This window comes from Aegilops tauschii, chromosome 3, assembly GCF_002575655.3.
Source record: "Aegilops tauschii subsp. strangulata cultivar AL8/78 chromosome 3, Aet v6.0, whole genome shotgun sequence".
NCBI lineage: Eukaryota > Viridiplantae > Streptophyta > Magnoliopsida > Poales > Poaceae > Aegilops > Aegilops tauschii.
Genome location: NC_053037.3, coordinates 77,170,141 through 77,242,229, shown reverse-complemented (window position 1 = coordinate 77,242,229; position 72,089 = coordinate 77,170,141). Strand labels below are relative to the sequence as shown.

Sequence of the window (72,089 nt, the reverse complement as noted above, 5' to 3'; positions counted from 1 at the left end):
TTGTGATTACCCCCCGGAAAAGTTTGTGAGGGTTTGGAGACCACCCCAAGGTCTACCACTAGTGGTTGAGAAACGCCTCCGTGGTGTTGTCTCAAAGGGAGAATAGGGTGAGCCTTCGTGGCGTTGGTGTGCCTTCGTGGTAACATCCACCTCTCTAACGGTGACGTAGCTTCCCATCAAGGAAGTGAACATCGGCATACATCCTCGTCTCCCGGAGTTGCGGTTATTCCTAACCCTAACTCTCTACCTGTGGTTACTTGTCTCTTAGCACTTACTTATATCATATTGTGCTTGCTTACTTTCATACTTGTGTTACTTGCATAGCACTTAGTACTACACTTGCAATTGTTAGGCCCACTTTCATATTCCGCATTATTGCCTAAAATCACTAAGTCATAATTAAAATTTCTAATTGTACCTATTCACCCCCCCCCTCTAGGTCCATCTCGATCCTTTCAGCTGCACAGAAGAATTACGTCCTGGAAGCACCGCTACGTGCCAAACCCGTTGTAGGAGCAACGCCAGATGTTATGAACATCTGGCAGAGCAAAGCTGATGACTACTCGATAGTTCAGTTTGCCATGCTTTACGGCTTAGAACCGGGACTTCAACGACGTTTTGAACGTCATGGAGCATATGAGATGTTCCAGGAGCTGAAGTTAATATTTCAAGCAAATGCCCGGATTGAGAGATATGAAGTCTCCAATAAGTTCTACAGCTGCAAGATGAAGGAGAATAGTTCTGTCAGTGAGCATATACTCAAAATGTCTGGGTATAACAACCACTTGATTCAACTGGGAGTTAATCTTTCGGATGATAGTGTCATTGACAGAATTCTTCAAACACTGTCACCAAGCTATAAGAGCTTCGTGAGGAACTATAATATGCAAGGGATGGATAAGACAATTCCCGAGCTCTTCGCAGTGCTAAAGGCTGCGGAGGTAGAAATCAAGAAGGAGCATCAAGTGTTGATGGTCAACAAGACCACCAGTTTCAAGAAAAAGGGTAAAAGGAAGAAGGGGAACTTCAAGAAGAACGGCAAGCAAGTTGTTGCTCAAGTGAAGAAGCCCAAGTCTGGACCTAAGCCTGAGACTGAGTGCTTCTACTGCAAAGGGACTGGTCACTGGAAGCGGAACTGCCCCAAGTATTTGGCGGAAAAGAAGGATGGCAAGGTGAACAAAGGTATATGTGATATACATGTTATTGATGTGTACCTTACTAATGCTCGCAGTAGTGCCTGGGTATTTGATACTGGTTCTGTTGCTAATATTTGCAACTCGAAATAGGAACTACGGATTAAGCGAAGATTGGTTAAGGACGAGGTGACGATGCGCGTAGGAAATGGTTCCAAAGTCGATGTGACCACGGTCGGCACGCTACCTCTACATCTACCTTCGGGATTAGTTTTAGACCTGAATAATTGTTATTTGGTGCCAGCGTTGATCATGAACATTATGTCTGGATCTTGTTTGATGCGAGACAGTTATTCATTTAAATCTGAGAATAATGGTTGTTCTATTTATATGAGTAATATCTTTTATGGTCATGCACCCTTGAAGAGTGGTCTATTCTTTTTGAATCTCGATAGTAGTGATACACATATTCATAATATTGAAGCCAAAAGATGCAGAGTTGATAATGATAGTGCAACTTATTTGTGGCATTGTCGTTTGGGTCATATTGGTGTAAAGCGCATGAAGAAACTCCATACTGATGGACTTTTGGAATCAATTGATTATGAATCACTTGGTACTTGCGAACCATGCCTCATGGGCAAGATGACTAAAACTCCGTTCTCCGGAACAATGGAGCGAGCAACAGATTTATTGGAAATAATACATACTAATGTATGCGGTCCGATGAATATTGAGGCTCGCGGCGGGTATCATTATTTTCTGACCTTCACCGATGATTTAAGCAGATATGGGTATATCTACTTGATGAAACATAAGTCTGAAACATTTGAAAAGTTCAAAGAATTTCAGAGTGAAGTGGAAAATCATCATAACAAGAAAATAAAGTTTCTGCGATCTGATCGTGGAGGAGAATATTTGAGTTACGAGTTTGGCCTTCATTTTAAACAATGCGGAATAGTTTCGCAACTCACGCCACCCGGAACACCACAGCGTAATGGTGTGTCCGAACGTCGTAATCGTACTTTACTAGATATGGTACGATCTATGATGTCTCTTACTGATTTACCGCTATCGTTTTGGGGTTATGCTTTAGAGACGGCTGCATTCATGTTAAATAGGGCACCATCTAAATCTGTTGAGACGACGCCTTATGAACTATGGTTTGGCAAGAAACCAAAGTTGTCGTTTCTTAAAGTTTGGGGTTGCGATGCTTATGTGAAAAAGCTTCAACCTGATAAGCTCGAACCCAAATCGGAGAAATGTGTCTTCATAGGATACCCAAAGGAGACTGTTGGGTACACCTTCTATCACAGATCCGAAAGCAAGACATTTGTTGCTAAGAATGGATCCTTTCTAGAGAAGGAGTTTCTCTCGAAAGAAGTGAGTGGGAGGAAAGTAGAACTTGATGAGGTAACTATACCTGCTCCTTTATTGGAAAGTAGTTCATCACAGAAAACTGTTCCTGTGACTCCTACACCAATTAGTGAGGAAGCTAATGATGATGATCATGTAACTTCAGATCTAGTTACTACCGAGCCTCGTAGGTCAACCAGAGTAAGATCCGCACCAGAGTGGTACGGTAATCCTTTTCTAGAGGTCATGTTACTTGACCATGACGAACCTACGAACTATGAGGAAGCGATGATGAGCCCAGATTCCGCAAAATGGCTTGAGGCCATGAAATCTGAGATGGGATCCATGTATGAGAACAAAGTGTGGGCTTTGGTTGACTTGCCCGATGATCAGCAAGCCATCGAGAATAAATGGATCTTCAAGAAGAAGACTGACACTGAGGGTAATGTTACTGTCTACAAAGCTCGACTTGTTGCAAAAGGTTTTTGACAAGTTCAAGGAGTTGACTACGATGAGACCTTCTCACCCGTAGTGATGCTTAAGTCCGTCCGAATCATGTTAGCAATTGCCGCATTTTATGATTATGAAATTTGGCAAATGGATGTAAAGACTGCATTCCTGAATGGATTCCTGGAAGAAGAGTTGTATATGATGCAACCTGAAGGTTTTATCGATCGAAAGGATGCTAACAAAGTGCGCAAGCTCCAGAGATCCATCTACGGACTGGTGCAAGCATCTCGGAGTTGGAATAAACGTTTTATTAGTGTGATCAAAGCATATGGTTTTATACAGACTTTTGGAGAAGCCTGTATTTACAAGAAAGTGAGTGGGAGCTCTGTAACATTTCTAATATTATATGTGGATGACATATTGTTGATTGGAAATGATATAGAATTTCTGGATAGCATAAAAGGATACTTGAACAAGAGTTTTTCAATGAAAGACCTCGGTGAAGCTGCTTATATATTGGGCATCAAGATCTATAGAGATACAAGACGCTTAATTGGACTTTCACAAAGCACATACCTTGATAAAGTTTTGAAGAAGTTCAAAATGGATCAAGCAAAGAAAGGGTTCTTGCCTGTGTTACAAGGTGTGAAGTTGAGTCAGACTCAATGCCCGACCACTGCAGAAGATAGAGAGAAAATGGAAGATGTTCCCTATGAAGGAAATATGCCCTAGAGGCAATAATAAAGTATTATTCATTTCCTTATATCATGATAAATGTTTATTATTCATGCTAGAATTGTATTAACCGGAAACATAATACATGTGTGAATACATAGACAAACAGTGTGTCACTAGTATGCCTCTACTTGACTAGCTCGTTAATCAAAGATGGTTATGTTTCCTAGCCATAGACATGAGTTGTCATTTGATTAACGAGATCACCTCATTAGGAGAATGACGTGATTGACCTGACCCATTCCGTTAGCTTAGCACCCGATCGTTTAGTATGTTGCTATTGCTTTCTTCATGACTTATACATGTTCCTATGACTATGAGATTATGCAACTCCCGTTTACCGGAGGAACACTTTGTGTGCTACCAAACGTCACAACGTAAATGGGTGATTATAAAGGTGCTCTACAGGTGTCTCCAAAGGTACTTGTTGGGTTGGCGTATTTCGAGATTAGGATTTGTCACTCCGATTGTCGGAGAGGTATCTCTGGGCCCACTCGGTAATGCACATCACTATAAGCCTTGCAAGCATTGTGACTAATGAGTTAGCTGCGGGATGATGTATTACGGAACGAGTAAAGAGACTTGCCGGTAACGAGATTGAACTAGGTATCGAGATACCGACGATCGAATCTCGGGCAACTAACATACCGATGACAAAGGGAACAACGTATGTTGTTATGCGGTTTGACCGATAAAGATCTTCGTAGAATATGTGGGAACCAATATGAGCATCCAGGTTCCGCTATTGGTTATTGACCGGAGAGGTGTCTCGGTCATGTCTACATAGTTCTCGAACCCGTAGGGTCCGCACGCTTAACGTTACGATGACAGTTATATTATGAGTTTGTATGTTTTGATGTACCGAAGGTTGTTCGGAGTCCCGGATGTGATCACGGACATGACGAGGAGTCTCGAAATGGTCGAGACATAAAGATTGATATATTGGACGACTATATTCGGACACCGGAAGTGTTCCGGAGAAGTTTCGGATTAAACCGGAGTGCCGGAGGGTTACCGGAACCCCCCGGGGAAGTATTGGGCCTTAGTGGGCCTTGAGGGGAGAGAGAGGGCAGCAGCCAGGAGGTGGCGCGCCCCCTCCCATGAGGAATCCTAGTTGGACTAGGAGAGGGGGCGCAGCCCCTCTTTCCCTCTCCCTCTCCCTCTCTTTCCTTCCCCCCCCCTCTTTTCCTAGTTGGACTAGGAAAGGGGAGTCCTACTCCTACTAGGAGGAGGACTCCCCCCTCTCCTTGGCGCGCCTAGGGCAGCCGGCCTCCCCCTTGCTCCTTTATATACGGGGGCAGGGGGGCACCTCTATACACACTTGATATACGATATTTTAGCCGTGTGCGGTGCCCCCCTCCACCATATTACACCTCGATAATACCGTCGCGGAGCTTAGGCGAAGCCCTGCGTCGGTGGAACATCATCATCGTCACCACGCCGTCGTGCTGACGAAACTCTCCCTCAACACTCGGCTGGATCGGAGTTCGATGGACGTCATCGAGCTGAACGTGTGCTGAACTCGGAGGTGCCGTGCGTTCGATACTTGATCGGTCGGATCGTGAAGACGTACGACTACATCAACCGCGTTGTGATAACGCTTCCGCTATCGGTCTACGAGGGTACGTGGACAACACTCTCCCCTCTCGTTGCTATGCATCACCATGTTCTTGCGTGTGCGTAGGAAATTTTTTGAAATTACTACGTTCCCCAACACCCTATGCTTCAGCCATAGGCTCTATCATGTGTGCAATGTTGTGTACCAGACCTGATGTGTGCCTTGCTATTAGCTTAGCAGGGAGGTACCAAAGTAATCCAGGAGTGGATCACTGGACAGTCAAGAACATCCTGGAATACCTGAAAAGGACTAAGGATATATTTCTCGTTTATGGAGGTGACAAAGAGCTCGTCGTAAATGGTTACGTCGATGCAAGCTTTGACACAGATCCGGATGACTCTAAGTCACAAACCGGATACGTATTTATATTGAACGGTGGAGCTGTCAGTTGGTGCAGTTCTAAGCAAAGCGTCATGGCGGGATCTACTTGTGTAGCGGAGTACATAGCTGCTTCGGAAGCAGCAAATGAAGGAGTCTGGATGAAGGAGTTCATATCCGATCTAGGTGTCATACCTAGTGCATCGGGTTCAATGAAAATCTTTTGTGACAATACTGGTGCAATTGCCTTGGCAAAGGAATCCAGATTTCACAAGAGAACCAAGCACATCAAGAGACGCTTCAATTCCATCCGCGATCAAGTCAAGGAGGGAGACATAGAGATTTGCAAGATACATACGGATCTGAATGTTGCAGACCCGTTGACTAAGCCTCTCTCACGAGCAAAACATGATCAGCACCAAGACTCCATGGGTGTTAGAATCATTACTATGTAATCTAGATTATTGACTCTAGTGCAAGTGGGAGACTGAAGGAAATATGCCCTAGAGGCAGTAATAAAGTTGTTATTAATATTTCCTTATATCATGATAAATGTTTATTATTAATGCTAGAATTGTATTAACCGAAAACTTAGTACATGTGTGAATACATAGACAAACAGAATGTCACTAGTATGCCTCTACTTGACTAGCTCGTTGAATCAAAGATGGCTAAGTTTCCTAGCATGAGTTGTCATTTGATTAACGGGATCACATCATTAGAGAATGATGTGATTGACTTGACCCATTCCGTTAGCTTAGCATTTGATCATTTAGTGTATTGCTATTGCTTTCTTCATGACTTATACATGTTCCTATGACTATGAGATTATGCAACTCCCGAATACCGGAGGAACACTTAGTGTGCTACCAAACATCACAACGTAACTGGGTGATTATAAAGGTGCTCTAGAGGTGTCTCCAATGGTACTTGTTGAGTTGGGATAGATCGAGATTAGTACTTGTCACTCCGATTGTCGGAGAGGTATCTCTCGGCCCTCTCGGTAATGCACATCACTATAAGCCTTGCAAGAAATGCAACTAATGAGTTAGTTGCGGGATGATGTATTACGGAACGAGAAAAGAGACTTGCCGGTAACGAGATTGAACTAGGTATTGAGATACCGACGATCGAATCTCGGGCAAGTAACATACCGATGATAAAGGGAACAACGTATGTTGTTATGCGGTTTGACCGATAAAGATCTTCGTAGAATATGTAGGAGCCAATATGAGCATCCAGGTTCCGCTATTGGTTATTGACCGGAAACGAGTCTCGGTCATGTCTACATAGTTCTCGAACCCGTAGTGTCCGCACGCTTAACGTTTGGTGACGATCGGTAATATGAGTTTATGTGTTTTGATGTACCGAAGGTAGTTCGGAGTCCCGGATATGATCACGGACATGACGAGGAGTCTCGAAATGGTCGAGACATAAAGATCGATATATTGGATGACTATGTTTGAACTTAGGAAGGGTTCCGGGCAAGTTCGGACGAATACCGGAGTACCGGGGGGTTACCGGAACCCCCCGGGGAGTGTAATGGGCCTATTGGGCCTTAGTGGAGAAGAGGAGGGGTGGCTAGGGCAGGCCGCGCGCCCCTTCCCCCTCTAGTCCGAATTGGACAAGGAGGGGGGGCGGCGCCCCCCTTTCCTTCCCCCTCTCTCCTCCTTCCCTCTCTCCTACTCCTACTCTTGGAAGGGTTGGAGTCCTACTCCCGGTGGGAGTAGGACTCCCCTTGGGGCGCGCCTAGGAGGGCCGGCCCCTCCCCCTCCTCCACTCCTTTATATACGGAGGAGGGGGGCACCCCATAGACACACAAGTTGATCAGTTGTTCTTTTAGCCGTGTTCGGTGCCCCCTCCACCATAATCCACCTCGGTCATATCATAGCGGTGCTTAGGCGAAGCCCTGCATCGATAGCATCATCATCACCGTCATCACGCCATCGTGCTGACGGAACTCTCCCTCGAAGCTCTGCTGGATCGTGAGTTCGTGGGACATCACCGAGCTGAACGTGTGCTGAACTCGGAGGTGTCGTGCGTTCGGTACTTGGATCGGTCGGATCGTGAAGACGTACGACTACATCAACCGCGTTGTCATAACGCTTCCGCTTTCGGTCTACGAGGGTACGTGGACAACACTCTCCCCTCTCGTTGCTATGCATCGCCATGATCTTGCGTGTGCGTAGGAATTTTTTTGAAATTACAACGTTCCCCAACAAAAAGGACTAAGGATATGTTTCTCGTTTATGGAGGTGACAAAGAGCTCGTCATAAATGGTTACATCGATGCAAGCTTTGACACAGATCCGGATGACTCTAAGTCACAAACCGGATACGTATTTATATTGAACGGTTGAGCTGTCAGTTGGTGCAGTTCTAAACAAAGAGTCGTGGCAGGATCTACGTGTGAAGCGGAGTACATAGCTGCTTCGGAAGCAGCAAATGAAGGAGTCTGGATGAAGGAGTTCATATCCGATCTAGGTGTCATACTTAGTGCATCGTGTCCAATGAAAATCTTTTGTGACAATACTGGTGCAATTGCCTTGGCAAAGGAATCCAGATTTCACAAGAGAACCAAGCACATCAAAAGACGCTTCAATTCCATCCGCGATCAAGTCAAGGAGGGAGACATAGAGATTTGCAAGATACATACGGATCTGAATGTGGCAGACCCGTTGACTAAGCCTCTCTCACGAGCAAAACATGATCAGCACCAAGACTCCATGGGTGTTAGAATCATTACTGTGTAATCTAGATTATTGACTCTAGTGCAGGTGGGAGACTCAAGGAAATATGCCCTAGAGGCAATAATGAAGTTGTTATTTATACTCCCTCTGTCCGAAAAAGCTTGTCCCTCAAATGGATCTATCTAGCACCAATTTGTGCTAGATACATCCATTTGAGGGACAAGCTTTTTCGGACGGAGGGAGTATTTCCTTATATCATGATAAATGTTTATTATTCATGCTAGAATTGTATTAACCGGAAACTTAGTACATGTGTGAATACATAGACAAACAGAGTGTCACTAGTATGCCTCTACTTGACTAGCTCGTTAATCAAAGATGGTTAAGTTTCCTAGCCATAGACATGAGTTGTCATTTGATTAACGGGATCACATCATTAGAGAATGATGTGATTGACTTGACCCATTCCGTTAGCTTAGCATTTGATCGTTTAGTATATTGATATTGCTTTCTTCATGACTTATACATGTTCCTATGACTATGAGATTATGCAACTCCCGAATACCGGAGGAACACTTAGTGTGCTATCAAACGTCACAACGTAACTGGGTGATTATAAAGATGCTCTACAGGTGTCTCCGATGGTGTTTTTTGAGTTGGCATAGATCGAGATTAGGATTTGTCACTCCGATTGTCAGAGAGGTATCTCTGGGCCCTCTCGGTAATGCACATCACTATAAGCCTTGCAAGCAATGTGACTAATGAGTTAGTTGCGGGATGATGCATTACGGAACGAGTAAAGAGACTTGCCGGTAACGAGATTGAACTAGGTATTGAGATACCGACGATCGAATCTCGGACAAGTAACATACCGATGACAAATGGAACAACGTATGTTGTTATGCGGTTTGACCGATAAAGATCTTCGTAGAATATGTGGTAGCCAATATGAGCATCCAGATTCTGCTATTGGTTATTGACCGGAGATGAGTCTCGGTCATGTCTACATAGTTCTCGAACCCATAGGGTCCGCACGCTTAACGTTCGATGACGATCGGTATTATGAGTTTATGTGTTTTGATGTACCGAAGGTTGTTCGGAGTCCCGGATGTGATCACGAACATGACGAGGAGTCTCGAAATGGTTGAGACATGAAGATTGATATATTGGAAGGTTATGTTTGGACACCGGAAAGGTTTCAAGTGAGTTCGGGCATTTTCTGGAGTACCCGGGGGTTACCGGAACCCCCCGGGGAGTTAATGGGCCTTAATGGGCCATGGTGGAAGAGAGGAGGAGGAGGCCAAGTGGGAGGCGCGCGCCCCCCAAGCCCAATCCGAATTGGGGGGGGGCTTTCCTTCTCTCCCTCTTCCTCTTCCTTCTTCTCCTACTCCAACTAGGGAAGGGGGGAAACCTACTCCTACTTGGAGTAGGAATCCCCCCTTGGGCGCGCCCCATGAGGCCGGCCCTCCCCCTCCACTACTTTATATACGGGGGAGGGGGACACCCCATAGACACACAAGTTGATTGTTTAGCCGTGTGCGGTGCCCCCCTCCACATATTTCCACCTCGGTCATATCGTTGTAGTGCTTAGGCGAAGCCCTGCATCGGTAACTTCATCATCACCGTCATCACGCCGTCGTGCTGACGAAACTCTCCCTCGGCCTCAGGTGGATCAAGAGTTCGAGGGACGTCATCGAGCTGAACGTGTGCAGATCGCGGAGGTGTCGTGCATTCAGTACTTGATCGGTTGGATCGCGAAGACGTTCGACTACATCAACCGCGTTACTTAACGCTTCCGCTTTCAGTCTACGAGGATACGTGGACACACTCTCCCGCTCGTTGCTATGCATCACATAGATAAATCTTGCGTGATCGTAGGTAAATTTTTTGAAATATTGCGTTCCCCAACACTCTCCTCCGCCGCCGCCGCCGTTGTACCTCTCTGGCCAGCACACAAGCATTATCGGACCTCTGCAACTAGCACCGACGCACCCGCTCACCTTTACGATGGCGTCGTCCACCCAGGACATGTCCGTAGGCAGGTGCACTCCCTCCCCCCTGGTCGACGTCGACCATGGCGAACACCACACCCGGTAGGTGTCCCGTCAAATGCCACTGGGCTTATTTTCGAACTCCATGTCACTTTTTTAGAGTACAAAGGATGGCGGGGTACTCGGCCGTGGAGGACGAGTTGTTGTGTGATGTGTGATTGGTCGTATCTGCAGATTTTCATAGGCAGGAGTAGAGGGGGGCCGTTCTGGCAGTGCGTGCATGATTCATTTCATGCGTGAAAGCACATTACGCCCAACAACATGCATATCATCCATGATCGCAATGTGAAGTCATTATCGTATCGATGGTATGACATCCAAACCACCGTCACCAAGTTTTGTGATGCGGTTAATATGTTGGAGGCAAGGTGGTCATTGCGCAGCAGCAGCCGGGGAGATCAGAAGTTTTGCTTCTTCTTGCTCAACTTGTTGATTGATTCATTCATTCATTCAATATTTCTCTACACATTGTGTAGCCCGTACACGTGACGTGATGTACCACAGGCTAGAGAGACGGAAATTTACGCACATACACTGTTGAATGAAGCTGAAGGGGCAGTATATGTGGGACGACATGATCCGTTTGCGAAAAACTTGTTGAACATCTAGTTAATCTCGTTGAATTTGAATTATTGTTGTAGTAGACTTATTTGCATGCTATGTATGAACAATTTATGTTATTTTTATCCTAACTTTGATGAAATCCGTCGTGTTTGCATGAATTTTGTCCCGTTAGTTGAAACCCGACTTGAAATGTATGCGGGACTCGGATGTAGGATGGCCGCCTCCTACATCCGAGTCCACGGTCTGGTCCACCCTGTCTACGGATATGGATGTCAGAGCAAATTTGTGGGCCATCGTTGGAGATGCACTAACCTGGTTAAAATAACAATTTCTCATACGGTATAGAAATATCATACATTTAGAACTTGGTTGAGAAATTGTTAATAGAAATTTTTATTGAATATTGTGAATTGGCTCCCTTTTAATAATAACCAATCAAATAAGTAGCTTCACAAAATTAAATCATATAAGTAGTTTAAATTACAAGAAAGGAGTTGGACAATGCATAACACATTGTACTAAAGTGTACCGACAAACACGGCACCAACAACTCAGTTTAAACACCCTTGCTTGTTTTTCCTGCCATTATTGCTTCCATCGTGGTGTTTTCTGCCACGTTTTCTCTCGCCGCCACCAACTTTAGCACCAACATTGTGGCCCATTCTACCATCTCCACTAGTGCCACTGCCAGCTCCAAGACCGCCTCTAGTGCCAAGGCCCTTGCCGGTTCCAGCACCTCCGCCGACTTCAATCCCTCCTCCAGCACCAACACCCTTGCCCAATCCACTACCTACACCAATACCGCTGCCACTGCCAGCTCCGATGCCGCCTCCAGCACCAACGCCCTTGCCCAATCCACTACCTCCACCAATACCGCTACCACTGCCAGCACCGATGCCACCTCCGACACCAGCTCCCATGCCTTCACCCGCACCACCACCACTTCCAAAGCCGCCTCCTGCACCTCCGCCGGCTCCAAAGCCACCTCCACCTCCAAAACCGCCACCTATACCACTGCCAGCTCCGAGGCCGCCTCCAAAACCACTGCCTGCACCACCACCGCCTCCGAAGCCGCCACCCATTCCAGCACCAGAACCTGCTCCAACACCAAATCCACCACCGCTGCCACCTCCAAAACCACCGCCTTTTCCTCCACCGCCTCCAAAGCCGCCTCCCATTCCAGCACCAGATCCGGCTCCAGCACCAAATCCACCACCGCTTCCACCGCCACCTCCAAAACCACCGCCCTTCCCTCCACCTACACCGTTGCCGCCTCCAAGGCCTCCACCGTTGTCATCGCCTATGCCTCCCCCGGAACCACCACCCATACCGCCGCCGCCACCAAAGCCTCCACCACTCCCGCCACCTACGCCTCCACCGGAACCACCACCCATACCGCCGCCGGCTCCAAAACCTCCACCGCTCCCGCCACCTATGGCTCCCCCGGAACCACCACCCATACCGCCGCCACCACCTATGCCTCCACCGGAACCACCACCCATACCGCCGCCGGCTCCAAAACCTCCACCGCTCCCTCCACCAATGCCGGCACCAGAACCACCGCCGATGCCGCCTCCAGCTCCACCACCGGCGCCGCCTCCCATGCCTGCGCCACTACCAGCACCTCCTCCTGCGCCACCACCAGCACCGAATCCGCCGCCGCTGCCAAATCCTCCACCACCACCTGCGCCAGCTCCTCCTCCAAGTCCCCCGCCACCACCAATTCCTCCACCACCTCCAGCTCCGGCTCCTCCTCCGAGTTCACCACCAACGCCCATTCCTCCGCCAGCTCCTCCTCCAAACCCACCTCCACCACCGCTACCCATCCCTCCACCAGCTCCGCCTCCGAATCCACCTCCACCACCAGCGCCAACACCACCACCCGCTCCCGCCCCACCTCCGAGCCCACCGCCCGCTCCTACACCTCCTCCGCTTCCAAACCCTGCACCGGCACCGCTGCCCATGCCGCCGCCTGCACCACCTCCTCCCCCAAACCCACCACCACCTCCCATACCTCCGCCTCCGCCCGCTCCACCTCCAGCACCAACGCCGCCTCCCATCCCACCGCCTACGCCAACGCCAGCGCCCTTACCATGCTTCTTCTTATCGCAGCCCTCCGCCTCCGGCCCAACCGTGCCCGTGGTCCACACCACAGGCTTGTCCCACGCCGCAGCACTCGCCGCCCACCCAAGCGCCAGCAGCAGCAGGCACGCCATTGCCCGGCTCCCCATCCGAACCCCGCCTTTCAGCCGCGAGGCTGCCACTATCAACGTCGTACGGTAGAGTGGGAGAGTTCTGTGGTGCTACTCGCTCGCTGTGTGCATGCGCTGGGGAAGCGGGAGGCGCCGGGCGGGGTATTTATAAACGGGAGGAGCACGCGCTAGCTCTGGATTAAATGGAGGCGTAGGCAACAGGCCTGCCCGCTTTCGGTTTGGTGGCGGGTGGACGAGGGCGAGGGAGCGTTGACATGGCTCAACGTATGTCTTTTTAATGCAGTGCCCTGTGGCGGGAGGCTTTGGTTTGCGCAGCCCAGCGCCGCATTTCTCACTTTCGAGAGCTACTCATGCATGTCTAGCTGTTCTGCGCAAGCGGTAGCTTGATCGGTTGCCTACTTGCCTTCTTTACTTCTTTTAGCCTGTGATTTGTACAGTTGCGTCTCTGTGCGTTTGTGTGTGCATGCACGATGCAGCGGATGGTGCAGCTGTTCATTAATGGCGAGGAGCTCGCAAAGAAGCGATGCGGATGGTAGGAAGAGAGGACGGACAGCTCGGCGCGCACGGGGATGCTTGTGTCCGAGAAATGGCGGTAAGCCCTTTTCTCTGCAAGTGGGCTTTGTAGCTGTCCATACAGGCAAATGGAGTTTGATGAACTTGCGGTGTTGGTGCTTGATCTTGCCAGCCTTGTCAAAACTCTCGACTAATCACTAGGAATGTGCATGTGATTACAAACTACGAGATGAAGTTTTTGACAGTTCAGATGAACTCAGGCCCAGGTGCGCTTGCGTGATTACAAACGCGAGGTAAATATATACAAAGCCGTCGACTGGGACGGATTAAAACACTGATGATTAATGGTGAGCGGCGACTTTCTCGGTGCTCATCTTCCTCCTTCAGACTACCTACATCTAATGGTGCCACGCATAATTACCGGTGGCGACTTCTCAGCGCTCAGCTTCCTCCTTTCCTGAAATGAGACTTGAGCTCCTGGGCGACGCAGAACATCGTGTCCATGGTGTCCTCGTCCAGGTGCGCGTCCTTGACGCCGCCGATCGCCAGGATCGTCTGCAGCCAGTCCTCGTGGAGGGTGGAGAACTCCGCTCGCCCTTCGCTCGACCTGAAGTTCCCTGCGATCCTCGACTTCATCATCTCGCCCGCGACCGCCGCCTTCTCCACTATGGACTTTGGGATCCCCGCCATCGTGGCGACCTGCAGGCCGTAGCTCTCCGGAGAGGCGCCTGACACAAGACGGTAGAGGAAGGTGAGCTCCATCTCGCCGTTGCCGCCGCTCCTTGGCCTCAGCATGCAGGCCATGTGCTGGAGGCTCACGTGGGGGTGGGAGGCGAACTCCTTGGTGAGAGGGTGGTAGTGGGTGGCAAAGAGCAGACGGCATCGCACCTGTTCCACCAGGTGGCGGAATACCTGAGGCAAAATACAGTCATCAGAAGCACGAAATTGTTTGTCAGAAAATGGATACGATGTGAAAACAATGAGAAAGCACACGGCAATGGCTGATATGCCATGTTGAACGTACGAAATTGATCGGTTTTCTGACTGTCCTATCAATGGCTGATATGCAAAACTACTCCTTCCGTCCCATAATATAAGATCGTTCTTGAAGCTATGTAGCTTACTGATACGGACAATGACCTTAAAAGACACGGCGACAGCATCTACCATGAAAAAGGCATACTGAAGGGTATGGCAAGCATGGTTATGTAATGGATTGAAGGAAGACTTACTGCATATGCAATCGCGTATCCATCAAATGTGCTAGTTCCTCTGCCAAGTTCATCAAGCAAGACAAGAGAATCCTCAGTTGCATTCTGAAGAACAGATGCAGTCTCACTACATTCGACAAGAAAAGTACCTGCAAGACCGCAAATAATGTTGTAACAATCCAAGTTAGGGTCATTGTCATCTCATACCCTGTTCATGATTCATGGTACGGCCAAAAGAAAATTGACAAGTGCTTTAGAAGTTAATATTGACAACCCATGGATTTACTCAACAGATATACCATGTAAAAATAGCTATATAATTTATGTGCAAATGCATATTTGACTATACAAGTATCATTTTATTGGGAACCAGTGTCAGAATATATTATTTATGCAGAACAATAAAAAATAAACCCATGTCTGACCAGATCCAGTTGTAGGACAACCCATATAAAGACCTTATCCGTTTTTAACTCCTGTTTTGCGCCAAAAGCAATAGGATTTGCAACACTGATTACTTACTTTCTCCAGACATAATCCGATCCGTTGCGCCTAGCCGTGTAAAGATGGAGTCTGCAAGGGTCAATTCACATGATATGCAGGGGACATAACAGCCAAGCTGCAGACAAGAAATTCCATTTATACATCCAAATAGGGAGCCCAGGAGTTAACAAGAAAAAGGGTATAACCAGATTTACTTATACATACCTGGGCAAGCACGATAGCCAAGCAGGTGGCGCGCATTATTGTAGATTTTCCTCCCATATTTGGACCAGTCAACAACAATGCAAAGCGATTATGACCCAATAAATCCTGGCCAAGAGACAAATCGTTTGGCACAAGCCCAGTTCCACTTTCTGCAAAAGCATATGGATGCCATAGACCCTTCATCCGAAGTATAGGCGATTTGTCTTTCAACAGAATACGTGGTCTGCACATGGTGCCAAATGATGACAATGCCATTGCTGCAAAGGACCTAAGGACATCAACAGTGCTGATGGCATTGATTACCAAAGACCATTCGGTAGCTTTTCCAACAAAATGTTCCACTAAATTAGCCAAGGTGGTAGCATCATGGTCTTTGATATCATGATCCTGTCAAAAACTCAAAACACACAATCAGTACTGTGGAAGTCCAAAACACAGACAGCAAATACTAAAAATAACCGCTTCTTAGATAGATAGCGTCCGAAGAAATTCCCAGCATATTCATACCTGGTACTGTTCAAAGTCAATGCGTATAGCCTCTTCAAACTGATGGACTGATTCATCAAGAGAACTCAGGGTTGGAATATCAACTGATTTTGACAGCGCTGGAATGCCATGGTCCTCTCTACGCAAGGCACTTAATAAGTCAATTGCAACCCGGAGGCCCTTGATAAGCATGCAAAACGTTTTAATCTGGAAAATGCAGAAAATTTGCATGTCATTAGCAGTAGTGTAGATACAAGAAAGGCAAACTTCATAATTTGCAAAAATGGGCATCTCATTGATTGAATCTAATCCATACAAAAGAGAACTTTAAGCTACGATAAGCTTAGGACTGGGAATGAAAAAGAAAGAACAACCACTAACCCGCCTCTTTAATATCTTTTCACCAACAAAAGGCAACAGGACAGCAGATGTTAGCCCAACAGTAGATCTGACTCGCCCAAGTAACCTCTCAAGGTCAGGAATTTTCCGGAGATGCTCAAGTGTAACAGAGCCTACCCCACAATGTTGAATGAAACCCTCAACAATATCAAGCCTTCTATTTATAGCATCGACATCTTTTAGTGGATGGCATATCCATCTTCTTAAAAGCCGCTTACCAGATGCGGTTATGCAGTGATTGAGGTGCTTGTACAGAGTACCTAAAACAAAGTAAATATAATACAAAGTTTATCAGTGTTTTTATGTTTGGATATATTAGGAAATTGTCACAGCAGGCTGCTAAAATAAAATAGGTAGAAGGCAAACTCCTACCTGATGAGCCACCATCAAAGTTATTGCCGAAAATCTCCAGGTTCACAAGAGTCTGACCATCCATCCTTAAACAAGTTTGGTACACATTGTAAGGTAAGACTTCCCCATTTTTTAGAGCATCGTCTAGCTGTTTCCAGATTGTAGCTTATCAGAACGTGAACAGGCAGTCTTATGAAAACAATCGTTTCCCAAGCAAATAAAAAAAGAAAGGCAAGCACATCATTTATGCTATGATTTGTGCAAACAATTTTTTGACATTATACTAGTTTAAAACTAGAACACCTTTGCACATATAATTTGTGAAGTTGATATGGTCATTATAGAAAATGAGAAAAATTTATATATTAAAGAAACTACATACTAATTAGTTGTATCTAGGAAACTGGAAAGTGATGTCTAATGACAGTGTTCTGAAGCAATTTGCAAGTGTTGCTGAGAAGGAAAATGTTGCAACAGAGGCACTCGGAGAGAGAGAGAGAGAGAGTTGGATAAACATAAGTATACCATAAGTCTAGTCAAATGACCAATAAGTCCACCAAGTGCACAGATAACTGCATCTCGATTCACTGAATAATCCAATGCAGATAGCCAAGAATCTGTTGATGCTTTAAAGTATCCTTTAGAATGTACTAGCATTTGAATTTGTGAGGCATCAGAGAAATCTGTCCCAGGTAGTGGGGTCAGTTGCATTTTCACAGAGCCTGCAGTTAGAAGAAAGATGTTTAACAAAGAAACCAGATGAGAATAGAAACTAAAAGAGCAAAAGATTACAACATTTTACCTGCTGAGGCATATTTTATCATTGATTTACGACTTTCTCTTGAGAGGCCTGACAAAAGAAAACAAATATTAGTTCTTAATACATCGAGATTACAAGATAAAAGATGTACTGACCTGAGGATTCATAGATTATCTCCCTCGGGGAAACCTGAAAAAGCATACTGATGAATGATCATTTCTGATCTGTTGAACCAAAGCAAATAAATTGCTACAGCAAAGAGCCTACCTGCACCAGCAAAGCCCCCAAAGCTGCAGAAGAATCATCATCTTGAAGTGAACCAACCCAGATTTTAAGTGCAGCATAATCTAGAAAAGCAAATCCGTAGACCCGAGAACCATTAGAAGCTAGAGTAACCTGAAAATTCCAACAACAAAAAAGAGGACAGGCTACATTAGGTCAACATCACCTATGAAAAATGTTGATAAAACTAATTCAAGATGAATTACAGAATTTGTGAACAAATTGCAGGACAAAACTGACTCGTAAAAACTAGGATACATAACACTGCATGTTTCACAGGGACACTGAAAATATCATTTTACTAAAACAATAGCTGAATTAAGTATCAAGATTGTCTTCTGCAAGTTACATATATTTCTACATTATTGCCACAATATTTTACATGTTTATACACAGTGATCAACCAGATTTAGATTTATCACTATGTTTCTATGTAAATTTATTTGGTCATTGTGTCCAAAGACCACGAGTTTGTAGTTCTTTCCTGTCTTTTGAGGAAAGTGTTCTTTCTATTATCAGATGGTTAGCTTTTCTGGTAGTATTGTGTCCTCTCATGTGCGTCAGATGAACATACAAAACATTATACCAAATCATATTGCCAAATGCAATGTATTGCTTTGTTAAAAAAGGCAAACCTCTTTCAATGCAAGAAGATGAACAGCATCAGGCCCTATGTTGCTGTCAGCTGCAGTTGACGGTGTGGATACATGAGCTAACTTTCTTTCAATAACCTTGCAGAAGTACGAAAAAAATGTCACACTTATATACAGTCAATCTCTTGTAACTTGAAAGGACAAGCTTTATGCATCCGTCAATGGAGATGCCAGGGTACATATTAATATATGCAATGCATTCAAGTGCTGCTGCACAGACCACAGGTTATGTACCTACTACCTTGATCAATTCTACTACATGTTTTAGACCAAGAGAGTGTCTAATGTGTGTGCTTCACCATTAGTTTTGCAGTCACATGTCAATGTAAGTTCTTAAAACTGTACTGACCTCTAAGTTTTTTTATGACAATCTAGTAGTAACATTTGCACGAGATTATCAAAATACTATTTAGTATATACTCCCTCCGTTTCTAAAATCTAAATACAAGACTTTTTAGAGATTTCAATATAGACTACATGCGGATGTATATAGACATATTTTAGTGTGTGGATTCACTCATTTTGCTCCGTATGTAGTCCATATTGGAATCTCTAAAGGGCTTATATTTAGGAACGGAGGGAATAAATATATTAGTGGTCAAAGTTTCAAAGTGTTGACTACACACATTCTGAAAGGGCATCCAAAAAAGAATGGAAGTGGAAAACTTACTGAATTTGGTCCTCTAGCTTTCGCCTGTGCTGCAGATTCCATTTGTTCTATCCTTCCAACTTTATATCTGGAGGGAAATGCTAGATAGATGAGCAGTCAAACCACCAAAAGAAATAAAAGTAGAGCAAGAAGTAATTTATATCCAGCATTATAATGGATGTGTCACATCACAAATCATATCATATACATTTCAGTATACAAGGCCACTTCATTTTTTTTATGTCTAATTTTGACCATTAGTTTTACCAACAAAAAGTCAGTTATATGCCACAAAAAGTATGTCAATGTATACACATTGGAAAGAACTTTCCGATACATTTTTTATGACATATAACCCGTATTTTGTTGACCAAAATTATAAGTCAAAGTTTGACACGAAAAACCAAAGTGGCCTTGCGTACAAAAATGGAGGAGTAATCAAATATAGCATTCAGAAGGAAACTAATTGCATTTTGCAGCTGAACAGATATAGTTTTTTTTCACAACAACACTGGCACAGAAACCAATAAGGAATCAATTTTAAGTGCATTTCTCATATTATAATCAACAACAATACCGATAGAAACAAACATATGGCCTATCAATACCAACCAGAAGAACTGTGCATGAACTTGCTGGTGTTCAAGATAATTTTAAGATCAAAATGCTGAAAATGAGCAAACCATAAGGAGACTAAGAAGTTTACCCCCGAGCTAAAAGCTTTTCAACAGCATTGTCAATCCCACTCTCTGAAATACCAACCTTCACATAAGATGAACAAGTCAGCCTCATGTACCACAGCAAGAGTGTTTACTAAAAGGCTGTATAAAACTCCCTTTTCTTCAAGAGCAAAGCATTAGTTGAAACAAAACATGAAATGCTACAATAGTGGCCAACAAAATATGAAAAACACAAGCTGCTGCGGATAGACCCTAGAGGAAGTGGTGTATTGCCAAAAGCTTGAAGCAATTTACCCAATCATCTCCAAAATGCCAATAGAACTACATTACCGAGAGTATTGTCTAAATAATACGAAATAATATAGCGTACACATGATATTATAGGACAAATGATCTAGCAAATGATACTTATTACTCAACCAACAAGCAACCATGAGGGAGTATAAATTAGCAGGGTCAGCACAGCAGACATTCAGACGTCAGAACCAAGCATTCCAGTGGAAAAATAAGAATGGTCACGGTTTATGACTTAGGTTACCTGTCGGCATTTTCCCACCCCACTAATAGTCATTTTCCAATCAAGTTCCTTTTGGCCGATCTCAGCATCTACTTCATAGAGCTCATAAAACTTCCCCTACAAATACAGGAAAAACACTTCTGTAGGTTATAAATCTCAAGTAGCAGAAAAGAACTGGTCAACTTAGATAATTTTGGAGGTCAGGGGAGTCTGGGAGAGGGATCAAAGCAGCATTCAAAACTGTGAGGTGTAAGCAGACTGAGAGGATAAGAACAAATGAAGGAACCCAAAATAAAAGCAAATAACATTTTGGATTATTAACCAGAACAAACATCATTCATAAATGTCTAACTTTTGATGCATAGAGTAATTGAGTTAGAACTGTTTAAGTATGAGAAGTAAACAAAGAATTGTGCAGTAGTCCCATGAGAAAAATGCATCTAGTTCATAATTATAGGGTTAGGCCATAGCTCAGTATGACACCAAGGTATGAGAGATACTGGTTAGCATTGCAGTAATCTTTAACGTGATAATCTTACAGATAGTATACTGCATATATGCAGTGTATGAGTCAATGATGATGGAATTTACCACTTTGAAGAAGAGGAGAACATCCATATATTTACACTTAATAGTCCAGTATTGCTTTTGAGATGTTGACATCTTTCTCAGTGCATCAGGTGGAATAAAAAGAGTTCTCTTGTCATAAAGTGGGTCATCTGGCCGCCTTTTATTTGCATCCCTGATATTCAAAGGATTCAGCCATTCAAATTTACTACGTGCACTTTCAGCCATTTCATCATGAACCATTTTCCCAGCTGGAGAACAATGAGCTGATTTCACCTTCTTATTTGAACCCCACAAAGGAGACTGACAGTTATTGGCAGTCATGCATTGATCCTGTTGAACTCTCTTCCCACGAGGAGCCACTGCTTGTGTCACTGGAGTTTCTGGTTTCAGAAGAACAGAATCAAGTTCCGGAAACAGTGTAGCAGGTGCTCCAATATTCTTACTGTTCATAGATACTGAGAACTTATTGGAGTGGTTCTGCAGCGGAGTTCCATTTGAATCAAATTCCGGAAACAAATTAGTTGCTTTAATGTATGAATGGTCTGAAGACCCAGAGAATAGCTTCTTTGAGTGTTTCGCTGTAGGAGTATCATTCGAATCAAGTCCAAGCGGTGTCACTGCTCTAAGGTATTCACCACTAGAAGAGCCCGATGACAACTTTTTCGATGGATGCTGCAAAGGAATTGGATATGAACGATACTCTGATAAAGGTGTATCTGCTCCATGAAAAGGCCCAGAAAAGATTCTCTTTAACGGATCCTGGGATGGAGTTTGTACATCAAATGCTTCAAACACTGAATTAGCTTGAACGTACTGGTTGCTGGGGCACTCTGAGGATAACTTCTTCGGACACTCCTGAAGCAGAGTTTGATCTGAACCAATTTCAGGGAACAGCGTGCTTGCTCTAACAAATTCATCTGTGGAAGACCTTGCAGAGAACTTCAATGGCTCCTGTGGCGGAGTGGTATCTGTGCTATGTTCTGCAAATAACACAGTTCCTCTGCTATATTTGCCGTTGTACCGTACAGGGAATGATGCACTTGGCTGCTCATTTGAGGTATCTTCATTTTTACCAGGTAAGGCTCTCTCAGCATTTCTAATCTGAGTGGCATCTTTGTTTCTGCAACAAACACAGAGAGCATCACCATGATGGCACAGCAAAAAAAAACAAGAAAGTGTTTTCCAAAGTAAGCGGAAAATCTGCCGATGCAAACCAACAAACAAGACACTTTAGGGACCGAGAAGGCAATAACATACACCTGTCATACACCCAATAACACAGAAACAAATGCATCCAACCCAAATAATCCATAGTCCATTACAGCAATCCAAGCTTGCACTAAAGTGAAGGACAATTAGCACAGTTAAACACTGGACCCAAAATCCAATGAACTTAATGCTAGTTGCAATGTAGATGGAATGAACCACATGCATATTACGAATCTGCAATCACTGACAATATGTATTAGCCCAGATTCTGCCTTTCGATTGTATGGAACAGCTTCCAACCTGAAGTTTACTTTGGTTCGTAAAATTATGGTGGATCATCTATTCATGCTCAAAAACTACAAACATGTGAATCGAAACACAGATAGATCACATAAAACACCATCCAACAGCCAAGAGACACGGGCAGTAAGCAAATTGGAGTTAAGAGAAACGGATTTAACAGCAAGCATGGCGACTGATGAGGACAACGCAATAGCAAAAACAAACTGACTAACTGAACATGACAATGCGGCCCGTAAACTATCAGGCACAACACATGCAGTGGCCAAACACCAAGCGCGTTCAGGAGCTAAGCCCGTCAAAAGACAGCGTAACTGCAAACTCGCATTGACCTCATCCCTGCTGCTACTGGCCACACAATAGCGCTACCCGCAGCAAACGAAGCCACGCCAGAATATGGGTTCAAGCAATTCCAGCAGCATACACGCGGAGACCAAGCCAACGATAAATCGACCGAATCGGCATTCACTGTCAAGCGGCAACCACCTAAGCGAATGCGCGCGCGGACCCGTTAGCTAGATACTGCGGCAGCTGGCCCAATCAAACTACGCCCAAACCCAGACAAAACCCTAGGACGGGCGGGAGCTGCATTGGTCGCGTACCTCCCCTGCGACGGCGGACGCACGAGCCGCTCCATGATGCCGTCGACCGACGACGCGGCGGGGGACCGCGGGGGCCTCTCGGGGGTCGTGCCGGCGCCGGACGCCTCCTGCGCCGGGCTCGGGCGCGGGTGGAGGAAGGAGCGGATGGACTGCTGCTGCCGCCGCGGCTGCATCGCGGTGGCCGGGATTCGACTCGAGGTGGCTCCGTCCGGGCGGGAGGAGCGGGGTTCTCTGGGAGGTGGGGAGCGGAGAGGGGAATGGGAGGGAGATGAAATTATTTGGGGGAATTTCCGAGCGGGAAATGCGAGCGCGGTGGAGAGGGGAAATGGGTGGGGGTTTTCCGCTTTCCCCGCCGTCTCGCGTCTCGCGCCCTGCGTGCGGGGAAGAAGAGAGGCTTGGGCCAGGCCTGAAAGCTTTGTGCCAAATCGGCGGCCTGAACTTCCAGCTCGCTCCTGCACACGATGGGCCCCTGGATTGATTTGTTTCGGTGGGATTCCTCTGACGCCATAAAAATAGGTGAGCTTGCTCCAAAATAAAAATAAAAATAGGTGAGCAAACACCCACTCTCCTATACTCCCTCGAAAGAGTGTACTTTCAACTTTGTTAGAAAGTCAAAACAAATTATGTTTGACCGTATTTATATAGTAATACATCAATATTTTTGCCATCAAATTAGTAGCATTAGATTCATGATAAAATATATTTTCATCATATACCTATTTGATTTCACAAACATTGATATATTTTTGCACAACCCCGGTCAAACTTTGAGATAGTTTGACCCTCCAACAAAGTTGAAAGTGCACTCTTTCAAGGACGAAGGGAGTATGAGCCGGTTAAAGCGCACCCAATTTGGTGGCCGCCGGAGCCGGAGTGAACACTCTTTTCTAGAGCCTTGCTAGAGCCTTCCCCAAGGGTTGTTTATCTCTGCATAAGTGTTGCTTTGTAGCTCGTCATATTAGTGTTTGGTCCTGTTGGGCCCTGTATCTGCATTGTACTGCATCCCACCACTGCATTAGTTGTTGCTTTTTAAGCTTTGTAAGCTCTTTCGAGCAGTTTATCTATCAAGTCAGTAGACTTTCCTCTTGGAACCGCCTCCGCAAGCCAGCTGTGCCGGTTGTTTCTTCTGTAGCTGACTGTTCTTTCATATATGCGGATTGCTAATTGGAACGTTAGGGGACTTGGTGACTCCGACAAATGCTCATTAGTCAAAGATGCACTCTTTTCTAGCCGATCGAACGTTATATGCCTGCAGGAGACTAAATTGCAGGTGGTGGACAAGATGAAGGCAGCATCCTTCCTCCCTGTAAACCACAAATCTTTCATCTACATGCCAGCTTGTGGCACTGCAGGCGGATTGCTTGTGGCCTGGGATGACAGCGTGTTGCACGGTTTAGAAATGGCAAAACACCGGTTCGGCATAACAGTCAGTTTCCAGTCCAGAAGCAATAATGACGGTTTTGTTCTCTCCACAGTCTATGCCCCATGTGATGAAGAGGAGAGGGACGATTTCTTTGCAGTTATGACTCAAACAGCCGAGCAGGTTACTGGGTCCTGGATCATCTTGGGTGATTTCAACATGTATAGGTTTGCGCATGAAAAGTCACAAGGAAGGAAGAATTGGGCACTAATGGACAGGTTCAACTCATAGATTAGAGAGCATGCTCTTGATGACATTGATATCACTAACAGAAGCTTCACTTGGTCCAATAAGCGAGAGGAACCCACTCTAATCAAGCTAGATCGAGTTTTGGTGAATGCGGAATGGAATCTGGGCTTTGTCAACACAACAGTTGCTGCTCTACCTGCTACAACATCGGATCATGTGCTTATAGGTGTGGAGTTCTCAAGGGAGGCTACCAAAAGCCCTTTCTTTAGGTTTGAAAATCACTGGCTGCACATACCAGAGCTCAGGGATATTATCAGTCAGAGCTGGAGGAAAGGAACCAGAACCTTCGCCTCTCTATCAACCTTGATCAACTTCAAGCTTAGAAGATTGAGGGCTGCAATTCGAGCATGGGAACGCACCAAACCACCGATGCAGAACACCCTTGCCAATTGCAAGCATGTTGTCCAGTACATGGACACAGTTGAGGAAAGAAGGCGCCTTTCGAGGATAGAGGTTGCCCTCAGAAATCACGCCAACCTGAAGGCGCAACAGTTGATACTATGGCAGACTAGTTTCTGGAAGAGAAGAGCACAAATAAGAGGTTGTACCTTGGGAGATGAGAATACCAGGTTCTTCCATGCAATGGCTAACTGCCAACACCGCAGAAACAAAATCAAGCTCCTGGTTAAAGATGGCACATATTTCTTCAGGGATCAAGACAAGCTGCGAATTGCAACTGATTTTTTCACACACATTTTTGGAGAAAGCTCGGCCTCAATGCCAGTTCTGGACCCCTCCCACCTTTATGATCCAGTCGACCTGTCTGCACTGGAGGCACCTTTCTCTTGGGGCGAAATTGCAGCAGCAATTCAGAACACGCCAAACAACAGGAGCCCAGGGCCAGATGGGTTCACAAGTGAATTTTACAAAAGTTTTCTTGGGCTGTTGAAGGAGGACTTGCTGGGGTTTTTCCAAGAGTTTATGAGCTTAGCAGTGACCTACTCGGCATCAACACCGCCAACATTGTGCTTCTTCCAAAAAAAAGAAGATCCAACAGATATAAAGGACTTCAGGCCAATCTCTTTAGTTCATAGTGTCCCGAAGCTTGTCACCAAGGTGCTGGCAGTGCGGTTACAGAGACTGATCCAGACTCTCATCCACCCCCTCCAATCTGGCTTTCTCCGAGGACATTGCATTATTGAAAATTTTGCACTGGCAGCCGAGTTAGTACAGCAAGCCAGGAAGAGGAAAGCGCCAATGGTTGTGCTGAAGCTTGATTTTCAAAAAGCGTTTGACAGTGTTAGCTGGGAGGCTCTAAAACAAATCCTTGCAACAAGGGGCTTTGGGGACAGATGGATCCGATGGGTGGATGATATCCTAGCTTCTAGTTCCTCCAGAATTCTTATCAACGGCACTCCCGGCGAAAGGATCCTATCAAAGTGTGGCCTACGGCAAGGGGATGCCCTGTCTCCATACCTTTTCATTTTGGTCGCAGATATCCTACAACAGCTCTGCCAGAAGGAGTATCAGGAGGAGAACCTAGTGCATCCGTTGGGAGCCGACGGGCCTTTTCCAATTCTGCAATACGCGGATGACACGCTCATTCTCTTGAGAGGAGATGTCCAACAAGCAGGCATTATCAAGCGGATTGTGGAAGACTTCAGCAATTTTACTGGTCTAAAGATCAATTATCACAAGAGTACTTTTGTTCCAGTTGGATTGGACCAGCACACCTATCAAGGTATTGCTGAGATTCTGAATTGTCAGACTGCAGCCTTCCCTTGCACCTACCTGGGGTTACCACTTTCTCTTAACAAGATACCGCACGGACTGTTAATGCCTGTGATTCAGAAGGTGGACAAGCGTTTGTCTGGTTGGCTTGCAACTTTTCTGTCCTGGGGGGGCGTCTAACCTTGATTAATGCAGTTTTGGCGGCAATCCCTAGTTATTACATGGGCTGCTTCTTGTGGCCGAGTCAGTCCTTGGAGAAAGTTGATCAAATTTTGAGGGGGTTTCTTTGGCAAGGGAAGGATAAGGCCAAGGGGGGACAGTGCCTTGTCGCTTGGGATGTGGTCACACTCCCAAAAGAGAATGGAGGACTGGGGGTGCGCAACCTTGCAGCACACAACAAGGCCTTGGTATGCAAGTTTATGGCAAAAGTTCTGCAACACGAGGATGTGTCGTGTTACAGTTGGTTCGCGCAGGCATATTGTCAGAAGGAACTATCCTGGACCCCTCACAATCGAGATACTGCTGTTTGGAAAGGTTTTAGATCCACAATGCAGATGGTTATGGAAGCTTCCAAATGCAAACTGGGGGCGGCCAAAGCATTGCCTTCTGGTATGATCTCTGGCTGGACTGTGGTCAGCTCATGATTGTTTTCCCGACGCTTTTTACTTTCGATGTGGCCCAGTTTTGCACAGTTGCTTCACAGTTAAGAGACGGTCAATGGAACATCCAGCTTCATCCAAATCTCTCCTACACGGCCACACAAGAACTGGCAGCCCTTGCTGAAATCTTGAGCTATGTGCTGCCCCAGGTTAATACAGTTGACACCAGAATGCCCCTGCTCGTTGGCAAGAGCTTGAGCACTCCTTATTTCTACAAGCTTTTCACTTTTCGAGGCAAACTCTATATGCCAGCCAAGCTCATTTGGGATAGAATCATACCACACAAATATCGCATCTTTCTGTGGATTGCACTCCGGGACAGACACAACTCCAGAGATAACATGGTGAGGAAGAATTGGGATAAAATTGCTTCGCACAATGGCTGTGATCTTTGTCTAGCGGCGGAGACAATGAGCCATATTTTGCTGAGATGCAAACTTGCACAAGCGTTATGGTCCAATTTAGGCTTGCAGGAGTTGGCCACATCTTCCACAGAACCTGAACTTTATTTATGTTCAGATCAGCCGAAGGCGCTGCATGGCAAAATGTGGCATATTCTTTTCGCGGCGTGTGCGGTCACCCTTTGGAACGCCAGGAACGCTCGAGTCTTCGAAGGATCCTTTTGGCAGGAGCGCCAAGTATACACTAGAGTCATTGAGCTGTTCAAGTTTTGGAGCCTGCGTGCCCCGCAGCATATTAGGCAGTGCATGTTGGATTGGGCAGCCGCTTTCACTCCAACTTAATTTGCATGTTCTCTTACTTTTATCTATCTCCAACTCTGTATCACACTAGGTCTGGTGATGGCCTGCTGTACTCCTTTGTACGGCGTTAACATCACCTTCATGTAAATGACTTTGGTCATCCGGGTTTTCCGCCCGTTTTGAATGCATAAGGTAAAAAATGATCTACCTTTTTATTCAAAAAAAAGCGCACCCAATAAGCTTAGAGGTTTTTTATTGTTATTATTTAGAAGTTTGATTTGATGATATTTTCCTACAATGATAAAAACAATTTAGAAAAATAAAAAAATGTATTGGGAAATATTCATTTGCCATGTATTTGATAAATGTTCATAGTGTGTTAAAAATGCTAGAGTATTTCAAAAAATATTCATGTGTACAAATATAGAATGAAAATTTAAATGAAAAAAAGGAAAGAGAAAGGGTGAGAGAAAAAGAAAAGTAAATCCATGCAAAAGCCGGAAGAACCAAACAGAACCCATAAGAAACTAGTTTAAAATTGGAGGAAAAATAATAAGGTTTGGAACTCTGACAAATGGCCTTGTGGAGACACACATCTGGGCGTTCACCCGATAATTCTAGACTTACGTGAAGTTTAACGTAACCTTCCATCTATAATGATGAAAATTGTTTACATTTCTTTGTACTTGAATAATGATGAAAAAAAGGAATCAAATAAAGAAATATAGAGAAGAAATAAATACTACTCCTTCCGTTTTTAAATATAATTTTTCTTGGATGTATATAGACATATTTTAGAGTGGAGGTTCATTCATTTTGCTTTATATGTATTCCGTATTGGAAAAATGAACAACCCCAGTCGGATTTATATACATCGTGACCCTATCGTTGACCCGAGAAGTTTGAATTCCATGCATTTTTCTCGTTTGGGAGAAACAAAAACGAGGTCAATAGATAAGGTGGCGTACTACGTTTAGCCACACCTTTTCCCTACTCTTACTTTAGTTTTTTCGCGAAGTCTAAATACGTGAACTACGGCTAGTGCATCATTTGCACCACAAGGCGACCAGACCAGTCCACCTCTTCTAGTACGACTACCTTCTATTTTTTCTTTCGTACATATTTTAACAGTTTTAATTATCTTGATGATTGGTTCAAAAAAACTTATCTCGACGATGACTAGTCTAGTCTACTAGAAGTTCTCATCGGTGACGCTTGGCCAAAAGCCAAAGCCGAGCTGATTCGATTTGGACGCGGCATCCTCGTCTCAGCCACGTGGAAACACCGCAGAAGCTTCCGAGCAAACGACTTTTACGCGCCCAAGCAAAAGGCCGGCAGGCAGGCACGTTTGACCGGGAATCCGGCCCGTAATACCCTCCCAAATCCTATCCCGCTATATAAACACGCCAGATCCACCGCCTCTCCACCAAGCACAAACTGGCCACGACCAACACCCACAGCCCGGATCCAGATCTTCTTTCTTCTTCGTCGGCTCACCAGGGAAGGACCCGGCATACCGTCGGTCGAGCCGATTCTTGTGAGCGGGTCGTTCATCGGTCATCACACGATGGCTCGCGCGGCGAACGTCGACGTGCCCGCTGCCGGCGCGGCGCAGGGCGGGGCGAGGAAGGCGGAGGGGTTGGCGGCCGTGGCCGGCGACGGCAGGAGGGTCGACCAGGCCGTGGCGTACCTGCTCATGGCCGCCGCGCTTGCCGTCACCTACCTCGTGCACTGATCGACCGGTCGGTCGACGGACGGCGGATAGGAGAGTTCATGTTCGTGTCGCTTCATCTTTGTATAAATCTTTAGCGAGGAAAAGAAAAGAGATTCTATTACTTCTGTATCTCTGTATAATCAGTTAAATTCGTAGGTGAATCGCCTGTTCGTGTCGTTTCATTCATGTTCGTGTCGTTTCATTCATGTTCGTTCTGAAGGTCTCTTGACATGCTCGTGGTCAGGACCAGTTAATTGAAGAACTAGGTTGACGTCTCCCAATCCTGCCCAAGATCGTTAAGCCTAAGCGCCACTGCCGACGTGGCGATTGCAATTGGAGGAGCGTTTTTTCAGTAAACCGCGCGCATCATTAATCAACGGAAATGATAAAATCCGAATGTCAGATTTTTGACCATGACAAATCAAATGCCTTTTATTATAATTTTAGTTGACGCGAGGATGGCTAGTTTAATTGGCAAGCGTGGCAATTTTCTGGCAAAAAACAAACTGAAGGCGAGCGGATTTATCATGCTTACCAACTTGAAAATAAATATAAATTACCACAAAAAAATTCAATTTGCCACGGGCGGATTTATCATGCTTATCAACTGGCAAACAAATATAAATTACCACAAAAAAATATTCATTGCCATGGTCAAATCCGTTTGGTACTTATCGGCGTTATTAATCAACAATCAAAATATAAGTACAAACACACGCAACAACTTCAAGAGAAATTAAGAGTTGACAAATGTCCTGAAAACTATGCTAAGGACCCAGGACATAGAATAAGAAGGCCCGTACAAATCTCTGCATACACCAAAACTAACGGTTGCAGCCAATATCCAGTGCCGCCCTGATGGAGGATGAGGGTCATAGATATCCATGCATACACCAAAACTAACAGTTGTCTCGGTTAGTTTGTTCTTGTGGAGTCGAAACCGCGGTGGCGGAGCACTATGGAGTTGTCTCGGTTTGTTTGTTCTTGGAGTCGAAACTGCGGTGGCGGGACCTTATGGAGTTGCCTCGGCTTGTTTGTTCTTGTGGAGTCGAAACCGCGGTGGCGGGCCCCTATGGTATACGATGACCGGTGTTGCTGGCCTGTTCGGCGATCTTTCGTGGCGCTGGCCGTGCCTGGTTTTGTCCTTCAAAGTTCTCCGTCGGAGTCGAAACTGCGCTATCTGGTTACAGGTGGCTGAGTTATGGCGCAGATTTTCATTTAGCTTTACGCATCCGCTACGGTGTGGGTTGTGTCAACGATCGCCGAAGTCGAAGTCGTTTGCTCAGAGTTTAGGGATGGCGATGCCGCCTCCAGAGGAGCGATGCCGATGACGTCTGCATACTGTCTCGACGGGGTCCTCTTTGGAATGGTAGGTGTGCCGCTTAGTGGTTGTGATGGTTTTCGCTCGATTCTTCGTGATTAACTAGACAATGTGGTTTTCGTTCGGTTTTTCCTTAATTAACTGAGCAACTCTTTTCTTCTTAATGAATGCAGAAATTCTGCCATTTTAAAAGAAACAAAAAATCCAGCGCCCCCTAGGCGCTTAACACCATCGTCATAAAAGACTTTTGAAGTCAACCATGTTAAGGGACATGTCACTGCGTCATGTCGACTGGGGTACATCTCATGCTAACCTGAACACAAAACCGTCGCATACTCGCATCCCATAGACATAGTCCAAGAAAAGCGCAAGAGCCGCAACCGTTGAAGCACCAATCCAGCTTGAGAAAATGGAGAGGAAAAGAAACCTAATCTCACCGCCCCAACCGGACGGTGAGAAGACGAGGCCATCAACTTCTCAACGCCGTCATGGAGAGTGTCGTCATGGCGAGGAGCATTGGAGAAAACCAAGACAAGTTTATTTGACATGGAATTGTCCTCATCCTTCCGGCCCCACCATACGAAAGCTCCATCTATGAAAATACCACATGAAAGGAATGGGATCCCCTCCACCACCCGCCGCCGAAGCAACGAGCAGGGTCGGAGGAAACCACATCCTCGTTGGCTTTCACCAAGAGAAGAACCCACCTGCCCACAATCACATTTTTTCCTGGGGAGGGAGTCCGGGTACGGGCAACTACCACCTATGTACGTTTCACTCCAATCGAAGCAGCGTTGAGCGGGCGTCTCGACACTGTTCCTGCTCCATACCCCTTGCGGCAGGGGCTTCCTCCTCTGCCATTGGGCTCCTCCACGAGACACACATCCTCCACCACTAGCGCCTCTCTTCCCCCTCCCCCAATGTTTGTCCTTGCGGAGGGAGCATGCCTCTTAGGGCATGAGCAATGGTGGCAGCACCTTGGTGCTGCCCCAGCCCATCCACGCCAGCCAACAGAGCTGAGACCATCGTTTATTTCAACAGGCATCCAATGCATCAGTGGTTTCATGACGTGAGCCCGCAATTCTTACTGTGAGTCGCTGTCGTTGCTTTCCTTCCCTCTTTCCTCTCCTTTTCACCTCGCCTCTACTTTTTCTCTCGGAGAGACAGGCTCCTCTGCAGGATCCCCTGACATCTGCGGAGCACTAGCCGAACCACCACCGTGGCATCCGAGCCTACCTGGCTCTGCGGAGCATCAGGTTGAGGCGACGCGTAGGGCATGGCCAATGGGTAGCCTCAGCCTGTTGCCCCGTAGGTACACGTAGGATCCGAACTAGGTTTGGACTGAAAGGTATAGCCTCGCAGTAGCAAGTGTAGCCTGCAGAAGAGCCGGTCTCTTAGGTGTGAAAAGTGAAGAAAGGAAGAAAAGGCATGCTGCAGAAAAAGAATGCTATGCATGTCAAGGACAGTGGGTCCGCTGCATAGTGTGGCCTCCATTGGCCAATTTTTTTTCAAAATGATGGCTTCATTACTTTTTGATTAGTTTAAGAGTTGAGGCAAGAATATTTTTAAAATGGTGGCTTCATTACTTTTTGATTAGTTTAAGAGTTGAGGCAGTACCAGGATGATGCCCCCGTTGTACATGCCCTTATCTGTCCTTCCTCGTCAGCACTACCGTTCTTTTTTTGGTAAACAAAAGAAGAAGAAAAAAAACCCTATTTTACCTTTACCCTAGTAACCCTTGCAACAGCATGCATCATAAGCCGGGTCATGCTTGATCAGTTTAAAGTTTCATAAAACATAACTTAAGTGAACCGTCGGGCAACACGACAAGTATGTACAATTACAACAACAAAGCATACACAGGTATTTCCCACGACTCTGAAGACAAACAGGCAATTCTTCGCCAAGAAAAGAGAAGATAAAACTCGGGTATTGTCTGTCTGACTCCCACTACCCTGAGCTGGTATAAGTGGAAGCCGGCGAGGGCCCTAAACCTATCGAACTCGCCGACTTCCTTCCATCCATAGCACAAAATGCAAAAGAGATGCACAGACACTCATCTCTAAGACGACTCAGAGTCAGATTCCTCCTCAGAATCTGCAGCTGACTCTGAATGATGATCATCTTTGGAGCCATCTTCAGGTTCCTCCTCAGAATCCGCAGCTGACTCTGAATTATGATCATCTTTGGAGCCATCTTCAGGTTCCTCCTCGGAATCTGCAGCTGACTCTGAATGATGATCATCTTTGGAGCCATCTTCAGGTTCCTCCTCAGAATCTGCAGCCGACTCTGAATGATGATCATCTTTGGAGCCATCTTCAGGTTCCTCCTCGGAATCTGCAGCTGACTCTGAATGATGATCTTCTTCAGAGCCATCTTCAGAGCCTGACATAGAGAACTGCTTGGAGATGGGCGTCGGTCTTTGCCTCGTTGTTTTCTTTGTCATAGCTTCAGGAGTCACCTCCCCTGGGTGCACCATCTCTTCATCAGAACCTTTCATGTTTCTTCGACTCCGACGAACCCCTGGTCGAAACTGCTTGCTAGCAAGAGCCCGGGCAGCAAGGCGGGTCCTCTTGCGTGGTACAATAACCTCCTCATCCGAGTTGCTCTCGTGGGAGTCAGAAGCATCAGTGTCTCCATCGCTGCTGGAGGAGCCGTCATCCTTGTCATCATAGTCTGAGACTTCATCGTCGCCAGAACTAAGATCGTCTAGGTCCTCCTTGCCATCCTCCTGTTCTCTGTCTTCATTATGCTCGATGTCAGCACCTATATCAGTTTTGTTGTCTGCCTGATGAGGAACTTGCTTTTCCTTTTTCGCCGCCTCCTTGCGTGAATCAGCTTCCTTTCCTTTCCTGCATCCAAGTAGGTAGATTCTTTTCACATATGCACCAATATAGTATTTACTAAGAAACTAAGGGAAAACAGCAGTGGAATTGTTTGAACTTACGCTGTAGCTTTTATTGCCTCGTTTATGCGACGATCATAATCAGCTGCACAGAAAATAAACACATGGTGTCAATGTCAAAAGGATAGCAGGTGATCACAAAATATAAATATTTTTAATTAACGGTCAAGATATAAACTTCTACAAAACTGGAACATAGTGGAAGCAACCTACATCACATATTGCAAATAACAAATACAGTAGAATCAGTGTTCCAACTCCCCTAATTTGCCTCTGACTATCAGAACCAGTAAAACATATTCATAAATGCATAAATTTGATTACATAAATGAGGGATGCCAAAAGAACACGAGTTTTAATATAACAACCAAGCTGCAGGCCGTGAAGCCAAAAGATATTGCCAATGTAAGGAACAATTGTGACAAGGTTTCATTAAAATTGCAATTATTCATCTACTGCTGGAAATTTAGAGTGTGTTTTATTTTTCATCTGTAGCTGAGGTTGTGGAATAGAAATGCTCCTTACAGTAATCGTAGCTGACAGCTTTACGTTCGCGCAATGAACGGGTTTGGAAAACATTAGCAAAAGCTAAACGCTCCAAACGCTCATTCTTCTGCTGCCGACGTTTCAAGTCCCTCTCTTTCTTCTGCAAGTTAAAGAACAGGTAAAAATGCTGTGCTAAACCATCAGCGCAAAAGTAAAATCCGTTGCCAAGGATAGATAGATGCAAACATAACAAAAAATGCAACTAGGGTAGAACTTACCTTCTGGAACTTCTCCACAGCTGGAACAATATTTTCCTTAAGATGCTCCCCAATGGTAGCTTCAGATCGACCTTTGCTGCATAACTTCTCCTGTAAACATCACATGTCAAATATCGGTACTAAAAAGTGAAATGCACATGAAGAACATCTCAGCAGGAAACGTAACTGATATCTCAAGAAACTCATTAAGGTTAGTTGCAACTGTTTCCCACTGAATATTGGTAACTGGTTTTGTCAAACGGCCATCCTTCCCCTTCCAGTTATTCTTAAAACCAACCAATACATCTTCTTTGTATAATCTATGTCCAATAGTTGAGTCCCCAACATACCTTCAAGCAGAAAAATTAAGAAGTGTCAGCAAGACAACAAAAGATACAAAGGGGACAATCAATTACTTTTCTGGAATGTGCAATGGACAGAAAACAAACACGAGATGAAAAGATTCAAGGTCCAACCCAGCATCACTTTAAATGAAGAGTATGTGTCATATTAGAGATACAGTAGGTGGGTATTTGAAAACCAAGAAGGGCAATACCAAGGATGGAGGAGTAAATCCTTATCAGGCCCAACAACCTGGACTACATAAGCTAACAGAAACCCTAGCAGCTCTCTGTGCCTCTCAGCCTCTCCCTCCAACCTAGCTCCCTTCTACCGCATCCCCAGCTCAGTCTCTTCCCTGTATGCCCGTCATGCCGCCCCTACAGCCAACAACCCCATCCCCACTGCCACTCCAGCAGCCCCGTGGCCGGTGAGCCACGACGAGCTCCAGCAGCTGCACAGCTCCCCGTCTCTGTCCGCGAGCGAATCGGACACACCAGTGGCGTCCCGCCCAGATCCAATGTCACCCATTCTTGTGCCAAAACTCAAGTTTACGCCATCAATTCCCCCTGGTGAAGTGACACAGTTAGCTGAGGCGACACCATTAATTTCTGGGCACCCACCTAACTGATAAATCCTGGGCATCGCTCCCAGTTATCCACGTCAGAGCACCCAGACAAAATGGCGACAATGCGACGACTTAATAATCTTGAGTCAAGCCATGAATATCAAAGATTGCATCAACTTCTGATTTGGAAGTTGTGATTGCAATTTTGGAATATGCAGAAACGGATTTAAGAAGTGAGCTTGAGGAGTAAAGACTACTAAATGAGCACCCCCCGCCCCTGTCGTGGCCGACGTGTGCATGGAAGGGTTTAAAATTTATGGAATGGGCATATAGGTTTCCTCCCATTAGGGTAACAAGACCTTTCTGTCTGAGCTTACTGTTATAGTAATACCAAAATACTCAAATGCGAATTGGAGTGACCGAAGATGATAGATTATGGAAAATGTAATTAAAAGGAAAGAGGAATACTGACCAGTATATAGCTCCATCACTAGCACTCCCTAACTTATCTTTCCTAAAGTTGCCAATACTAACTCCTTTCTTCATTTCATCAGTTATGTAGCATACTGCATCATTTTGCTGAAATATAGAAAAAATAATATCAATCTACCATGTGTAAAACACTAAAGGAAACTTGTTGATATTTAACATGTGTAAATGCTCAGCTGGCTAAAACTTCAGCAATTAAGAACATGTCTCACAAAAGCAATACCTCTAAGCGAACTTCACAAAGCGCTTTGAGTATAAATAAACGGTTCACTGGATCCTGCTCCTTAAACGTCTCAACTTCCTTACTGCACCAATAAAGGGTTATAGTGATGAAAAATCAATAAAGAGTAAAGGGTTATAGTGATGAAAAATCAATAAAGAGTAAAGGGTTATAGTTATGAAAAATCAATAAAGAGTACAACACACAGAGCCTTATTTACAATATGATGATGCATACCCACGATTTTTTTCGAACGGGTTTGCCCCTTCAGCGACCTGAAACCAAAACTTAGTAAGGCCTGGGGTAATCTATTTTATTTACATTAGTAAAAAGGCCAAGCAATATGTACTAGCAACCTACCCATGACCACCAGTCGGATAGTTTCTTGGCAGTTGCTATCACCCATCCATCATCAACATTGAGTTTGAGTTTTTTGTTAACTGGTGGTATTCCCTGATACATTTGACCACTATAAGTACTGAACAACATCAAAACATGGCATCGTGCGACAAAAAAAAGGTGATACTTCATTGTGTCAGAAGCAAAATGTACCAAACTAAAATAGTTGTAGGGACATAAAATCGCTTTCTGCAGATGCGTAGACCATGTATTATACAATAAGCAACACAAACATTTGGTACAAATACAGAAGCAATGAAAATGCCCCACACATGTCCTGTTGAGAAATGCCGACTGCACTAGAAGATCGGGGGGAAATATGACCGCAGAGATTTTTACAAAATTGAATTGTCTTAGTCAGACTAAGACACAGGTACTATAGACATATAGTTGGTAGAAAATCTGCACTTGGCAACATATTTTCTGGAATGACAGGTATGAAACTTGAGTACATAAAAGAGCAGTAATTTAGTTTAGAAAATAAGAGGTAGACAGACATCTTGATGACTTGGTGAAAGACGTTGATCAGTCAATAAGATGCTGTTTTAGCTCTATGCCAGATATATTGGCGCCTGGTAATAATTCCAAAGTCTCAAGCACACATTCATAACAAGAATATGAAACCAATCGGGCCACCTTGTTTCACAAAAATTAACATGAATACCTAATGTTCACAGTAATCGGTTTACGTGATAGAAAACAAAAATTATAAGGAAAATAAATGCTAAATCTTTTTTAGAGATTGCATCAGCTTTTAGTTTTTTTGTGTGTGAATCAGATTGCATCAGCTTAAAGCAAAGCATACTAGGCACTCCAAACCTAGACTATTTAGACATGCCACGATGCATCTGATATCTGCGCAAACAATCAATCGCACTGTTGGCCGGACCAAATCAGACCAGCAAAGTGCTTGCACGCGCTCTGCGACCCACGACCCAGGCAAACTCAGCACAAAAATTATGCGGGCGATGAAAACCTTCAAAAGGGCAATGTGGATGCGAGCGAGGTCCTCGTTGTTGGTGATGAGCGCCGTCTCGATCTCGTCGGCCGAGAGCCCCAGGTTCGCCTCGATCACCGGCTCGAAGACCTGCAAATCCGAACCCGATTACGCCGACGCGAAGCGGAAAACCAACAGGATGGCAAAAGGGGAAACGGAAACCCTAGACGAATCCGCACTCACCTGGAGGAAGTGGAGAACGGAGGCGAACTCCCAGCGGCGGCGGAGGAGCACGCGGGGATCCTCCGCGGGGCCTTCCTCCGGGGGCGGCGGCATCTCCTGGTGCTTCCCCGGCGACGAGTGCTTCGGGCGCTTCGCCGGCGAGGCCATGGGGGCGGAGGAGCGTTGGGTGGGCGGGAAGGGGGGAGAATTCGGGGGTGGAGGCGGGACGGAGGGCGGGGAAGAGTCGAGGCGCACACGGGGAAGCGGCGCTTGCGAGTGGTTGAGTATTATAGGGTTTTTTTTCTCACACAAAGCGGCCACACATTTCGTTTTTAACCCTAACAAAGGCATGGATTTATTAGTATGGACAGGGGCCTATATTTGGATAGAAACTGATTGAAGGTTTTCGTAGCATTTTATTACCTTAGTCCCAAAAAATTGTTTTATATTTATTTAGATACAAATCTAAGACAAGAATTTTAGGACCGAGGGAGTATTAGCGTGCTCGTGCCTTTTACAACTCAAAATGAGGGTATGACAACTCTCATCTCACACTTCTATTTCTCTACGTGTAAGTGTGGTCTTATCTTTCTTCACAGACACAAAGTGACATAGAGCCAAAACAGATAATCGGCCATAATGGACATATTTTGAAATTTTAAATTGCATTATTTTAGACCCCAAGCGTCTAAATCAAAATCGGTTTCACCGATGTGTTCCTCATAACGTGATCTTTAAAATTAGATCCCACGCGAGCATATGCCCACAAACATTTCTGAAAACCAATCTCGTATCACGGAGCATGCTTTTCTATCATAATGATAACCCAGTCATTTGTTATGAATGAGCCCTTTTGGATTCGTTCCCTCGGTCATGTAGGTTACATCAGGTGATTTCATCTCTCCTTTTGTATTCCTCTTTATGATTGGTGATCTTTCCGCTCTCCTAGGACAAGGTGTGTTGGTGAACGCCATTGAGCCAGTGAAGGGGTGCACTCGTGCGCTCGGGGTGTTCATCTTCTCTTCATCGAGGACACACTCTTGTTTTTACATATATGTCAAGGAACCATTTGTGGTTATGTGTTGGCAATAGGGCAAGTCATAGATCATGCCAAATGCCCCATCATGTTTGGACCTAATTGACTCCCCTTGCTCAACAAGAAGTACGTCGTGTTTTACAATTTGATAGTATAGATTTTGAAGCCAGGTTCATGGAATTTTATACACCAGATGGTCGCATGCATATGAAGAAAATTCAAATTCACAAGAAAAAATCACTAGTAGGGTAAATAGGTCTTGATCAGAAGTGGTCAATCAGACCATTCCTACATACCCGGGGTCTCAATGAAGAAGATTCAAAATTTACAAGAAAAGTTCACTAGTGGGTAAATAGGCCCCGACCAAAAGTGGTCAATCAGGCCATTCCTACATACGCGGGGTCTTAACTCTCCATGTTTGTGCGCGATGACCTTACATGCATGGTGGGGAACAACCGACTATGGTCGACAAACAACAAATGTAAGACGCATTGGAATTCATGTGAGTCTCTTAACCAACCAAAGCACATGGGTGTCCTCGGATTTCAGGATTTTTTGGATGTTCAACCAAGTTTTGCTAGCTTGCCAAGCCTAGTGCCTACTCACTATGTACGATAGATTGTGTGCTTAGGTAAAAGGCCAAATATTATCCTAACAGTCGCCTTGAGGATATCCTGTTCGCGGGAAATGCTTCGTCTACCTAGCAGACAACCCAACACAGTTCGAACATGCTAAAGAAGGGCCTGTTGTGACAATTGGCGCCGACAAGTAGGTCTCAATCTGGTGCGACCCGTGGCTACCACGGGCAACGTTGTACCGGCCGACTTCTGCACGTGGAAACTTCCGCCTCATCCGGGTGTATGAGATCCTCACCGAGAAGGATGCATGGAATGTTGAATTTCTATGTCGAGACTTCATGCCGCTCGACTTTGACGAGATACTCAAGATCAAGTTGTTGCCGCATTGCCTTGAGGACGTCCTGGCCTAGGCTTCGGAGCGGAGGACATCTTCTTTGTCCGCTCTTCTTATCTCCTCGCCCTTGATGAACATTTTTGCATGACGTCCTGCACTACAAGCAGGTATCAGATGGCCAACTTATATAAGATCACGGGTATGTTTAGCTTATATACTAAGTTTTACAGTTTTTGCCATATTTTCTTGCCATACATGCCTAAGGATAGCCGATCAAACTGGTGACAGAGTTTACCACACTTGAGGCATTTCTTGCCACATATCCAAGTAAATTACACGTGAGGCCTAAAATACAGGAAAATAATCTTGCCATAAGTGTGGTTGCAAACCAAACACCAAAGTTTAATCCAATGATCCATGTCTAATTGTCAACATGCTATCACGAACTGCATAAACGAATTCCTTAAAGTGATGAACTACCAACATGCCATCAAGAATACTAACGAGTTCGATTGCCAGGAATGTTTAATATAGTACTCATGTGTAGCACCAGTTCAACGTCATTGGTCACCACGGTGATGCCCAGAAGCTTGCTTAGATCCTTGTCATTTCACATTGTATTAGCGACCAAAATACTAGGTACACCAATTCAAAACATGATTTTGTCATGCCATTATTCCATCTGGAGAGGAGACGGCAGGGGTATTTTCGATCAAGATGAAAAGGGACCTCTGGTCAGATAGACATGACGAGAAATCATGTGGTGTTCGATGAAAAGTATAACATATCTTTTAAATGAAAGTTTGATTCGATTGTTACTCTAAATCTCTTTATGGAGTACCAGGGTATTGTAAAGAGCCTCTTAAACATTCTAGTCCATGTGAAATATCCATAAACAAACTATTCTTTTTATGCGAGAAAGAGTCTATGAATGCTTGTTGTACTACTGTATCTGGGATCCCCAACACTATCAGTTTTCGTTGCTTGGCTATTTGCTTAGGAGAAAGCAATTTACCGGTGCATATCATGCAAAAAACTTGATGGTGTACGGTTTATGGTATACCTAGTTAATTAATTGTACCTTTGCCCGGGAGATGTAGCACCTTGTCATGCCATTAGTTAGAGGGAAATATAGCCACACTTAGTTGTTAGTAAATATTTGTTTAGAGTACTGTTCATGGAATGCAAGGAAGGAATGGCAGGCTACTGTAGCTACCCTGACATCCCTTGATAAGTCAAAGGATCCAGCCGAACCTCGGGTAGGAGTAATTAGGGCAGTCCCAATGCTCTAATGCGTAATATAGATAAAAACATGTCACTTCGGTAAAAATCTGGATTGCCACCATATTTAATGAAGGGGAGTATTGCTACATCTTAATCTATATATAGGTCTTAACACCGAAACCAAGAAAACTACTCTCTCACGAAACATATTAAATGAGAGGTTCTTTTAGATATAATTCATTGAAGAAGTTGTATATCTAAACACATTTAATTTATATGATTGCGAGCTAAAGATTCAAGCCCAGTGTTGACATCTTTCCCCTTTACCACATCATGATCTTGACCCTGTTCAACCACAACATTAGAAATGAGACATGGCAACAAAGTAGCATGTTTGATACATAAGTCGGTGGCGTCGAATGAATTATCTCATTTTGGATAATATCAAATCTTCTAAAGTAGCATAAGAAATTTCACCCTTGGTGCTTTGGCATCTCACATGCAGTATGGAGCACCCACTCCGGTCCAATATTTTTTAGGTCGACGACGTCAGACAATCTCCAAGTTCTAGCCATAGAATGCCACAAGACTCGAGGCAAAGTGCATTTGCACAATGCATTATATGATATTCATGCTTCGCACCACAAGCGGGCAATCATCAGAGGGTTTGAGGTTCCTAGAGTGTTTTAGAAGCCAGGTCGGAAGAGTCTATTGCAAGTATGCAGGAGAAAAATTTCACCATGGATCAGATTGTAGCATATGGCCGACCCCATAGTCCAGTTACCATTAGGCACGGAACTGGATGCACATTGATCGACTTGGTACATTTCTTAAAAGTGAGATAGTAGGCACTACAGATAGTGAAGTTCTAGATTTCTCACAAGGCCGGGCAATGAAATCGTCAGGATTTCCATCGAAGGTCTTGATCTTCAAAATCTCTTCGGCATCGAGTGGAAAATACCGGCAAATGTTCGATGTCCCATTCAAGTTCACGAGTTCATATACCTAGTGAAGGCGACAACTGCTTTTAAGGGAGAAGATCTTGAAATTAGGCTTCCGAAGTATCCATCGGTCCCGTCAGATCATAACTTTAGTACCATTGGTATTGATTCATCTTAAACCCTTTTTTGAGCAAATCAAGACTATGAGATATACTTTGCCATGAATACGAGGGATTTTCAGTGAATACCATATCCTCAAGCCTCTTGTGAGGATAGTACTTAGTTCTGGCACATAAACTACATGGGATAGTCAGTAGGCACCATGCTTGGCAAGAAAGCAACACCATATTGAAAAGTCAAGAGTCTTGGAAGCCAAGGCCACCCATTCATTTTAGTTTGATAATTTGTTCCCATGACTTTCGGTGTGTACTACTCTTCTATTTCCTCAAGCCCACCAATAGTTGCAGACCATTTGACTGAGGCCATCACACAACCCAAAGGTAATTTGAAGACACTTATTAAATGTATGTAGGCAAAGATTGAGCAATGAATTTTAACAAATACTTATTTGCCTCCTTGAGATAGGCATTCCCATATCAACATTCTTTTAGTGAGCTTATCTTGTATGTTTTGCAATTTTTGCTTAATCGGACCATCTGGAGTAGGCAAGCCAAAGTATCTTCATCAAAATCGATATTTTCAATTTGCATTTCTTACAGATGACAACCTCGTTAGTAACACCAAACATAATCAAGCATTCATCAAGGTTTATTAATTTACATCATTGTCTTGAATTTGATTTGCCTCAAAGAATAGGAGTGTGTCGTCTACAAATAATAAATGAGATGTCGTGCAGGTATGATTTGTTTTTCTGTTCCTAACGGCGTTCCGTTCATCGTCCCCTAAAACAGACACACTATTTTGTCCACGGGCTGGTCTAGACTCGTCTATGAACATAGATACAGGAGCCGGCTATCCAACCATGTCCCCTAAACGCTCGTCCTTGCTTGTTTTTTCTAAGTCCATGGCACTAAAAATAATTATAGAAAGTAGCACAATTCATCCATAAAATAACATACAAATATCTATGGTAAAAAATAGTTCAAATATAAATGTTACATATGAGATAACCGGATGTTCAACAAGTTTTTCAAATTCATTGATTTCAAATTCAACGATAATCGAGTCAGAATCTACACATGTCGTCCCACTCATTGTGCCCCTCGAGCTTCATCCGAAAATAATGAATGTAAACGGCTTGCCCTCGGTTCCGTGGTACAACACGATGATACGTCTCCAACGTATTTATAATTTATGAAGTATTTATTGTTGGGAACGTAGTAATTTCAAAAAAAATCCTACGCACACGCAAGATCATGGTGATGCATAGCAACGAGAGGGGAGAGTGTTGTCCACGTACCCTCGTAGACCGAAAGCGGAAGCGTTAACACAACGCGGTTGATGTAGTCGTACGTCTTCACGATCCGACCGATCAAGTACCGAACGCACGACACCTCCGAGTTCAGCACACGTTCAGCTCGATGACGTCCCTCGAACTCCGATCCATCCGAGTGTTGAGGGAGAGTTTCGTCGGCACGATGGCGTGGTGACGATGATGATGTTCTACCGATGCAGGGCTTCGCCTAAGCACCGCTACGATATTATCGAGGTGTAATATGGTGGAGGGGGCACCGCACACGGCTAAGAGATCAATAGATCAATTGCTGTGTCTGTGGGGTGCCCCCTGCCCCCGTATATAAAGGAGCAAAGGGGGAGAGGTGCGGCCAGCCTTGGGGCGCGCCAGGAGGAGTCCTACTCCCACCGGGAGTAGGACTCCCCCCTTTTCCTAGTTGGATTAGGACTTGGAAGGGGGAAAGAGGAGAGGGAGAAGAAGGAAGGGGGCGCCACCCCCTTCTCCTTGTCCTATTCGGACTAGGGGGGAGGGGCGCGCGGCCCAGCCCTAGCCGCCTCTCCTCTCTTCCACCTAGGCCCACTAAGGCCCATTATGTTGCCGGGGGGTTCCGGTAACCTCCCGGTACTCCGGTAAAATCCCGATTTCACCCGGAACACTTCCGATATCCAAATATAGGCTTCCAATATATCAATCTTTATGTCTTGACCATTTCGAGACTCCTCGTCATGTCCGTGATCACATCCGGGACTCCGAACAACCTTCGGTACATCAAAACATATAAACTCATAATATAACTGTCATCGAAACATTAAGCGTGCGGACCCTACGGGTTCGAGAACTATGTAGACATGACGGAGACGCGTCTCCAGTCAATAACCAATAGCGGAACCTGGATGCTCATATTGGCTCCCACATATTCTACGAAGATCTTTGTCGGTCAGACCGCATAACAACATACGTTGTTCCCTTTGTCATCGGTATGTTACTTGCCCGAGATTCGATCGTCGGTATCTTAATACCTAATTCAATCTCGTTACCGGCAAGTCTCTTTACTCGTTCCGTAATACATCATCTCGCAACAAACTCATTAGTTGCAATGCTTGCAAGGCTTAAGTGATGTGCATTACCGAGAGGGCCCAGAGATACCTCTCCGACAATCGGAGTGACAAATCCTAATCTCGAAATACGCCAACCCAACAAGTACCTTCGGAGACACCTGTAGAGCACCTTTATAATCACCCAGTTACGTTGTGACGTTTGGTAGCACACAAAGTGTTCCTCCGGTAAACGGGAGTTGCATAATCTCATAGTCATAGGAACATGTATAAGTCATGAAGAAAGCAATAGCAACATACTAAACGATCGAGTGCTAAGCTAACGGAATGGGTCAAGTCAATCACATCATTCTCCTAATGATGTGATCCCGTTAATCAAATGACAACTCATGTCAATGGCTAGGAAACATAACCATCTTTGATCAACGAGCTAGTCAAGTAGAGGCATACTAGTGACACTTTGTTTGTCTATGTATTCACGCAAGTATTATGTTTCCGGTTAATACAATTCTAGCTTGAATAATAAACATTTATCATGATCTAAGGAAATAAATAATAACTTTATTATTGCCTCTAGAGCATATTTCCTTCATTTATGCTGTTATATTATCATTCTTGGATGTTTTACAATCATTTTATAGCAACTTTATATCAATTTTTGGACTAACCTATTGACATAGTGCCCAGTGCTAGTTGCTATTTTTTGCTTGTTTTTTACTTCGCGGGAAATCAATATCAAACGGAGTCCAAACGCAGCGAATTTGTTTGGACCAGAAGACCCAAGATGGAATAAAAAAGTACCAGAGGGGAGGCCCGAGGTGGGCACAACCCACCTGGGCGCGCCTAGGGGGTTGTGCCCCCTCGATGACCTCCCGCACCGCCTCTTTGCCCTATAAATTGCCAAATATTCCAAAAACCATATGGGTAACCCTAGATCAGAAGTTCCGCCGTGGCAAGCCTCTGTAGCCACGAAAAACCAATCTAGATCCCGTTCCAGCACCCTGCCGGAGGAGGAAATCATCACCGGTGGCCATCTTCATCATCCCGGCGGCCACCATGATGAGGAGGGAGTAGTCCACCCTCGGGGCCGAGGGTTTGTACCAGTAGCTATGTGTTTAATCTCTCTCTCTCTCTCTCATGTTCTTGAGTTGTCACGATCTTGATGTATCGCGGGCTTTGTTAATATAGTTGGATCATATAGTGTTTTCCCCTCTCTATCTTGTTGTGATGAATTGAGTTTTCCCTTTGAGATTTCATTATTATCAGATCGAATACTTTTATGGATTTGAGAACACTTGATGTATGTCTTGCTATGAATACCCGTGGTGACAATGGGGTATCATATTGATTCACTTGATATGTGTTTTGGCACTCAACTCGCGGATTCCTGAGGTGACATTGGGGTAATCTATGCATAGGGGTTGATGCACGTTCTCGCCTTTGTTTCTCCGGTAGAAATCCCGGGGCACTCTTTGATGTTCTTTGTGTTGGATTGAGTACTATGAATCTGAATTTGTTTGATGCATATCGTATAATTAACTCACGGATACTCGCGGTGACATTGGAGTGTCTAGCTGACATTAGAGTTGGTTGATGTGTATCATATGGTGTTATTTTAGTATGAACTCTTGGTTAGATGGATCGAAAAGAATAGCTTAGTGTTATTTTAGTACGAACTCTAGGATAGATTGATCGGGAAGAATAGCTTTGAGATGGTTTCCCCCTACAAACAATTTTGTCTTATGTTCTCCGCTAGATAAGAACTTTGGAGTGATTCTTCATCGCACGTTGAGGGATGGTTATATGATCCAATTATATTAGCATTTTTGAGAGATTGCAGTAGCGAAAGTACGGACCCTAGGCCTCATTTTCAAGCATTGCAATACCGTTTGTGCTCACTTTTGTTACTTGCTACCTTGCTATTTTTATTGTTACTATTATAAAAATCAATATCTACTATCATTGCTACACTTGTATCACCATCTCTTCGCCGAACTAGTGCACCTATACAATTTACCATTGTATTTGGTGTGTTGGGGACACAAGAAACTTTTTATTATTTGGTTGCAGGGTTGTTTGAAAGAGACCATCTTCATCCTACACCTCCCACGGATTGATAAACCTTAGGTCATCCACTTGAGGAAAATTTGCTACTGTCCTACAAAACTCTACACTTGGAGGCCCAACACGAGTCTACAAGAATAAGTTGTGTAGTATACATCACACGACATCGCATTCGGTCTATAGAATGTGATGATTACCAAGATGCAACATTGATTGAATCAATGAATTGACCAACATGTAGAGGAACAAGAAGCAAAACTTTCGGTCTTCATGATTGATGCGCCCGGTGGCCACTTGCTCTCCACTTGTGCAATCGCACCACAATACTTCATGCCGAAGTTGGAGATGGTCTACCACCGATGGGCTAGCGACTTCACATTGCATATACGGGACATGTGCAAGTTGTAGGGCGCGAAGTGCTTTTACTCATGAAACGAGGAATGCATGTTTTGCCAAAAGGTCGAGCCCCCTTGTCTCATACCTAAAATTCCGCGGATATGACCAACCACACTTCGCTCAATAACTCATCCTCCACACCAAGTACCCCACCATCGTGCTTACCTGGGAAACAACGAGAAGGTAAAAAAGAAGCTCAATGGCATTTGATTGAACACATGTCGGGCATGGTATCCGACGATGTTGGCATGGGGGCAGAGGGGTACCTGGCTGCAGACGGATCTGGGATGGACGACAACATAGTCCTAGACAGGCAGACGCGTGAGTGGAGGTTCCGACAATGCTTGGGCCGTGATCAGAGAGGTACAACAGGGATGTCAGACAAGGAGGGTGCGGATGCAGAGCACGGGGGAAGTAGGGGCAGAGTGGAAGAAAAGTGGTTCGGGAGGAGGGTTTGAGTGGTCCGAGGGTGTCGGAGTCCTACACGACAAGGGTCTAGACGCCCACAACCCCCCAAGTTTGCATCCAGTTTGTGGTATTTTAGGTAAGTGGACCCATCCACAGACAAATAAGGGTCCATGTTGAATGGCCAACTATGTCCAGCCCGCTCTATCCAAACACATGCCGGCGTTTTGAGGGACATCGTTGGAGATGTCCTAACTATTTTGATTAGGCCCTTTTTTTAACATGTCACAAGCCATGTTCATTTCTGTATATACTAGATAATTGCCCTGTGTTCCAATGACTGTAAATATTTTATAGTATGTTAGCCCATGATTATGTTCCATATTAATGTGATTGTCTAAATAATTGTTTATTAAATCATGCTTGTGATTTACCTATCTAAATAAATTTTAGGATTTTATTTGGCAATCAAATTGTCTTACCAAAGAAAACATAATTTTATTTGGTAAGTTAATAAAATACAAGAGGGAAGGGGAAATATTGGAGGAAGGGCGAGGTGGACGACGGAATCTTACGTTTTTTCTAAGTAGGAGATATGATCTTATTTTTGGAAGTCGAAGAGATATGATATTTTTCTAGCAAAAGAGTCCTTGCATTGTAATAGGAGAAAAGATAGCACATGTCCCTAACCCAATAACCATGTCTCAAGACCCCAATAGGTCCACGTTTTTATTTCAACATGGCATCGTATCTGTGTTGCCACTTATCCTCCTTTCCAAGCTGGATAATGGTGGACTCAGTGCTCACACAATCACAACGTGCTTAAGCGTAGTAAATCTTAAGTCGTCTCTCTCGGCATAAGATGATAAATCTTCTTTCTTTCCCCCTGCAAGGTTTTCCCGAGGCATGCATGTGTGGTTATAGATAATATTTTATCGCCAATTTGGTTTAGCCGAGGTGTTTATTTTCAATTCGGATCGGCACCGGTACAAAAGAAAGATTGATCGTGTGATATTGATTAATATTGCACCCTAAATAGCAATTTTAAATAGTTAATAGGTAAAATAACATCATATTCAGATTCTACATATTTTTCTAATCAAATTTCATATATAACATGTTAAAATTGGAGTTAGGGTTTAAAGATATGGATAGTTTTGAAAAGCATTTGAATCTGTCCTTGATTAACCGAAACATTAGGGGATTTTTGCAAAAAATAAAATGTTTCTCTCAACTAACTTAAATATGGACGGCGGGTTGATTTCAAGAAAGAACAGGTTTTTTTTGCAAAAAATGTTTTTTTTCTGGACTCACTAAAATCTGGACCGCAAGTTGATTTTAGGAATATATATTTTTTTTCTTATTTCGGACCTCTCTACCGATCTATATCTATGCCTAATAATAAATGGGCTATTGCTTCTAGAGGCACGTCACAAAAATTGCCCTCAAAATTACAAAATATTTCCCATCATGTCATCCACAAGTGAGACAAAAAAAATGAACCGGTCTCCCCTGTGAAGGCGCTTTTGGCTGATTCATTTAGTCGCAATCCCGTTAATCATCACGAGTTGGCAGACAGTGCACACTGTCTAGAGCTTCGCTCTACCACCTTAGACCCAGGTTTGATCTCACCTATCTCCCTTTTTCCTCCCTTTTCTCTTTATAATATTTTTGAGTCTTTTTTTTTTTATAAATCATGAACGCCTAAGAGCCAGTGCGCCCTATTGGGCTGGCCCATGAGCCAGTCTAGACACCCTTTGTTCTTTATTCTTGTTTTTTTTGTTGTCTCAAAAAAAAATTTCTTGTTTTTTGTTTTTTGTTATTTGCTATTTGTCTTTGTCTTTTCTGTTCTTATATTTTTCTTATTTAAAATAATTCGGAATTTACAAAAATCCAAGTTTCAATTTTTGTTGTGAATTTATGAAAAAAATATTTCAGAAATCATAAAATAATTGTGGATTTAAAACAATGTTCAGATTTTGAAAAACTATTTGCATATTCTAAAAATGTTTGTGAATTTGAACAAAATGTTCGTGAATTCAAAAAATATTCTTGATTTTTAAAAAGTATTAAAAAAACCAAAAAATGACCGTGAATTACAAAAGGAGTTCATTGATTAAAAAAATGTTCATGAATTCGGAATATGTTCATGCACTTCCAAAAAATGTTCACCGCTTCCAAAAATGTTCATCGATTCCAAAAAAATGGCCGTTCATAATTTCTTTATCAATTCAAAAAATGTTTGCCGACTCAAAATATGTTCGTCGATTCAAAAATTGTTCTTGAATTTGTACAGCTAATTCAAAATTTGTTCATGAATTTGTAACGCCAATTTAAAAATTGTTCACGAATTTACAGGAAATGTTCGTGAATTGGAAAAATGTACCTTGCTATTTTCATCCTAACGTAATATTTGTTGGGCATCACTGAGGAGTACGACAAAAAAGGCGTAAACAGGTAGTGGCAACTAGATAAATATTTCTGTTGTCTAATAAATTTAAAACACGTTGAGTACACTTAAAAAACATCTCATACTTATTTTATTGTGCAATACTATTTATCATGTTGTTTGTCATGTAGTATCATGAAAGATTTAAAGAAATTTGTTGATGTCGTTGGGTGTACGAATGAAGGATGACTTTTTTCTTCCGTTGAAACGCATGAGCATATTTGCAGTAAATAAAAATTTATGTACATCTCCGTATGTTACAGCCAGCCTGTCGTTCCCCGTACCACGTGTTCCTCTGATTACGCGTCCTCGCGTCCAGCCCCCCTGGCCGCGTGTCACCCCTGGCCCTAACCAGAAGCCAGACAAGCAACCTCTGTTGCGTTCACTTCTTTCCAGAAGCTCTCGAATCACGTCACATTTCACACACCAGCTGTCGACGCACTCCTCCCTCTCTCTCCGCCGCCGCACTAAACCCTAGCGGCCAAGTCCCAACCCTCGCTCGCGTTTCTCCATCTAATGGCATGTGCGTCCTTGGGAAGCACCGACGTTTGAACCAGAACAGATCCTCTCGCCGTTGGTGCAGGAGCAGCCACCAATGCCTCAGCCGGAGGTGAAGTTTCGTGACCTCACCTCCCTGATCCAGACCACGTGCCGGAGGGCTACTCCGGCGTTGTCGCATGCCTTGCCTATGTGAGATATCGAGCCTGAGATGTGCAAAGAGATGGCGCGCCATGCATCTACCGGGTCCACTCCTTATCTCGCCGTGACGAGAAGCTGGTGCTGATGTCGCTCCTCCGGTAAGTACGTACCTACTTACGTAGGTAGATAAGATCTTTCCGGATTTCATAAGACTAGTAGGTATGTATTTTGTGTTCTTGAGATTTATCGCTGGGAAATTAACTGATTTGCTTGGAAAATTAAATTGCATGCAGTTGGAGATCAGACGCACATGATTAGACCTGGCCATGGGCAGCCCTGCCCGGTCGGCCCGACCCGGACCGACCTTGTCCACGGGCCGTGCTCGGGCCTAGATTTCAAGCCCGACGGCCGGGCCGGGCCCAGGCCCGTCGTATTCGCGCGTTAACGAAGTGGCCCGACCCGAGGCCCGGTGGGCTTTTAGCGTGATGGACCAGGCTCAGGCCCGATTTTTAGGCCCAACGGCCGGGCCAGGTCAGGCTTGGGCCTGGTTTTTTTTGCATCGGGCTTTGGTAGGCCCGGCCCGACAGATGGCCAGGTATAGACACGATGTGTTCTTCGATTTTCTCTTACCCTGTGTGTCCGAGGATTTTTGCAAGCGTAAAAAAGGAAATCAATTGGATACCATGGCCTTGTCAAAATATAGGACACTGATAACGCCCACACGTGCGGCATACTAGACATCCGCCCACACACCTTGTGTGGCGTAAGTAGGAGACAGCCCACACGGGTCATGTGTGGGTGAACATTAAAACTGCCCACCCGTGTGGGTGGAGCTACTTCGTGTCACACGCCCAACAAATACTGCTCATCCCACCCCGTGCGTGTGGCAGGAAGCAAAACTGCCCACACGTCGCGGTGCAGCTACGTTAGTTACCTGTGGGATGACGCTTTAGTTGCCATCCGGGATGGCAAATGTAGTTGTAAAAGCATGACAACTCTCTTTGTTTTGGTTAACTATGTTTGCCATGTCTAATTTATGGTAGTTGCCGCGTGCAATCAAACCATAGTTGCCATGTGTGCTTACCTAATTGCCATGTATGGTTAATTATAGTTGTCATGTGTGTTTACCTGGTTGCCAGGTACGCGTAACTGCAGTTGCCATCTACCAACGAATCATAGTTGCCATGCGTATTTACCTAGTTGCCGCATACGTGCAACTGCAGTTGCCATCTATCACCGTACGAGCGTCGTGTGGGCGAAGAGCAGTTCACGCACACGCGCGAGGGCTGGCTGGTGACTGCGTGGGCGGGAACTGGTTCACCCATACGGCGCAGCTGGCAACCACGCGCTGCGGGTCGTGTGGGCGAGCGCTCTAGCGCCCACACAACACGCTATGCCTACGTGGCACTCAGATTCCTTTAGGATTCATGCAAAACAGAATTAAGGTGGATCAAGGCGTGTGGGCGTTAGTATTCTAGCAAGTATTCTTATGCACACCAATCTATTTACCACACTAAATATACTGACAAATACACAATGGCTGGATTGTATACTAACTAGTTGTTCCATAGATTGCATACTAAGAGCGTCTCTAGCCTATCCCCAAAAGTTAAACATGGGGCAAAAAATATTGATTTCACGAATTAAGAGCATCTCTAGCAGATTCCTTATCCTAAAAGTCCAAAATCCCACCATATCTCATTTCCCCTAATTTTATAAGGGGTTAAACGTTCCCCACCTACAGATTCCCTAAAACTTAATCCCTAAGATTTTTATTTGACCAATACTTTCAAACGTTTGCTCAAACAATTGTCACAAATTCATCACATTTCAAAACAAACATAGACAATTCAAATGCACCATATCATAAACCAAGTACGAGCATAAATGAAGTTCATCGGATCCATCGAACAACTAAACATAACCATAATTTATACCAAAAGTTCGTTCTATTGATTCTTCTTGGCATGCTTTGCAATTTTTGACCCATTCAGACGCACATGAGTGGATGGGTTCTCTGCCAAGTCATCATCATCAACATTGGTGTTGAGCCTTTGCCTCTTTGGTATGGCTTCAGAGTTTTTTCTTGTCAACTTCTCATGTCCATCAAGCTCTGTGTAGCAATGATGCAAAGTAAATACTTTGGAGCCGTTTTCTCTTGTTCCTTTCCTTGTAAAGAGCTTGAATGACTTATTTTTTATATTTATCTATGCTTGATAACTCTCTTGTTTTATGCAGTTTGCTTCTCTGTAGTTGGTGGTTCATCTTTGGAAGTGCAGCATTCCGTTGTTATTTCATAACGTGGAGTTGAAAATGGTGTAGGTATATATGCTAACGACAAAATATTCAATAACCACATAATTTCTTTGATGGACCTCTTTTTGTCATGTCTCACGCGGTATAGAATAACTAGCTAATATATTAGTATATGCATGCAATGTTAACCTTGCCTTGTGTTATGACTGCCACGGTTTTCATAATATAATTCTACATATACGGTACACCCTTTGTCCCAAATAAGTGTCTCTAATTTTAATGCAAAGTTACTATAAAGTTGTACTCCCTCCGTTTCTTGTTAGTCCGCATATAAGGTTTGGTCAAAGTCAAGCTTTGTAGAGTTTGACTAATTTTATATTAAAAAATATAAAATTCACGATATGAAATCAATATTATCAGATGCACCATGAAACGTATTTTCATGCTATATAGTTTTAGTATTATAGATGTTCAGATTTTTTTATATAAATTTGGTCAAACTTTGTGTAGTTTGACTTTGACCAAATCTTATATGCGGAGTAAAAAGAAACGGAGGGAGTACTAATCAGCTACACTTATTTGCGGTGGAGGGAGTAGTTTACAACATTCCAGAGTAATATTCGAATCACGAGTTTCTTCTTGTACAAACTGAAGTTTCATATGCATGATATATTATAAATTTAATTTTTCTCCTAGCTGTACCTGTTGGATCTCTTGTATTATGTCTTAAGATCTTCTTTTTATTGGTGAACAAATATATTATTTTCTATACAATTAATGGCTAGCGATTTGCGGGGATGCATATGGAGGATTCATGGTGATGTTATATTAAATGTGCCGAAACATACTTTGGTGGTAGATGCTGTGTGAATCAAGATGATTCAGAAATATTACAATAAGAGGTACTTTATTTATTGTTTACATTTTGTTCTAGGTTAACCAAATGTCAATTTATGAAGAAATGCTAATTTCATGCTAGTGGTAATGTTGATCACCTTCTCCTAGTTATTTTTTTAACTAGTCTCCTTTATTGCTTGAAAAATTGAGTCGGGGGAAAGTCTTAACCCACATAAGATTATTAATCATTCGAACATCAATTTTCATGACATTTATTAGTTTGCATTACCTACTGAGCAAATAAATCACATAAAAACCATGACAAAATGATTATGTTACTGTATTTTATAGTATGTTGTGATTGTATTTATTGTGTATATTTTGTACTAGGTTAATTAGATGGCCATATATATCCAGAAGTGTTATATTTTTTTCTACCGTAATGCTGAACGCCCCCACCCTCCCAGGTACCATGTTTTCTTAACTAGTTCCATTAACCCATGTAGGATTACTGTTCAGATTTTGAAACTTCGACGCCGTTCATTTACACGGTACCTAGGGGCAAGTATTAAGTTATAACTACAACTTTGGTTTTCATTTTTCACAAATTCAATTAGTTTGAAATGACAACCAAAACTAGTATCAAATCCATTAGATCAAAATAGTTAACCAAACATTCAGTTCCGATTAAGCCAAACATGGTGTTGTAACATTCACATGTATGTACTGATATTCTATTTGAACAACAATTTTCTACTTCAAAGTTCATACAATTGAGAGAACAAGCACTATCACGATCCACTGCGGTGGAGGTACGTTACTAGTCGGGATATGTGGCTAGAGGATGGTAGTTGGGGTAACACACACACAAAAGGGTGACTAAGAAGGGGTCATCTTCGTCTAGCCAGAGCCGCTCACTGCATGCCATGATTCAAAGCTACATCGTCATTGTAGGTAGGAAACTAGCTGTTAGGGAAGGAGCATGCAGATGGAGGGACGGCCAAGAAATAGGCCTTGTTGTCCAACCAGAGTAGAGCACTAGCATCTATAGAGATAGAGTTGCATTGTCGGTGGCGATAGTGCGCTCTCGAAATAGGCTTTCGCATGAACCACAACCACACCCAAACAAGTTATCCAAGTGCAAAGGAGAAAAACAAAAGGTCAGCTTGGGCAAGGACACAAGACATGCCCAAAACCGAAAATAAAAGACGATACACGACTCCTTAGAGATGAGGAGTCAACTGCTAGGGCGACGAAGTGAGTTGACATCCGACCTCCGAAAGACCGTCCAACATGTTGCAAGACCTATCCCGCTGCCGACATAGCGGGTGTCACCGTTGTAAAAATCCCAGAAATGTAAATACAGAGTCAGAAGCACGTTGCCAGAAGCCCAACGCGATAACCATCTTGTCACAAATAGTCCATAGGATCTAGATAATTGCCGCAAACACCAACCAGAAGAGTCGCCTCCTAGCTACTACCGCCGCAGTCGTGTCTCCAGGAATTCCCCTAGATCTGAGGCCTACCACTTAGACCCTAGAGCCTCACATTCATAATTCCAAAGGAACCAGGCGGCAGGACAAGTGAAGAATATATGGGTCTGGATCCGGGAACCACGCACAATGGACAAAGGCCATCATCGGACCCATGTCGCTTTGCCACATCCATACCCGACAAGAGACGATCACATAGAAACTGCGGACCCGATGGGAGTAGACCAAGCAAGGGGAGTAGACCAAGCAAGGGTGGGCGCACAACAAAGAGCACGGTATGCCGACCCGATGGATAAAAGCCTCGAGGGGCAAGGTGCCGGGACACTATGTCTGGGGACCCCACTAGCGCATACGATAATGCATTATAACTAAGAGGGACTATCGTTTTTACGAGTTGGGGCTGGGAAATCAAAATATGCATTAAAAAGCCGAATAGAGTTGGGTGGCTAGGATATATAACATGGATTGGGGCCTCATCGCTTGAGTCTTACTCGATTAATTTTGTTGTTGAAGGTTAAAAATAATAAATCAAGGACATTTTGGTTGATCACTATTGCTGACAGAATAACAACTGAAATCTGGATTTTTTTGTTGATTTAATTTTGGTTCCGATGCGGATTCTGGTTTATTGGATTTTACATGTGCTACCTTGAGTGTATAATCCCTATTGAATGATTACTTAACATGGAAACTCCGAGCAAACATTCATTGACGGTGAAATGCACTTCTATGGTAGACATTGTGATAACCATGTTTGGGACATAAGGCATGAAATTGTCCTTCTAATGGCTGGAATGATCTCATAAAAAATGGCAATACCAACATAAGTGTATGAAGTGTTGGGGAATGTAGCATGCAATTTCAAAAAAAATTCCTACGATCACGCAAGATCCATCTAAGAGATGCATAGCAACGAGAGGGGGAGAGTGTGTCCACGTACCCTCATAGACCGAAAGCGGAAGCGTTAGCTTAATGCGGTTGATGTAGTCGAACGTCTTCTCGATTCAACCGATCAAGCACTGAATGCACGACACCTTCGAGTTTTGCACACGTTCAGCTCGATGATGCCCCTCGAACTCTTGATCCAGCAAAGTGTCGAGGGAGAGTTTCGTCAGCACGACGGCGTGGTGACGGTGATGGTGAAATGATCCGCGCAGGGCTTCGCCTAAGCAGTACGACAATATGACCGAAGGAGTAAACAGTGGAGGGGGGCACCGCACACAGATTGGAACAATTGATGTGTGTTAGAGGCGCCCCCCACTCCCGTATACAAAGGAGGGAGAGGGCAGGAGGCCGGCCTAGGCGCCCCCCAAGTGGGAGGAGTCCCACTTGGGCTCCTAGTCCAATTAGGCCCCTCCATTGGGGAGGGTGGGTGGGGGGGGGGGGGGGGCGCCACCCCTTGTGGGCTGGCCTGCCTCCCTCCTATGGCCCATATCTTCCCCCGGGGGGTTCCGGTAACCCCCCGGTACTCCGATACGTACCTGGTACATTCTGAAACACTTCCGGTGTCTAAATACTATCGTCCAATATATCAATCTTTACATCTCGACCATTTCGAGACTCCTCATCATGTCCGTGACCTCATCCGGGACTCCGAACAACATTCGGTCACCAAATCACATAACTCATAATACAAATCGCCATCGAATGTTAAGCATGCGGACCATACGGCTTCGAGAACTATGTAGACATGACCGAGACACATCTCCGGTCAATAACCAACAGGGAAACCTGGATGCTCATATTGGTTCCTACATAATCTACGAAGATCTTTATCGGTCAAACCGTAATGACAACATACGTCGTTCCCTTTGTCATCGGTAGTTTACTTGCCCGAGATTCGATCGTCGGTATCTTTATACCTAGTTCAATCTCGTTACCGGCAAGTCTCTTTACTCGTTCCGTAATGCATCATCCGGCAACTAACTCATTAGTCACATTGCTTGCAAGGCTTATCATGATGTGCATTACCGAGAGGGCCCAGAGATACCTCTTCGATACTCGGAGTGACAAATCCTAATCTCGATCTATGCCAACCCAACGGGCACCTTCGGAGATACCTGTAGAGCATCTTTATAATCACCCAGTTACGTTGTGATGTTTGATAGCATACAAGGTATTCCTCCGGTATCCGGGAGTTGCATAATCTCATAGTCAAAGGAATATGTAGAAGTCATGAAGAAAGCAATAGCAATAAAACTTAACGATCATTATGCTAAGCTAACAGATGGGTCTTGTCCATCACATCATTCTCCTAATGATGTGATTCCGTTCATCAAATGACAACACATGTCTATGGTTAGGAAACTTAACCATCTTTGGCTAACGAGCTAGTCTAGTAGAGGCATACTAGGGACACACTGTGTTTTGTCTATGTATCCACACATGTATCAAGTTTCCGGTTAATACAATTCTAGCATGAATAATAAACATTTATCATGATATAAGGAAATATAAATAACAACTTTATTATCGCCTCTAGGGCATATTTCCTTCATGAAGGGGTGGGGCGTAGTTCAAAGTGACAAGAGATTGCATGAGGCACAAGTAGACATATAGGACTAATGATATTGGGTTATGATCAACATATTTACCACATGGTGCAATATTTTTTCCATTGACCAAATTATGTATTTGTTTTTGAAAATTTATTTTCAAACTTGAGAGAGAGAGAGGGAGAGATATCTTAAAACCGATTTTTAATCATACATAAGTCCTCTATTCTTAAATATTTGTAACCCATTTCCTATTTTACCTATCCATACAAACCCTACATCAATAAGTCTAGCATATTTTCCATGTCATCGGTGTGCCATCTCTTCATGATTAATCCCAACAATTATCCAGTTTCAGTGGCATACCCATTCTAGCATATGTTCCCGTGGCGACGCGGGTGATCTTCTAGTAAGATGAAAGTACATGTCTGCATTCTATGCTCCCAACCCGCACCCTATTCCCATGATGTAAAACAATGATGCCGCTTAAACAACCTTCCTAGTTACATCTTTTTTGGTTGTGCCCTAATAAATACTAAAAACCACTAAAAATAAAGCATCTTGATTGTTGGAGTTATGTTGCTCCTCTCCTAGGTATTTACCACCTCTTTCATTTCCATATGTGTACCTCATGGTTTTTCATATCTCATAAGCAATATTGTCTATCACAATAGCATATCATGCCCAATTAAAGTTTGTTATAGGGTGCAAACATTGCCAGGCCGATGTTAGATTACAGAACAATCCTTTCTTGTAGTACATACATGTTTTATGCATACAAACAATAAATTTCTTGTTAAGTCTACTGAAGAACCGAGCACATGTCAAGGAGCCTCCTGGTAGTAAGCCTAACCAACAACTTGTGTGCAACCGCATGGTGTATGATGTAAAACATGTGATGTTTGACTCCCATATGTGCTATGCATGCAGATGTGACAATGGGCATAAAATATATGGTCTTGAGTCTCTTGATAAAAACATGAGCATAAACATATAATTGGACAAGTATGTAATTTCAGATGGTAGCATGTGAATGGAACTTGTGGCTATGAGCTTATTAACACAATCCAATACTTATGTCGATATCAAACAATTTAGATGCAAATTTTGTTGCTGATCTTATGTGTCTCTATTTGGCATTACGGAGGATCATGTTTGTCTAACCAGCTTTTGCGCGTTTTATCTCTTGTTTAACAATAAGTATCTAGGCCAAAAAGGGTTGTCCCAGGCATATTGGAAACCTGGTGACTCACATTTTTGGTCTGGTCTGATGGCGGTAAAGAAACATCTATTCCGCTTTGGATCATTCGCGATAAAGGACGGCTCCAAGATACGTTTCTGGGAGGACAGGTGGCTAGGAAACACCACTCTTCAGGAACAATATCTAGCCTTGTACCGAATTGTACGCGATAAGAATGATACTCTTGCGCACGTGCTCAGCTCCTCCCCGCCGAATGTATCATTTAGGAGGGATTTGATTGGCCTCCGCCTTGCGTCATGGCAACATCTTCTATCCTGTTTGGATTCAGTTAACTTGACACAAGGGAGGGATGTGTTTCGCTGAAATCTCACTACATCTGGATCCTACACAGTTGAGTCTATGTACCGTGCACTCTCGCACTCAGAGGTTCCATTGGATAATAATAAACTAATATGAAAATAAAAAATGCCACTAAAAAAAGATTTTCATGTGGTATCTTCGGAGAGGAGTTGTGCTAACAAAAGACAACCTCGCTCGACGCAACTGGCAAGGAAGTAAGAAGTGTAGCTTTTGTACTCATGACGAGACAATTAAACACCTCTTCTTTCAGTGCAAGTTTGCGCGTTCTATATGGTCAGTCATTCAAATAGCGTCCAATTTGTATGCACCAACAAGTGTTGCCAATATATATAGTCATTGGCTTGATGGAATACCAAATACTTTTAGTACGCTAATACGGGTGGGAGCGTCTGCCTTATTATGGTCGCTTTGGCTATGTAGAAACGATTGTGTTTTTAATGGCAAAATCTCTTCTTCTATGCAGGTTATTTACCGTTGTACGCACTGGCTTCGTATGCGGTCTACGCTAGCGAACGAAGTATCAATCGTTGTTTAAGACGGTGTGTATGCGGTTGGAGCGGGTGGCCAGGGAGGTTTTTACCCAACGGAGTATCAATACACTATAGGTTTTTCTAATATCCAACTTCATTCTTGTTTGCTCCAACACTTTGCCCATATATATAACCCCATTCTAACAAAGCTTGTATAGAAAAATATTGTTGTTCAGTAACTAACTGTCATTCTTTGCATAGTCAGAACAACAACACATAAGTCAAAACATCTCTAGCAGACCCCGTAAAGCACCACCTGTAAAAAACAGTATATAGCCCCCCCTAAGACAAATTTATAGTACCGCGAGGCATCGAACGAAACATATCCTGTAAACCCATATTGTAAATATTTTTTCTTTTTCTCCTCACGCTTCTTCTTTCCCGGGACGCACGCATGGACGAACTCGAACTTCGGCCGGCCAGAACGACACAGCTCCAGCCTGCCACTTGATGTGGCCAGCTCCGGCGACGCTCTGACGCTCCGGCCCGTCGCGTGCTCCGGCGATGCTCCGACCGGCCGCCGGCAATCTCCTCCGCCTGCTCGCTGCTCATGCGCGGCGTCACGAGGCCCCCTGCTCCGCCGTTGACCGGCTTTGCAAGTTCCTCAAAAAAGGGCTGAAGTCCTCCATATATGACAGAAGGGAGCTCTAATATATGGGAGCCTGCAAAATAAAATAAAATAAGGGATATCCTATTTTACAGGATCTATTCGGGGCGTAATTTTTAGTTTGTACCGTAAATACGAAGGGTTTGACCGCTTTTACGGACCTGCTAGAGACGCTTTCCTAGATTTGCTTGTCCAAATCCTCCTCCTATCTTCACATTCCACTACCTAACTAGTAGGACAAAAACCCATGCCACAAGAGCACTAACATCACGTCTCTGCTATCCGACTATTTTTTGGCCTCTTGTTTGAACGAGATCATTTTTCCCCTTAATTAAACCCGTGATATGTTTGCACCACTTTCTATTTTTATTGTTTGTTGATACATTAATCTGCAAAACATGACATGCATTTTGGTCGTTTCTTTCATATTTATTATCCAGGAAACATTTGGATGTTCTCATGTACTTTGTTGTTTCATGGACGCCACAAGCATTATGTCCTTCCAACATCATCTGGACTGGATTCGGGTTAACTTGATCGTTCGGTGCCCAAGGTACACTTGCATGCACCTTACCCTACAGGCCTACACCTACAGTATAAATATCATCTGACACTACGCTATGTGAGTGTTATCTATTTTTAATCTTTGACTATCTGTTTTAAGGTATCATTAGTCCATGCAGGGAATTCATACATATCTAATATACTCATACGATCGAAAATACACTTTTCACTCGTCCAAGCAACCCAAAGCATATATTGTATGAGAAGAATATTAAAATTACTTTCTTGTGATTGACTATGTATACATCCATGCGTTAACAAGAAGAATATTAAATTGATGGATTATCATCTAGGATTGATGCAATATGTGGAGTAAAATGCAGAACCACCACATTAGTGTCACATTAGCGAAAAACCGTCACTTTATTATTCGTGGCATTTTGCACCGCACCAAATTTCAGACGGTGGCAAAGCATACCGAGCAAAATTTTGATCGCTTTTTGACGTGGTAAATCGCCCACGTGCGGAAAGTTAAGGTGTGCTGAAAACGACCGTTTAGGTGGGGCCCATCTGCTAGTCTCGCTAAATCCTCAATGAAAAAAAAACAGTATCCAATCCCGGGCCGCTCCCATGCATCACCACCGTCGCTGCTCCTATGCTCGAAGTCGAAGCCAACGGTCGTCGCTGGAGCACAGTATGTAGCGGGAGATGGGGAAGGGAGACACGGGATCACGGAGGGTGTTGAGTATATGTGTTGTGCATAATGTGTATTGGGCCCACCTCCTAGTTTCCTTGTATAGTTTAGGTCGTGGTCCATCGTTGTATTTCATATATACGTGCCATTGCACCTGGGTAATACATCGTGCAATTCCCACAACATACATGGTATCAGTTTTTAGGTTTCAACCCTAGCTTCCGCCGCCGCCGCCGCGCCCTCCTCCGCGCCGTCGCCGCTCTAGCCACCGTCGCGCCCCTTTCGTCCCGCCGTCGTCGCCGCTTCCCCCTCTCGCCGCAGCGCCACCCCCTGCCGCCGCTGCCTTCCCCTCTTGCCGCAGCCGCCCCGTCAGCCTCTGCCGCGATTACTTGCAGCCGCCGCCCCTACCCGAGCGCCGCGCCACCACCTTCCCTCGCCGCCGCCGATCCTCCTAGCCGCCGCGACCCCTTCTCCTCCATCCAAAGCCGCCGCTGCACTTCTCCCTGCCGCCGCCCTCATCCAACCCTAACTCTAGCCGCACAACCACCTCGCCGCCATGTCGTCCATCACCTTGGCCGGCTCCTCCAACCCCTCCAACCTGTTCGCCGACGCCAACCCTCCCGACGCCGACGACATCCGCAACATCAACATCTACAAGCGGGTTCCGGTTCGTCTCTCTTAGACGGACTCCTCCTACTACGCGTGGAAGACGTATTTCTCCCTCGTGTTCCGGGAGTACAACCTCCTCGGCCATGTGGACGGCTCCGTCGATTCCAGCCTCATGCCCGCGTTCCATGAGTGGTCCACCATCGACGCCACGCTTATCCGGTGGTTCTTCCTCACCATCTCGCCGGACCTGTTTCAGACGGTCGTGCAAGACGGTGATGACGCCCTCGCCGTGTGGACCAAGCTGAACGAGCTCTTCACCGACAATCGTCTTCAAAGCCGCATTTTTTTGCAGCAAGAGTTTTTTTGATGCCACCAGGACAACTCCTCCATCGACGACTACTGTCGCCGTCTCAAGACTCTCGCTGACGAGCTCCACGATATTGACGCGGAGATTGATGATGATCTCCTCCTCAGCACGCTCACCGTAGGCCTCAACGAGGACTTCGGCAACGCCGCGACGAACCTCTCCCTCATCCCCGAGCCCTCCTTCGCCAAGTTCGTGGCCTACCTCCGTCTGGAGGAGCGCCGGATGAAGCAGGTCAAGGCGCGGGCCATCCACACCGCCCTCGCCGCCGCACCACCCGCGGCAGGCCACCACCACCACCCGCCACCCCGGCCGCCCCTACCTCGCCGCGCCACCCGATGCCTTATCAGCCGCAGCAGCAGCCGCCACTGCTGCCCTTACCGCCGCAACAGTACGGGGCTCCCGCCCCTCCCGCGCCACCTGCCGATCGACGCCGCGAAGGCTTGCGGGGCGGCCAGCAGCAGCCGCAGGCCGCGGGCCCCCCTCGTCAGCAGCAGCAGCCCCAGGCGCCCCCTCCGTGGGCCGGTGGGTACAACCCGTGGAACGGTGTCGTTCATGCGTACACCATGCCGGTCCCACGGGCACCGGCGCCGACTCTTCCCGTGTCGCGCCCTCCGGCGCATCAGGCGTATTATGCGGCTCCACAACCCTATGGAGGGTATCCGCCGCCGTAGCTGAGTGGCGGCTACAGCTTCCCGATGGCGCCTCCGTCCCCTTCATCGGCGCTTCCACCGGCGCCTTGGGACTCGACGCTTCTCGCTGCGCTGCACACCGCCCCTACGCCGAACAACTACACTGGAGGCGGTGATTGGTACATGGACACCTGTAGCGACCAGACCTCAGACGATCAAGTCTCTGTGTTTAAGTGTCATCCCTGGATCGGTATTGCTGACACACACAATACTCGAGGATTTATTGCAGAGTTCAATCACACACTTATTACATCGAGTGTCTCAAAAAGAGTACTTATTACAATAATATGGCTGAAGGCCATCTAAATAAGATAACCGCGGAAGCTTCGAAGATAAATGAGTCAATCCAACTCCACGGAAATATTGAGTGCACGACAACGACCTAGCGCACCTTACTCTTCGTCTGAAAACTCTGCAAACATAATACGTTGCAGCCTGTGTAGGTCAGCACATGGAATATGCTGGCAAGATAACACTATAGAGCAAAGAACAGAATAACAGCTATCACTTACATCATATATGGCTGGTGGAGGCTCTAGGGTTATCATTTGCATAAAGCTAATTTTCCCTACAATAAAGGAATAGATTTTATTTAACTACAAAGTTTGTTGAAAATCATTGAGAAGATAACCCCAACTCAATCCCAAAATTAAAAGTTAATAACCCGACAAATTAATTAAGTAAAGTGATGAGATCAACATAATAATTCAAGCACTAGATACTCAAGATGTCCATAACCGGGGACACGGCTAACCGTGATTAGTTTGTACACTTTGTAGAGGTTTGCACACTTTTCCCCACAAGACTCGAGCTCCTCCGTTGAATTTCTCGCACTACATGATGTTTGAGAAACGGACTGAGACACAGTCTTTCAGAAGCATTAACTCTTTACGATGGGTATACAGTACCACCTACATCCCCTACATCTGCTAGTCTACCACTGAAAGAGGTCACACAACATAGTCAACTATGCTAGAGCCCATAATGGCTTGTGGCTGCACACAGAAGTTTCCAGCATGAGTAACATTATGATCCCTTTGAGCCTGGGTGGCAAACCGTAGGATGATCACACAGGTTCCCCGGGATCTCCTTGGACAACACTGGATTCCCCAAGCGCCCACAAACAATCCACCTAGATGTGTATTAAAGTAGCCACCTTAAGTTAAACCTTAGTTAAAAATAACTCTCACATATTTCATGAATTCTCTCAAACCAAACCTCGTCTACGAGCATAGCATAGCAGTACAAGCATAACATAGTAAATACCCAGGGTTTGATATAAGACAGTAGGTTCTACCTCGTCAACTACTTCCCAATACCCACATGTTATCAATACATATTCATGCAATGTTTGAGGGTTGAACTAATGCATAAAAACTAGGTAATAAAGGGATATGATCAAAGTGTTACTTGCCTTGCCGACGATCGGAAAACCCTAGTGATTCGTAGTAGCAAGCCTCGCACTCCGGAAACTCTATCGTGAACAAACAATAGCATACATAAGCACTCAAGCATAAGATGCAAATGTAAAACCCAAAAGAAAGGATCTAAACGGAAAGTTCAAGTGAAGAGCTTCGATTGCAAAAAGAAACAATCGAATCGGAGTTACGAAACTCAAACTACGATCAAAAGAAGTTCGAAATCAAATCTGCTTGAAACCAAATTTTAAAATTTTAAAATCATGTTCAAGTTGATTATCTGGACAGAGGGGAACAAGACGAAGATTTTGGCGTTGGTTTCACTAGATTTGGATAAATGAGGAAAAAGTAACGAGGGTCTAAAGTTCAGGGACTAATTTGTAAAAAAAAGTATTCGCGGATAGGTCCCTGGCCGAAAATAAACAGAAAAAGAAAAAAAATCTATCAGACGAACGTCCGCTAACAGAGACTAACAAACGAATTCGTTCGCTAACAAAGAAGATCGGGTGAATGTTCGCTAATTAGCGAACCCTAAAAATAAACACCGATCTAAACTAATAAACCAAAAAACGAACTTAACCGAAAAAAACCGGAATCGGTTTTTACCGGTTCGGTGGCGGCGGTCAACGGCGACGTTGGCGAGGTGGGCGGCGGCTCCGGCGAGGCGGCGACAGCGGCGTCGGTGCGGGCGGGGAGGAGAGGGGCGGCGGGGCCAGCTATTTAAGGGGGGGCGACTTGGGCAGGGGGTCGGGCGAGGCCGTGGCCGGCTCGGTCTCCGGCGACGTGCGGGAGGCGGACACGGGGAGGCGGCGGCGCGAGCGGGCCGACTGGGCTTCGGCCGAGTCGGTTGAAGACTTTTTAAAAATAATTTTGCCGAAACAGAAAAATTCAAAATAAATAAATAAAAATCCCCAAATCCCAAAAACAATTTTCACGGTCCTCTCAATATATTTAGGACAACATGAACATATTTCTAGGCTAAAATATGCAATTTTTAGAAAATGAATTTTTTTCCTAATTTACTCAAATAAAAACTCAAATAAAATTCGAATAAAACAAATATTTTTATTAAAAATAAATTTCCGTTATTTCCTTTGTTTTGAAGAAGTCATATTATCTTCTCTCATTATTTTATTTATTTACAAAATAATCGGAAAAATAATTTCAAAGAAAAATCATCTTGATCCTATTTTACAAATTTTGAAAAATTCAAAAATGGAATTTTATGAAAACCTCCAACTCTCTCAAATGGTCCTTGAGTTGCTTAAGGTCTCTAGGATCAAAATATCAAAAAACCAATTCAAAATGCAAGAATCATGGATGCATATGATGACCTAATGATTAACATCCAAATTGAAAATCGGGATGTTACAAACCTACCCCCTTAAGATGAATCTCGCCCTCGAGATTCGGGTTGGCTAGAAAATAGGTGTGGGTGGTCTTTCCGTAGGTCTTCTTCTCGCTCCCAGGTGGCTTCTTCCTCGGTATGGTGGCTCCACTGAACTTTGCAAAACTTGATGACCTTACTACGTGTAACTCGGCTGGCAAACTCGAGAATCTTGACGGGTTTCTCCTCGTAGGTTAGGTCACTCTCCAACTGAATTGCTTCCAGAGGCACTGTACCTCTTAGAGGAATATCGGCCATCTCTGTATGGCACTTCTTCAACTGGGAGACATGAAACACATCATGAACTCCTAACAATCCTTCGGGTAACTCCAACTTGTAAGCAACTTCTCCCATACGTTCCAAAACTCGGTATGGTCCTACAAATCTTGGGGCTAACTTTCCTTTAACTCCAAATAGTTTAACTCCTCCCAGTGGTGACACAAGAAGATACGTTCTATCTCCGACTTCATAGACTACCTCCTTGCGTTTTGTGTCAGCATAACTCTTCTGCCTGGACTGAGCTACCTTCAGTCTATCACGAATCGACTTAACCTTCTCTTCAGACTCTTTGATTAAATCTGGTCTAAACAACTGACGGTCTCCAACTTCGTCCCACATCAATGGTGTCCTGCACCTCCTTCCATACAAGGCTTCAAAAGGGGCCATCTTCAAACTAGCCTGGTAGCTGTTGTTGTATGAGAATTCTGCGTAGGGCAAATTATCATCCCAACTGGATCCATAATCTAGCGCACAAGCTCTCAACATATCCTCCAGAATCTGATTGACTCTCTCGGTCTGTCCATCTTTCTGCGGAGGAAAGGCTGTACTGAACTCTAGCCTGGTACCCAAAGTCTGGTGCAACTAATTCCAAAACATCGAAGTAAACTGTGTTCCTCTATCTGATACGATGGTCCTCGGAACTCCATGCATACATACGATCCTGGTCATATATATCTTGGCCAACTTCGCGTTCGTATAAGTGGTTTTCACAGGGATAAAGTGAGCCACTTTGGTCAAGCGATCAACTACTACCCAGATGGAGTCATATCCTGATCTTGTCCTGGGTAATCCGGTGATGAAATCCATGCCAAGTTTATCCCACTTCCATTCGGGTATCAGCATAGGCTGTAGTAATCCTGCTGGCTTCTGGTGCTCTGCCTTAACTCTCTGACATACATCACATACTGCTACATACTCGGCAATATCGTTCTTCATACCTGTCCACCAGAAACGTTCCTTCAAATCTAAATACATCTTGGTGTTTCCGGTGTGAATTAAGTATGGCGAGTCATGAGCTTCCCGTAGTATTAATTTCCTGATCTCTGGGTCATTGGGCACATAAATACGATCCTCAAACCATAAGGTTTCGTGTTCGTCCTCACGAAAACCTTTGGCCTTTCCTTTACTCATCTTCTCCTTTATCTCCGCAATCTCCTTATCAGTCTTCTGGGCTTCTCGAATCTTTCCCAACAGTGTGGACTGAACCTCCAATGCTGCAACAAAACCTCTAGGAACTATCTCCAAACGAAGTTCCTTGAGATCATCAGCCAACTCTTGCGGTAACCCTCCGGTTACGAGAGTATTCACATAACTCTTGTGGCTCAAAACGTCTGCTACAACATTGGCCTTTCCTGGATGATAGTGTAACTTCATATCATAATCTTTTATAAGCTCCAACCATCTCATTTGCCTGAGGTTCAACTCCTTCTGCGTGAAAATATACTTCAAGCTCTTATGATCAGCGAAAACATCACAACGGGTTCCAATAAGAAAATGTCTCCAGGTCTTGAGCGCATGAACTACGGCTGCTAACTCCAAATCATGCGTGGCATAATTCAACTCATGAGGTCGAAGCTGCCGTGAGGCATATGAAACTACTCTTCCAACTTGCATAAGTACACCTCCAAGTCCCAGGCGAGAATCGCAATACACTTGGAAATCCTTGCGTATATCTGGAAGAATTATCACTAGGGCTGTAACTAAACATTTCTTCAACTCCTGAAAACTGGCCTCACATTCATCGGTCCATTTGAACTTGGTGTCCTTCTTCAACAACTCTGTCATGGGCTTCGCAATCTTGGAAAAATTCTCAATGAATCTCCTATAATATCCCGCGAGTCCAAGAAAACTGTGGATCTCTCCAACTAAGGTGGGTGCCAACCACTCAGTAACGGACTCAACCTTGGTAGGGTCTACTGCTATACCTTCTCCTGATATAATATGTCCAAGAAATCCAACTTCTTTCAACCAAAACTCACATTTGCTGAACTTGGCGTATAGCTGATGTTCCCTGAGCTTCTCAAGAACTAAGCGTAAATGTTCCTTGTGTTCCTCTTCATTCTTCTAGTACACCAATATGTCATCAATGAACGCCACAACAAACTTATCCAAAAACTCCATGAACACCTTATTCATCATACTCATAAAATAGGCAGGGGCGTTAGTCAATCCAAAAGACATGACCATGTACTCATATAGCCCATACCTTGTGGTAAAAGCTATCTTAGGTATATCCTGTTCTCGGATCTTCAACTGGTGATATGCGATCGAAGATCAATCTTGGAGAATATTTTGGCTCCCTGCAGCTGGTCGAACAAATCATTGATCATCGGTAGTGGGTACTTGTTCTTGATCGTCACCTCATTCAATGCACGCTAATCAACAACCATTCTCAAAGATCCATCCTTCTTCTCAACTAAGAGCACTGGGCCTCCCCACGGTGATGAACTTGGTCGAATGTAACCTTTCTCCAATAACTCCTTAATCTGCTTCTTAATTTCCTCTAGGTCATTCGTGGGCATTCGGCACGGTCTCTTCGTCGGTCCGGTGCCTAGCAACAGCTCTATCAAAAATTCTATATCTCAATCCGGTGGCATGCCTGGTAATTCCTCTGGAAAAACATCAGGGTAATCCTTTACAACTGGCACTTCCTCCTGAACAACTCCCGAGAGTGAATTTACTTGAGTCCTCCTTGGCGCATGCCTGGATGCATACTTCATCCTCTTTCCCTCGGGGGTGGTGAGTAGTATCGACTTACTAGCATAGTCGATGCTTCCTCCATACTTCGATAGCCAATCCATGCCTAATATTATATCCAAACCTTGTGACTCCAAAATTATTAGGTCTGAGGAAAAAACATGGCTACCAATGGTTAATGGTAACCGATCACACCATCGGTTGGCCATATATTCCGCTCCTGGCGAGCTTACTAACATGGGTGACCTAAGAGCCAAGGTTGGTAATTTAAACTTGTCCACAAATCCCCTTGATATGTATGAGTGCGATGCACCAGTGTCAAAAAGAACGAGAGCGGTAAATGACTTAATCAAAAACTTACCAATCACTGCGTCAGGCTGCTCTTCAACTTCCTCCACGTTGATGTGGTTCACCTGACCTATAGTGAAGGGATTGGGCTTCTTTCCAGAGCTTCCATTTTCATTACCATTCTTCAACTCAGAACAATCATTGGCGTAGTGCCCAGTCTTCCCGCACTTGTAACAGGTGACATGACTTAGATCCTTCTTAGCGGGTGTTGCTGGGTTGGAACGGTTCTGGTTGTTGTTTCCTCCATTCCCATTTCCATTCTTAGGGCCACTGTGGTTATGTAAACTTCCTCCATTGTGATTGTGACCTCCATGGTTATGATGGGTATGTCCTCCCGAGTTCGGGGTAAAACGAGGCTTCTGCTGAGCTCCAGAGTTGTACTTCCCTTGTCCATACTTCTGTTTGCGGTTCTCAATCTGCTGCTGCTTGCCTTCAATCATGAGAGCCCTATCTGTTGGAAATATGCCCTAGAGGCAATAATAAATGGTTATTATTATATTTCTTTGTTCATGATAATTGTCTATTGTTCATGCTATAATTGTGTTATCCAGAAATCGTAATACATGTGTGAACACATAGACCACAACGTGTCCCTAGTAAGCCTCTAGTTGACTAGCTCGTTGATCAATAGATAGTCATGGTTTCCTGACTATGGACATTGGATGTCATTGATAACGGGATCACATCATTAGGAGAATGATGTGATGGACAAGACCCAATCCTAAGCATAGCTCAAAGATCGTGTAGTTCGTTTGCTAGAGCTTTTCCAATGTCAAGTATCTTTTCCTTAGACCATGAGATCGTGCAACTCCCGGATACCGTAGGAGTGCTTTGGGTGTGCCAAACGTCACAACGTAACTGGGTGACTATAAAGGTACACTACGGGTATCTCCGAAAGTGTCTGTTGAGTTGGCACGGATCGAGACTGGGATTTGTCACTCCGTATGACGGAGAGGTATCTCTGGGCCCACTCGGTAATGCATCATCATAATGAGCTCAATGTGACTAAGGAGTTAGTCACGGGATCATGCATTACGGTACAAGTAAAGAGACTTGCCGGTAACGAGATTGAACAAGGTATTGGGATACCGACGATCGAATCTCGGGCAAGTAACTTACCGATTGACAAAGGGAATTGCATACGTGATTGATTGAATCCTCGACATCGTGGTTCATCCGATGAGATCATCGTGGAACATGTGGGAGCCAACATGGGTATCCAGATCCCGCTGTTGGTTATTCACCAGAGAGGCGTCTCGGTCATGTCTGCATGTCTCCCGAACCCGTAGGGTCTACACACTTAAGGTTCGGTGACGCTAGGGTTGTAGAGATATGAGTATGCGGAAACCCGAAAGTTGTTCGGAGTCCCGGATGAGATCCCGGACGTCATGAGGAGTTTCGGAATGGTCCGGAGGTGAAGAATTATATATAGGAAGTCCAGTTTCGGCCACCGGAAAAGTTTCGGGGGTTATCGGTATTGTACCGGGACCACCGGAAGGGTCCCGGTGGTCCACCGGGTGGGGCCACCTATCCCGGAGGGCCCCATGGGCTGAAGTGGGAAGGGAACCAGACCTTAGTGGGCTGGGGCGCCCCCCCATGGGCCTCCCCCCTGCGCCTAGGGTTGGAAACCCTAGGGTGTGGGGCGCCCCACTTGACTTGGGGGGGGGGGGGAAGCCACCCCCCTCTTCCCCTTGGCCGCCGCCCCCCCATGTAGATGGGTCTTGGCTGGCGCCCCCCTCCCAGGGGGCCTATATAAAGGGGGGGGGGAGGGAGGGCAGCAACATAACAGCCTTGGGCGCCTCCCTCCTCCCCTGCTACACCTCTCCCTCTCACAGAAGCTCGGCGAAGCCCTGCCGAGATCCCGCTACATCCACCACCACGCCATCGTGCTGCTGGATCTCCATCAACCTCTCCCCCCCTTGCTGGATCAAGAAGGAGGAGACGTCGCTGCTCCGTACGTGTGTTGAACGCGGAGGTGCCGTCCGTTCGGCACTCGGTCATCGGTGATTTGGATCACGACGAGTACGACTCCATCAACCCCGTTCATTGGAACGCTTCCGCTCGCGATCTACAAGAGTATGTAGATGCACTCCTTTCCCCTCGTTGCTAGTATACTCCATAGATGGATCTTGGTGATGCGTAGAAAATTTTAAAATTCTGTTACGATCCCCAACAGTGGCATCATGAGCCAGGCCTATGCGTAGTTACTATGCATGAGTAGAACACAAAGCAGTTGTGGGCGTAGATGTGGCCAATTCTTCTTGCCGCTACTAGTCTTATCTTGTTTCGGCGGTATTGTGGGATGAAGCGGCCCGGACCGACCTTACACGTACGCTTACGTGAGACAGATTCCACCGATTGACATGCACTAGTTGCATAAGGTGGCTAGCGGGTGTCTGTCTCTCCCACTTTAGTCGGAACGGATTCGATGAAAAGGGTCCTTATGAAGGGTAAATAGAAATTGGCATATCACGTTGTGGTTTTACGTAGGTAAGAAACGTTCTTGCTAGAAACCTATACAAGCCACGTAAAAACTTGCAACAACAATTAGAGGACGTCTAACTTGTTTTTGCAGCATGTGCTATGTGATGTGATATGGCCAGAAGATGTGATGAATGATATATGTGATGTATGAGATTGATCATATTCTTGTAATAGGAATCACGACTTGCATGTCGATGAGTATGACAACCGGCAGGAGCCATAGGAGTTGTCTTTATTATTTTGTATGACCTGCGTGTCATTGAATAACGCCATGTAAATTACTTTACTTTATTGCTAAACGCGTTATCCATAGAAGTAGAAGTAATCGTTGGCGTGACAATTTCATGAAGACACAATGATGGAGATCATGGTGTCATGCTGGTGACGAAGATGATCATGGTGCCCCGAAGATGGAGATCAAAGGAGCAAATGATATTGGCCATATCATGTCACTATTTGATTGCATGTGATGTTTATCATGTTTTGCATCTTATTTGCTTAGAATGACGGTAGTAAGTAAGATGATCCCTTATAATAATTTCAAGAAAGTATTCCCCCTAACTGTGCACCGTTGCGAAGGTTCGTTGTTTCGAAGCACCACGTGATGATCGGGTGTGATAGATTCTAACGTTCGCATACAACGGGTGTTGACGAGCCTAGCATGTACAGACATGGCCTCGGAACACACACAATACACTTAGGTTGACTTGACGAGCCTAGCATGT

General features: G+C 44.7%; 2 protein-coding genes and 1 long non-coding RNA gene across 4 annotated transcripts; 1 reads left to right on the top strand and 2 right to left on the bottom strand.

Moving 5' to 3' along the window:
• Window positions 1-13,814: 13,814 nt before the first annotated feature.
• Window positions 13,815-23,372, bottom strand: LOC109786772 (DNA mismatch repair protein MSH7). The gene is made up of 17 exons (XM_020345331.4): window positions 23,018-23,372; window positions 20,928-22,026; window positions 20,358-20,453; window positions 19,846-19,901; window positions 19,161-19,227; window positions 18,473-18,568; window positions 17,823-17,951; window positions 17,711-17,744; window positions 17,598-17,645; window positions 17,321-17,517; window positions 16,817-16,943; window positions 16,427-16,704; window positions 16,067-16,252; window positions 15,560-15,946; window positions 15,374-15,470; window positions 14,873-15,000; window positions 13,815-14,552 (listed from the first exon to the last, which is right to left on the bottom strand). The coding sequence occupies exons 1-17, from the start codon at window positions 23,188-23,190 to the stop codon at window positions 14,082-14,084; spliced, it is 3,669 nt and encodes a 1,222-aa protein (XP_020200920.1). The 5' UTR covers window positions 23,191-23,372; the 3' UTR covers window positions 13,815-14,081.
• A 9,159-nt stretch (window positions 23,373-32,531) lies between these two features.
• Window positions 32,532-37,874, bottom strand: LOC109786773 (DDT domain-containing protein DDR4). Its single transcript, XM_020345332.4, has 11 exons — window positions 37,596-37,874; window positions 37,392-37,502; window positions 36,377-36,469; window positions 36,254-36,291; window positions 36,020-36,101; window positions 35,780-35,886; window positions 34,588-34,750; window positions 34,422-34,511; window positions 34,183-34,303; window positions 33,700-33,742; window positions 32,532-33,604 (listed from the first exon to the last, which is right to left on the bottom strand). The coding sequence occupies exons 1-11, from the start codon at window positions 37,740-37,742 to the stop codon at window positions 32,815-32,817; spliced, it is 1,785 nt and encodes a 594-aa protein (XP_020200921.1). The 5' UTR covers window positions 37,743-37,874; the 3' UTR covers window positions 32,532-32,814.
• A 12,777-nt stretch (window positions 37,875-50,651) lies between these two features.
• On the top strand, window positions 50,652-59,656 carry LOC120976497 (uncharacterized). Of its 2 annotated transcripts, none has more exons than XR_005772031.2 (3): window positions 50,652-52,431; window positions 53,151-53,669; window positions 59,215-59,656. It is a non-coding gene; the product is annotated as an uncharacterized lncRNA (long non-coding RNA). The 2 variants fall into 2 exon arrangements; XR_005772032.2 differs by having other exon boundaries at window positions 50,652-53,267; window positions 53,593-53,669.
• The last annotated feature ends 12,433 nt before the right edge of the window (window positions 59,657-72,089 follow it).

Excerpts from the sequence above, each read along its gene's own strand:
- LOC109786772 (XM_020345331.4), bottom strand. The coding sequence starts at position 23,190 with ATGCAGCCGCGGCGGCAGCAGCAGTCCATCCGCTCCTTCCTCCACCCG. Across the intron at positions 22,027-23,017 it reads CGTCCGCCGTCGCAGGGGAG|AAACAAAGATGCCACTCAGA; the intron begins GTACGCGACCAA and ends TGTTTGTTGCAG. Across the intron at positions 14,553-14,872 it reads GATACGCGATTGCATATGCA|GTATTCCGCCACCTGGTGGA; the intron begins GTAAGTCTTCCT and ends ATTTTGCCTCAG.
- LOC109786773 (XM_020345332.4), bottom strand. The coding sequence starts at position 37,742 with ATGGCCTCGCCGGCGAAGCGCCCGAAGCACTCGTCGCCGGGGAAGCAC. Across the intron at positions 36,292-36,376 it reads TATCCGACTGGTGGTCATGG|GTCGCTGAAGGGGCAAACCC; the intron begins GTAGGTTGCTAG and ends TTTTGGTTTCAG. Across the intron at positions 36,102-36,253 it reads CCGTTCGAAAAAAATCGTGG|TAAGGAAGTTGAGACGTTTA; the intron begins GTATGCATCATC and ends TTATTGGTGCAG.